We start from the raw sequence: 72,089 nt of genomic DNA on the forward strand, positions 1-72,089 counted from the left end.
CAGAAGTCACCACCCTCTGCTCCTTTGTCTCCCTGGTCTGCTGAGTAAGAGGGCACTGCCATGCTACAAGCACCCAACTGTGAATGTTATTGAGATATCCATGATTCCAAAGCTCATTTTGGTTCAAATCCTACCCAGCATTTCCTGCTGATTTTGCTATCACCCTCCTCTTCTTATATATAGCCACAGTGTAGGGAGTATGCCTTTGCTGGCTGCCACAGGTGTCTTCTTTGGCAATCACTCGTAGCTGAGTAAGATTGTCTTCCATAAACATTGTTTTAACAATGAGTCCGTAAGTGACTGTGGAAGCCAATTCTGGATCCACACATCCTTCCACAGTGGGGACATTGGTTTCCAGGCGGGAGTTGATGTGGATTTGCCAAGCATGCCTTCTTCTTAGCATGTTTCTGCCTTGCGTCCTGAGATCAAGTTTCTTCAAAATCCATGACACCTTTGGTAAAGGCTGTTCTCCAACTGGAGTGCTCACAGGCCAGGGTTTCCCAGTTGTCAGTGTTTATACTACAGTGGTACCTCGACTTACGAAGTACTCGACTTCCATATTTTTCGAGTTACGAGCGGCAAAAACGGCCGCACGCTTACTTTTTTTCGACCTCTGAAGGGAAACTGCAGCGCTTTTAGATGCGGTTTCCTCGACTTACAAAGTTTTAGATGAAGTTTACTCGACTTGCGAATGTTTCCGTTTCCATTTTTAAAAAGAAAAAGAAAAAAGGGGAAGCCGCTTTTTCGACTTCTGAAATTTTCGACCTACAAAGGCACCTTCGGAACGGATTATCTTCATAAGTTGAGGTACCGCTGTACATTTTTAAAGATTTGCCTTGAGACAGTCTTTAAACCTCTTTTGTTGACCACCAGCATTACACTTTCCATTTTTAAGACATTTCTAAGGACCGTATGAACACATGTAAGTTCCTGCAGGTATGTATCAGAAGCCTCAGTTTTACACATGCCTGGGTGTTGATTTGTAGCCTGTGTTCAAATTGTATGCTTAAATTCATGGAGGCAAGTGGGAAGCAGATGCAATCCCAGTCACCCCATCCATGTCATTAGAAACCAACTGAATGTTGGGATCAAGTGCATTTTGAGGTCCCTCTGCATGCCACAAATCATTTAACTCTGTCAAAACTTGCAAATGTACATTTTCCACTGGAGCCTGAAAGGATTCTTTTACATCCATCAAGCAGATCTCAATCACTATGTAATTCTTCTCACTTCCTAAACAAATATCTTTTAAAAGAATAAACCTGTCACAAAAAGTTACTTCTTGGGCATAAGGAATATATATTGCAGCATGCAAAAAGAACAAGACAGTGGTAAATATTCCACTCTTCCTGCAGAATTACAGAGTATAATGTAGTGGAACTCTATTAAGCAAAACAAATCTGTTGAATCAATGACTTCTCATGGTGATATACAGGTCCTCAGAAACCTTCAGGAGGAAAATAGCATATGAAGCTTTAATAGAAAAACATCTAAACTAAAATTAAAAATCCACCCAATCTTGCATTATGCCACTTCAGAGGAGGAAATGAGAATTAAAGGTCATTATGGGAATAAACTGCAAACTTACATGAATAAATTTGATATTAAATGTTTATTTTTAAAAGGAATAATAAGACTATAGACCCCCCCAAAAACCCAAAACACCACCCCCGATATAGTTTATCTCCCTAAGAAATACTTGAAGAGGCTGGGGGAGAAATGCAAGACAACATGGGTGAAATATTTTCAATGAAATAAAAGCAACTAGGGATGTGTGGAAATGACCTCTCCAAAATTCTTCCTCACATTTCTGGCTTGTGAAGTTACAAGGGAAGGTTCACCAAATATTCTCTGGAAGAACTGAAAATTCTCCCAACAAGTTTTAGGATGGTGGGGGGAAAAGGAACTTTCTTCTTACAGGAAAGTATGTTCTACAAGAGTGCAACAGTCTGCTCCACTTCATTTTGAGCCCTCCATATAAGTTTAATGAAAGAGTCAAACAACTATAGGAGAAGTTTCAAAGGAGAACCAAACAACTACAGAAGGATCTGGGTCCATCTCCCATCAGAAACAGCAAGGGATGACCATCAGTGGTCCGAAGTGATGGTAGCTGTAGTTCATCAAGATCTGGTGGGGCATGAACTTCACATCCTTGTTGTAGACCTGGGTATGCACCCACCGTATTTTTCGCTCCATAAGACGTGTCTGACCATAGGACGCACCTAGTTTTTAGAGTAGGAAAATAAGAATTTTTTTTTGCTTTCTTGAATTGTCCTAGGCTACCAGCCAACTCCTAGAGACCTTGGTGCCTTTGCCCCCCCCCCTAAATATTTGAGGAAGCTTCTTTTGCAAAGGGGGAAAGCTCCATGTTTTTAAGGATCAGCTCAAAGTTGTGCTTTTTTTGCAAATGGGAAAAGCCTCGTTTTTTGGGGGGGGGGCGGGTCAGCTCACAGTTGTGCATCTTTTTTTTTTGCAAAGGGGGGAAGTTCCATTTTTGAGGATCAGCTCAAAGTTGTTGAGCTTACCTTGCAAAGGGGGGAAATCCTGTTTTTATGGGGTTCAACTCACAGTTCTGCAGCTTCTCTAGGAAAGGAAAGGGACCTATTTCTACAGTTTCCAGACAGATAATCTAATCAGCCAGTCACATGTTGCTGGGGAAACAAGTAGCCTCTCTCTGCAAACTGCAATTGAGCCCTGGGTGGGCCAGGAAGGGAGCTAGCTCCCTTATCTCCCTCCCCAATCTCTTGCAATCAGCTGCTGAGCAGGTCCTTTCAACACTCTCTTTCCCTCTTGTTAGCCTTTAGCTCTTTCTAAAAAATAAAAAAAAGCAGGATCTGCCTTTAGCCCCTGGGCAATTCGGCTCCAGGGACCACACATTTGCTCTATAAGACACACAGACACTTCCTCTTACTTTTTAGGAGGAAAAAAGTGTGTCTTATGAAGCGAAAAATATGGTAACTGGTGGATGTACGCATTCGTCATTGGATGAAAACAACTTGATCAGCAGGGTAAACCAAAGCACACCTTAATTTAAGTGATACATGCATCTCCTCTGACTATTCTCCATTGATTAATGAGAAAAGAAATTGGGTTCAAAAAATGATCAAGGGAGAAAGAGAATTTTGGAGAAATTCTCATGGGTGGGATGTGGTAACTCAGGGGTGAGAGTGTCTTTCCTTTCAATCTCCCTGGTGCTTTGCCCTCTCACCTTTCTTGAAAACCCCATGACATTCTCATCTAGGCTTTCCTAGAAGGTTGCCTACTGTTTCCCTGGAAACTAGCCATTGCTTTTTTTTTAAAAGTGAGTTCTCTTTCTTTTAAAGAAATCAGTGTGACACTCTAAAAGGAAGAGCCTAAAACAAAATCAGCAATGCAAATTAGGCATTTGTTAGGCAGCCTCTCTGGTTTCCCATGGTTAAATTAAAACTCAAGGGAAGACATCATGAAATAACTTCTCCTTTGGGGCTTTTTCGGATCAGGAATTAAAGGCTACAGAGTGCTGGAGAAATGTGGAAGAACATACAGAACCCATGACCATCTTGCAACAATAAACCCTCCCCAAAATTCTGACAAAATCTGAAAGCGCTCAGAGATTGAGAGAGGAAAAAATGAATGCCTCTTTCTCTGGGAAAGAGCTTTTTTGAGAAATTAGAGGACAGGTTTCCAACACAGAACTAAATTAAACACAACACAACACATGAATATTTTAGTCTGTGTCCAAATGAGGAGAAAAAAGAGATCTAGGAGCTGAATCCTAAACATGATTATTCAGTGAATTCAACTGGGTTTACCCCCAGGTATATGGGTGGAGGATAGAAGCATCAATGTTTCAACAGATGAAGTTGTAGTGGCACCCATCATCACTCACAGATTACAAAAGAGCAGAGAGGTTAGACAAACCGGACAATTATTTGATACAAATCAGTTGTTTACAACTATAAAACAAAGGTGAAGGAATGGAATGGAGACACTTCCTGTCTCCAACAGAAAAAAATGCTCTTGTTTTCAGTCACCCACTAATTTTGAGTCTGTGACAAAATCTCAAGCAGAAAACTGCTTTAAACAGAAGAAGCTGTTTTTAAGGTGAAGGAGAAAGGAGTAAAGGGATTTGTGCTGCTTCTTTATTTGAAGGCAATGCAGGTAAGCTCTCTGGAAAGAAGACAAAGGACAGGAGGAAAAAGCAGAGCTGAAAAGGGTGAGTAAATAAAGGACCGCCAATGAAGTAGTGAATGAATGAGAAGAATTTAACTGGGCTTGCAATATAGAGTACCAGATTGCAAGCAGCTGAACCGAAATAGTTCCTCCATATTGGGATCCGCAAGTATTACTATTATTTTATAGAGCCACTGAAATTTTAATAACCTTAGTGCCTATTCTGAAAATTCCATTATGGGGAGATGCCTGGCAACAGTTTCAGGAGCCTGATTTTATCTCCCTATCACTCTTGCAATAATTCTTGTTGGAGGGGGCTGGGGATAACAATTCCTCTCAAGTAGCAGACATTGTGGTGGGATAGTGGCACTCCCCTGACCTCCTAGCAGCTGTGTCATTGTTGCTTACCAAAAAAGAGGAGGGTAGACCGTGGGGAGGTTGGTGCATGCAAACACTTGAGTAGTGTCTGTTATGTCGTGGGTTTCTTAATAGTAGTCATTGAGTGACAACATCTTCATGATAACAGCTCTTTATTTAAGGCAACAAGACAAGACTGACTCTGAGGACAGGAAAGCTACATTTATAGGGACAGGGGACTAGCTAGAAAGGGATACATTTAGGAGGGAACAATATCAGGCAATCACAGTGCTGCCTTTTGGAGGAAAGCAATAATACAGGTGATCCAAATACAGCAGCTTAAATGAACCAATAGTAACTGTACCTTCTGGAACCAAAAGGCAGTTACTTTGCCCTAAAGCAAATACAGACAATAGTAATACAGATATAAAATCCTTTGACTCAATACACGACAGTGTCCACTTGAGTCTCCTGCAAAGGTTTCTGGAAATAAAACAATTTTAACCGCCTGTCTGAAACTCCGCATGGACAGCGCCTTTCTAACGTCTGTTGGGAGGGAGTTCCACAGAGCTGGGCCCAGAACGCTATAGGCACAACTTCTCATTGACATGAGTTGTGCTTCTGGCCTGTGGAGGGAACAGTACTCCCCCATATGGTATCAGTGACTGACTTGGGATGTACATGGTAAAGCGGTCCTTAAAGTATAGTGGGCCAAAGTTACTGAGGACTTTGTATGCTAGTACAGGCGCCGCGAACATGATCTGGTGTGAATGTTTGATGCCTGATAGAGCCTTCTGAATCTGGAAGTTCTAGGACTTATCTAAGATGGGGGTTAGCCTGGAAAACTCCATGTATAATACACTAAGGTTCTTAGAGAAAGAGAAAGAGAAAAAAATAACAAATCTGGAACAGGCACCCCCAAACTGCGGCCCTCCAGATGTTTTGGCCTACAACTCCCATGATTCCTAGCTAAGAGGACCAGTGGTCGGGGATGATGGGGATGGTAGTACAAAACATCTGGAGGGCCGAAGTTTGGGGATGCATGATCTAGAACACTTTGGAAGCAATCCTACAGCAAGATCCATTGGGATGAGCAATTTAGGATGGAACAGAACAGATCATGGAATCAGCTAATTCCTGGCTCAGCTGGACTCGACTGGCATTAAACTCCCAACCCTGGCTCAGCCAAAGATGCCAAAGGGGGCATCGTAGGGGCACGGTGGGACCGGGGGGCAGGACCTAGGCTGGATCCTAAGCCCATTCAGTTCAGTTACGTGACCTGGCAACCCAGCCTAGAACACTATTTTAGAGGCTTAATTTCCTATGCCATGCTTAGGCAGAATAGGAGCAGCAGCAGCAGCACTGCTGAATGGGGCTTGGATGTGGTGTAACTTTATATCAGCTGAACCTACCCTGGCTTGCTTCCTGCCAGCTTCTTTGTGCATAGGATTGCTCCCTGTATGAAATAGTCATTGCAATAAGCCTTCTATAGTTCACAAACACAAAAGGAAGCACAAATCTACACGAAAACACAGGTACGTTGGACACACAGAGAGAGAATTGCAGTATATCTGCACTCATACCAAGTAGTGGGGAAATCTCCTTTCAGAGAAGTTAGAAAAATGACCCTGATCCACAAAACACATTATTATGAATAATGTATAATGTCTTTTGACAAATTATATTATGCTTTCCCTCTTGTTGCTGACACTGGAAGATGCATGGCTTTGGCTTTGCCCTAATAAGTTATATGAAGAAACAGCAATATATTATATTATTTTAATCCCATTATTTATCATAAGCTCTATTTCCCCTGTCTAAATATGCAAATGCATGCTAAAATGCAGGTATATAAAACAAGAGTAGGACTCTTATTGATGATCAGGACAGGACTTCGGATACCCATGTGACAAGATGAAAAACGCCGACAACAAGATTGTCAGATGGATTTCTGGACCTTGTAAGGCACCTCAGTGAAGAAGAAGCTATTCTGCACTTCTGAGCTGTTTCAGATAGGAAGATAATAAGCCTGGGAAGAGAAGGGTGGACAGAGAGCACAACTGACTTGTTTTTGCTGTGCTTCTTCTAGAGGTATAAAAGGAGGCTTCTGGTGCTTTATCCTCATTTGGGGAGGGGATGTGGAAGAAACCTTTCCAATAAGTGTGAAGAATAGAAAGTGCAAGCCACATCTAACACACCCTTCAGGTGCTCAAGTGATTAACAAAAAATTAATCCTTCTGCCTAGGCTGCATGATCCTATTCCTGATGGCAACAGGGTGGCACAGCCAATCACAGCTAAATCATGTCCTCTTGTCCATCAGCCGATGACATTGATGTAATCTGATGGCTAGGTGGGCATGGCTTGGGGAATATGACTTGTTGGGCTAAATTGGACCTCCTTGTGTGTCAATAGTGATCCAAAGATGAGGTGTTCCTACCTCTGCTTTAGGAGCTAAAGTTTAGATTCTGACTGTGTCATGTATCTTTTCTTCCTCCTCCTACCATTTGGGTCTATATCTGCTTTGTCTGATGTTCTAAGTGGACCCCACGACTATATTAGCCTGTAAAAACGCAGGATGCTGTAGGTGGGCCAACTAACACCAATGATGGTTGTTACATGAAAAGGTTCTCATAGTCTGACATTTAATTTCAGAAAAAAGCTGGACAAATAAACCACAACAAAAGGAAACTGCCATAACCGATCTGATCTTTGTGTTCCTTAAGGTAAAGGTAAAGGGACCCCTGACCGTTAGGTCCAATCGCAGACGACTCTGGGGTTGCGGCACTCATCTCGCTTTACTGGCCAAGGGAGCCGGCATACAGCTTCCAGGTCATGTGGCCAGCATGACTAAGCCGCTTCTGGCAAACCAGAGCAGTGCACGGAAACGCCATTTACCTTCTACTTGCACTGTGTGCTTTTGAACTGCTAGGTTGGCAGTGAGCAACGGGAGCTCCCCCCGTCGTGGGGATTCGAACTGCTGACCTTCTGATTGGCAAGCCCTAGGCTCTGTGGTTTAACCCACAGCGCCATCTGCACCCCTTGTATTCCTTACTGTTACATTTTCCCCTCATTTTCCCATTTTTAAGCAAGCCCCATTGACTGAGCACCTCTTATAGAGCACAACCAATGCTCACCATACAATTTAGTGTGCTCACAAGGTTCTGTAGCAATCAAAAGAAGTGTTACATGACGTTTTAAAGATGAATCTTTATGACCCTTTCCAGAAATTCAGCACATATATTTTTGACATGACCAAAAACCACATTGGAGTAAATGCCAGGATATAATCACAGCAAGCCACACCGTTCTATGCGGTGGCACCCGTAACTTCTGTAGTTAAACCAGATAGTTAAACCAGAGGATTGTGTATTAGAGATAATGCTGGTTTTCAGATTGGGTTTGGGAATGAAACTGCGGTGGTGGTTCAGAGAGAAGAAAACTGGGTATGTTAATCTTTTTGATATTTCAATTTCAGATGTATCTTTTCCACACATCGGGTAAGGAAAAAAAAAGAGTTGATTAAGTAGGTCTCACATTGGATCTCACTGTGCTGCCCTTTTCAATTTTAAAATACGTCTTGGCAAAGGCATCAGGTTGCATTGCAAGAATCTCTAATCTGCCCAGTCTGTAGGAAAGGAAGACAACATTTATTTAGTGGAAGGTTTTCCGTGTTCCATAGTAGACAAGCTGGTGCAGAAAAGTAAATGATCTGAAAAGACCTTGTCTTATCACATAAACAAGGTGGCATTTGAAAAACTGCAAGACAGGCTTACCCCATATCCCATTTCCAAGTTTACTACTTTGTTGCCAGTAAGCTTGCTTTTTAACTGTATGGTCCAGATGGCATATTACTGTCTCTGTGATAGCCATAAAATGGAATCGCAATGAGATGTTATCAAATCTTCCCCTAATTTAGCAATCCTATTCCCTTCTGATGCCTTCTTATCACAAATAGTAATTTTTTTCCTTCTTAAACAGTTGGCCTATTATAGGCAACTGGTTTATTATCCTTGCTTTATTACTTGGTTCATCTGGAAGTGCTGTGGAAATGTAAGAACTTTCTGGCTATTCCCCTCACCCCACCCCTCACAGCTATAACAAATATTTTCTATTTGAAACAAGTTTCTGCTTCAGAAATTGAGTAGAAGACAACCCAAACAGCATGTAGAAGAGGCATGCGAGTTCTCTTTCTCCCTTCAAGTCCTTTTTTTTGCATGTGCACACTTTGATAGACAAGGAGTTGCTGTCCTCGAGAGACACACCAGAAGCTGAAGCAGACATCACAACTCATGCACAGATGCAACTAGGGTTGCCAGACTCAGTAGAGGACAGGAGTTCTGTGCCTTTAATTGCCCTGCTCTCTTTTGAGTCTGGAAACCTTAAAGAGAAACCAGCAGACCCTTTGCTTGGAAATTAAACAAAGGGCCTGCTGGTTTCTCTTTAAGGTTTCCAGACTCAAAAGAGAGCAGGGCAATTAAAGGCACAGAAGTCCTGTCCTCTATTGAGTCTGGCAACCCTAGTAAAACATCAAAGTTATTTCTCATACTTAGCTATAATGTACCTAACTAGAGTAAACAATCATTGCATCTTGTTACAAGCCACTGAATCTTGTCCCTCTTTCCACCCTGACAATCCAATAAGCTTTTAAAACCACCAACCTGTCATGATTTGCTTGGGAAATGGTGTGCCTGGGAAAGATGCAGTCAGCTTTCGGGAGACTGGTAAGAAGCCTTTGTATGAGTCAAGTTGGGAGTTGGGGGGTGGGATAATGAACCGCAAAGAGATTATCTCAGTCCATAATTCAATATCTTTATCTGCTTGATTGAAACAAAAAAGCACACACAAGTGCTGTTCAGATGTTAAGAACATAAGGAAAGCACCACTGGATCAGACTGAAGGTCAATAAAGTTTGCATCCTGTTATCCGTAGTGGCCAGCCAAATGCCTCCAGGATGTCCATGGGCAAGAGATGAAGGCTATAGCCTGCTCTGACTCTTTAAGTCCCAGCGACTGTGTATCCAGAGGCAGACTGCCTCCGGACCTGGAAATTCAATGCAGCAATGCTGATTAAAAGACCACTGATAGACTTATTCACCGTGAATATGCATAATCCATTTTTAAAAGCATCTAAGCCACTGGCCATCAGCACAGCTTGTGGCAGCAAATCCCATAAAATTAATTATGTTTTATGAGAAGCACTTTATTTTGTCTGTCCCGAATTCATTTCACTGGATGATTGTGAGTACTAGTATTTGGATGATGGGAGGGGGGGAGGGGAATATATTTTTATACACTTCTGATGCCTGCATAATTTTATAAAGCTCTATCATATTTCCCTTCAGTCTTCTCCCCCCCCCCCTTCTGTGATGGATGGCCCCTTAACACATTCATCTTCCCTTGTAGGGGAAGTGCCCCAGTTCCCTAATGATTTTGCTCACTATTTTTTTTCTGCACCATTTCCTATTTTACAATATTATATCCTGGATGGAATGGCTGGATCTTGATGACACAGTGGGTTTCATTCAGTGTAGCATTATAAATAATAATAATAATAATTTTTATTTATACCCTGCCCTTCCCGGTTTAAAAAGCGGTCTCAGGGCGGCTAAAAGCAAATATAAAACATTGGTTAAAATGTGACTTAAAAATAGCACAAAACAGCATAAAATACAACATAAAATGCAGCATCAATAAAATTCAAAAATTATGGGGTCATTTTTTTGGGGGGGGGAGGGAAGTTACAGGCAGAGGGCCTTCTCGGTAGTGGCACCCACCCTGTGGAATGCCCTCCCACTAGAGGTCAAAGAGAACAACAATTACCAGACCTTTAGAAGGCATCTCAAGGCAGCCCTGTTTAGGGAAGCTTTTAATGTTTGATTTCTGTATTTTAATGTTTTGTTGAAAGCTGCCTAGAGTGGCAGGGGGAACCCGGCCAGATGGGCGGGGTATAAATTAATTATTATTATTATTATTATTATTATTATTATTATTATTATTATTATTATTATTATATCAGAGCAGGAATTTCTCCTTGTGCAACATAATATTCTCCCCTTCTCCTCCTCTCAGCCCCCCCCCCTAAATCTGTTCTGAGGGTTCTCCCAACCCTCTGGGACAGATTTGAGAAAAGAATGAGGCATGCCAGGAAGGGAAATCCCATTGCACTAAACCTTGAATTTTATAGTGTGCTATAAACAAAACATACCCCATAAACTATATTAGGTTCCCCTCCAGAAAAAAATCATGATGTTCAAAGCCATTTGAAATCCAAACATTTATTAAAGTATTATCTTTGTAACCTATATTTGAACTAAAAATGTTTCCTGGCTTGCTTTATCAAAAGAAAGAAAGAACTCTCCCTTTAGCAAATCTGAAGCTACATGATGGTGCTTTAATCAGGGGGTACCCATCGGCTTCTGAAGGGTAGGATTTAGAAACTTTGCTGAGTATGTCCACATTTCCTTATTTAGCTAACGCTTTAGGAGCATAATTAGAAAGAAATGCAAATTGGTATGTGGAGCACACTGTGGAATATTTCTTTTATATATATATAAATCAATTTTTATTAAATTTTTCACTTTGACAATCCAATCCTATCATATTAATTATTCCAAATTATACAAATGCATATCGATTAATCCCAATATTATGCCAAAATATAAAATTTTTCACTTCCCATGCTTCAAACTCTAAGGGTTCTGATCATCGATGAATTACTGCCTTTCTAATCAATATAGTCGAAATCCTTTCCAATCATTATAGTCCAATATAATCCAGATCATTTCCAATAATTCTATTATTATCCTTCGATCTTCACACGGCCTCTGAGATGTTCTCACAAGCGAGATTAAACAAACAATATCCGTTTCTGTGTGGATTTTATGTCTATGCTTCCCCATAAATTCCATTGCAGTACACTCTCCTCTTTGGCAAAACAAAACAGAACAGAACAATCAGGATTCTCTGTAGAACTAGTCCTGACACTTAGTCTGTTGCTGTGAACAATCTCAGGAGTGTCCTGGCCATCAGGATCAATGGGAAATATAATTTTCCTAGGATAATTATAGAATCATAGAATCATAGAGTTGGAAGAGACCACAAGGGCCATCCAGTCCAACCCCCTGCCAAGCAGGAAACACCATCAAAGCATTCTTGACATATGCCTGTCAAGCCTCTGCTTAAAGACCTCCAAAGAAGGAGACTCCACCACACTCCTTGGCAGCAAATTCCACTGCCGAACAGCTCTTACTGTCAGGGAGTTCTTCCTAATGTTTAGGTGGAATCTTCTTTCTTGAAGTTTGAATCCATTGCTCCGTGTCCGCTTCTCTGGAGCAGCAGAAAACAATCTTTCTCCCTCCTCCACATGACATCCTTTCATATATTTGAACATGGCTATCATATCACCCCTTAACCTTCTCTTCTCCAGGCTAAACATACCCAGCTCCCTAAGCCGTTCCTCATAAGGCATCGTTTCCAGGCCTTTGACCATTTTGGTTGCCCTCTTCTGGACACGTTCCAGCTTGTCAGTATCCTTCAGTAATTCTTTAAGGAGTCAGCAACTTGATATAATGCTGTCATAGTTGCTGACTATGAGGCCCCAATACCAGCTCTTCTCATTGCAAGGTCCGCTGGTTACCTGGTAGTGGTACTGTTGAATACTGGAAAAGGGGGTTTGGTGACTCATGGGGGAAATCATTTTGTCCCTATCATGTTCCCAATTATGCCCTGAGAATTTAATCTCCACTGCCTCAAAAATTGAGGTGTTTGTGTGAACATATAAAATAATTCAAGTTTTTAGTAGCTGCTGCATTATATTTTACACGATGGGCAGGATGTGCAAACTATTTAAATTGCTTCATACTGATTAAACTCGTTCCCTCAAATGGCTTTAAAGCTACTCTTGGTTACCAAGATGAGTTGCAAATGCTGGAATTATCCTTTCATATAAAAGTTGGCAGAACTCATCCAGGGACTTGCTGGGACTTAGCAAATCAGTCAAATTCTCAACTATTGTTGTGAAATGCATGATGCAGTTGCTTTAATCAAAAGAAAGAACACCCCCCCCCAATTTCCTACAACATAATAACTGTGTGTAGCAAAGTTGAAAATTGAGGCTGTAATCCCCCATCCTAGCTAAAAAATAATAATAATAAGAGCTGGAAAAACCTGTTTGCAAGATAAATGGACAATGAGTCATGCTGCAGTGCTTATCTTTCAAATAATTGCCCCACCATCACTCCCACACACAGTGCCCAAATTTATATAAGCAGCTTTCTAGGATATATCAGGGTTCAAATATCAAACTCATCCACCTCTTTTGTACATTTTTTGTTTTACATTTTGAGCTCCACATCAGTAATGCATTTAACGTACCTGTGTTAGTCAAAGTCATGGAAGAATTGGGGGGGGGGGGATCATGTGCACATGAAGGTGGCATAAAGCAACTTGTGGGGGGACTTAGACCAGTGCCAGGGACTTTGGATAAATGCTTCCAGTTGGACCAGATATCACTTAATCTAATTCCATGTAAAGCTGCACTTAGTATGTGAATAATTTCTTCTTTTCCTCTCTGTCTTCCCAGCTGAAGTCTTGACTTTGGTCAACCCTTAATATAGATAATGTGCTGCTCCCACCTTAAACTGATTTCATTTTCATCAGAAGCCATTGCCACTTGTCCTTGGAAAAACATTATAGATGTCGATAGACCACAACAGCTCTGTGTTGGAGCCAAAGAAGTGGTTTTAAATGGCAGAGCATATCAGTTTGGCAACCTGGTTCAAGGCATAAATTGATTTGACCAGATTCACTTGCACAATTTCCCCCCTTTCCTCCCGCTGTCTGCTCCATGCTCACCAAAATTGTTTGTGGACAACCCCCAGAAGAGCACACAGGGGGAGGAGAGGGGGAATCATTCCATTTGGCAAACAGGAATGCTTGCAAGGATGCTTGCAATTGGGAGAGTGTGACCCAGATCCGGCCCCGGGACTTAGGTTTGCCTACCCATGCTTTTAAGGAAAGACTCTTGTGTCTTTATTCTTTTAAGAGGGGATAAAAGGGGTCATCAGGAATAATCCAGTCTGATCAAGCCAGACTGTATTGCTTAACTAAAGAGATTCAAACGAATCTGCAAACTAGCTTGCTGTTGTATTGAAGGGAATCTGCTCTGCTACATGACTCACTAGTGTGAGTGAAGTTACAGGTAGGTAGCCGTGTTGGTCTGAGTCGAAGCAAAAAAAAAAAAAATCCTACCAACTAAGTTTTTATTTTGGTATGAGCTTTCAAGTCACAGTTGTTTCTGTCCCCTACAATTTTTACCCATATACAACTAAATCAAAGGGTGGCTGTGCTTTGGTTTGTAGTTTTTCAGGAAGTATGAATTGGGTAAGTATACTTAGGACCGTTCCCTTGGACTGGAAATCCATTTAATGTAAGCAACATCTAATCATTTCATAAAATGAAAATTAAGGAAACCGAAGCTGAGAACTTGCCATTGTGTCTGTAGCTTGGCTTGCTCTCTGCTGGAGTTCCAGCTAATATTATGAGTTATAGCTTAGTAAATTCTCCAATATTAAAGGAGATTAATTTCAAGGCATTGCATAAAATTAGGACATAAAAATTAGGCACATATATTTAGTTACGCAATGCATGTGAAATGAAGCTCCAAAAACAAATGGAGTTTCAATTGATTAAATGTCCTGATTGGACACAGACATAGAACTTGGGAGGAACTGTTGAAATGCATGTGAGAAACTGCAAGGACAGAGGAAATATCTATAGTCAGAGCATCCAGGAGAAAAAGGGGCTCTGGATAATAAGTATAATAGGTAGACTGAAAAACAGCAGGCAGAAAGCGTTGCTGGGATTACTCATTAGTGAGAAATATGTATATCTGCCAGGAGATTATGAGTTTAGAGTTTAAAAAAAATAGTGCAATGCTTTTCATGCATTTATAGTAGGTTCTGGGCCGTGAGGGCATAACACTGAGCTAGGTTTATACACAATACTAGTAAATACACTTTGCATTTGGGGAACTGAAAGAGCATCATTCTTCCAACTTCTTCCTTGAGTTCTGTGTATTTTTCAAGAGATACAAAGGTAACTAACCTCACCATCTATTCAGAGGCGTAGCAAGCCCAGGTGGTACCCGGTGCGGATTTTTTTTTTTGGTCAACACCCCCCCCCACCAGATTTGGCTCTGGCTGTGGCTCTGGTGAAAAGTGAAAAACATGAATTGCAAAAAAACCTAGAGCTTACAGAACAGATATGAAATCAGCATTGAAAGAACATATAAGAACAGTTGAAAAATCTCATGCAACAGAAAATTAAAAAATGTTCCCCAGTGGGGGGGCTCCGAGTGTCAACCCCCTCCAGGGTGGCACCCGGGGCGACCCGCCCCCATCGCCCCCCTTGCTACACCACTGCATCTATTTTGATGACTAATAAGCCAATGATCAATGCACCAATAATCACCTTTATGCATATGATAATGCAATACATAGCCACACATTTTAAACAGTCCATGCCAGCATTACCGGTATTTCCACCTAGGATGGTCCCCAGCTTCTCCACTTTAAGGTTTGCAGGTGCATATTGTGTGATTGTGTCAGGGCTGGGCTGTGAGGAGTAGTCTGGGGTTAGCCAGGAACCAGAAGCCATGGAACAAGCCAGAAATTGCAACCACAGAACAAGTCAGGGCTGCCAGACAAATCTGGAAGCCCTTTCCCATATATTATCCAGGGAGGGGAAATTGGTCTAGCAGTTTCTTATAGGGCAGGGCTTACTATTGGCAGTGACACAGCTTCTTACTTTATTTTATTGTTTCCTTCCTTCCTTTGAGGCAGCAGAAGCAGCCACTATACTGGCAGTCTTTACAGTCCCAGTCTTTACAAGGACTTTATGCTAGCAGTCTTTACAGGGACGTGGGTAGTGTTGTGGTCTAAACCACTGCGCCTCTTGGGCTTTGCTGATCAGAAGATCGGCGGCTCAAATCCCCATGATGCAGTGAGCTCCCCTTTGTGGACAAACCCCGGTTCCCTTGGCCTGAAAGTGAAAAGAGCACTGCAACCCCATAGTCGCCTTTGACTGAACTTAACCGTCCAGGGCAGGCATCCCCAAACTCGGCCCTCCAGCTGTTCCTATCATCCATAGCTAACAGGACCAGTGGTCAGGGATGATGGGAATTGTACTCCCAAAACAGCTGGAAGGTCGAGTTTGGGGGTGCCTGGTCCAGGGGTCTTTTGCCTTTTACCTACCTTACAGTGCATTACAGGGTACTGTGGGAGAAAATAGATGTTTCCACCCCACCCCACCCCACCCCACCCAAAAGGTGGATAATATTTGGCAAATAACCCTCTATTCTTTTCCCCACTCTCCCTAATCCAAGAAAAAATCTCAGAAAGTTTTCTCAGTAAAATCTCTTCAGATAAATTTTGTGGAAGCCCACACAAAAACTTTCTTCATGATCATCTAGGTGATTTTTCTTTAAAAAAAAAAAACATGCGCATGGGAGATTTTCTTTTGTGTGTGGTAAATTATTCAAACGTGCAACTCTCTGCCTTCAGTCTGAAACAGTAATGGCCAGGGAAATATTTCCACTTGATTTTCCTGATAGCATATTGTGGCTCTCAGTTCCATAACTGGAGTGATCCCAGACAAGTAGATCTCGAAGCCACAGTGCACTCTAGTCTGCCAGTTATTAAAGACCCATGTACAATCTATATGGTCAATCCCAGAGGATAGTCTTGGAGAGTTGCTTAGCACTTCAGGAGATGGCATGTCTTGAGGCTCTGCGTCAATACTCACTGTGAATTTATGAAGCTGGAAGTCTGTTTCTTATTACGCCTCTCACAAAGTCATCCATCTCCAGTTTCTCTTGGAAAACTGCCTCTTCTGCTGCTATCTGAAGCTTTGAAAATAGTGTTAGTTTTGGGTTTCCCCTGCCCCCAACAGAAGCCATGTAAAGCTGAAATTCCTCTCCTGAAATAAGGAGGCCAGTTAAGAACAATTTTTTAAAGTGCAGAACCATTGGGGGAATATAATGTATCACTTACATGCACAAAACATGCACACAACTCCATGTATTTTCCTTTATGCTTAGTCAGCCTACAACAGGTTGGTTGATTAGTTATTGGGCTCCAGGGGGTTATTGGTTTGTTGTTGTTATTTTTATTATGATTATGCATTTTGTAGTTTTATATTCTGATTTTATTCTGTGAACTGCCCTGAGACCTGCAGGTATAGGACGGTATATAAATTCAATAAACAACAACAACAGACCTAGAAGTAGTGAGCTACCTTGTGGAGAATTACCTTTATGGTACCGGGGAGATTCTGGATGGGGGCTTAATACATTTACCTTATTGTATTTCCCCCAGCAAAGGTAAATCCAAATTAAATGGTGGAAGAGGACTTCAGGCTGACATTTTTATGCCAATGTAGACCCATGTTATGTCTCATCCAGGGGTGTGTGAGATCCTCATCAGAGGAGGCCCAGAAGGCTCCAGCCTTATACCAAACTTTGGGTCGGACTCCGTCTCTGGACAGGGAGCCAGAGTACTGCAATGAGGCCAAGGAGCAGTTGTTCACATCCAGGGGGAGTTCAGCCTCTGACATCAAGGGTGAATGCGCCTGAAGCTATTAGAACTACAGTGGAACCTCAGTTTATGAACACTTCGGTTTACGAATTTTTGGTTTACGAACACCGCGTCCCCATCTGGAACGGATTAATTCACTTTCCATTACTTTCAATGGGAAAGTTCGCTTCAGTTTATGAACGCTTCAGTTTATGAACAGACTTCCGGAACCAATTACACCCATGCTTCGGGTTAAGTACGCTTCAGGTTGAGTACTCCGCGGATTGTCTGGAACAGATTAATCCACTTTCCATTACTTTCAATGGGAAAGTTCGCTTCAGTTTATGAACACTTCAGTTTATGAACAGACCTCCGGAACCAATTGTGTTCATAAACCGAGGTACCACTGTAATAGTTAATGGCTATTGTGGACTGTTCTTCAGCCCCATGGAGCATTCAGCACAGGGTTCCTCGAGGTTCAATTTTATCCCCAATGCTGTTCAACATCTACATGAAACCTCTGAGTTTTGGAGAAATATGCTGACAACTTTCCTTTACATCTGTAGCTGTGGCAGTGGTTTTGTTGTCTTGCCTTGGTAATGGACTGGTTGAGAGCCAATAAACTGAAGCTCAATCCAGATATGTTTGAGGCACCGTTAGTGGCTGGTTCCCTAGACTGGAGGGATGGGAAGTGGCCTGCTTTTGATGGGGTTACACTTCCTTTGAAGGAGCAGGTATGTACCGTAACTTAGGAGTTCTTCTGGATCAACTGTTGACGCTTGAGGCTCAGGTGGCCTTGGTAGCATGCATGGAGTGCCTTCTATCTGTTTCAGCTGAGCTGTGCCGCTATCTGGACAGGGATAGGCTAACTTTTTGTTTATCCACTGGGAACCTCTAGGCTAATTACAGCAATTTGTTTTATGTGGGGATGCCTCTGAAGTTGGTTTGGAAACTTCAGGTGGTGCAGAATTCAGCAGCCAGATTGTTATATGGTTTGAGCCAATGGCTGCCAATGACTTTCAATTCAAAGCACTGGTTTGGACCTATAAAGCCTTAAGCGGTACAGGACTACAATACCTCAAGGACCACCTCTCTCCATAAGAATTTACATGGACCATGCAATCATTTTTAGCTTGGAATAGCTCAGTTGGTTAGAGCATGGTGCTGATAATGTCAAGGCTGATCCCCCTAAGGACAGCTGCATAGTCCTACATTGCAGGGGGTTGGACTAGATTATTCTAAGGGTCTGTTCCAATTCTATGATTCTATGAGACCAATGACTTTATTATTTATTAAGACTGACAGGACTGTTGAATACATAAGAAGCATTTACAGAGATGTTACATGTGCATTAATGCCTTCCACTCTAAAATTTCATTAAAACGTACAGCGTGTTCACAGTTTTATATTTTTTTTAATCTGGCCAGGAGCGGCAGCACTGCTCCTGCTCCCCCAGAAAGTGTCGCAAGAGCACAGTCTGATTCTTTATTGACAGTCCCTCAACATAATATATTCTCTTATGAAGCCCTGAAGCAGAACTGCAAAGTTTCAATAGAAGCCTGAAGCCTTTCTCTAAAGAAAACAGAATCTCCCAGGCAATCATATACCTTTGGAAGGATTCAGGTCAGCAGGAAGAAGAGGCATCCCTGCTCGGGAGGATTCAAAATGGAGGAAACCAGGGTCATCACTCTGATTAGTCAATGTCCATCAAGTTGTCAGTGCATTCGGGGGTGAGTGGGGTTGCAGCACACAAAGTATTGACATCCATGCCAGTCAAACTCTTAAGGAAGGAGTTCATTCCGAGAATTTAGCCAAAGGTGACAGAAGGGACAGGGGAAGAAATCCAAATGTAAACACCTCACAACATCCATCATCAAGAAACTAGTCCTTATTTGCTCATGTTGCGGTGGACCAAGCTAAATGCCATGAAATGTGGCCTTTCATTTGCTTGTCTCCCCTCCCCTCTGTTCTAAAAGCCTGTGGAAGGGAGAGCCTATTTTTAGAGTTCTCTAAAAGCAACAGGTGTGCCTATTGGGCCAACATACAGAGTTGCTGTCTGCTCTGTTAACCGAATACAAATTATCTCGGCCACTGTGATTCTTTTTCCAGCTTGGAATTGAATCCAACCAAGCAATATGAGACCTACTTCAATATTTCCTCACCTATACCTGTCTTTCTCCTTTTTTGCTGTCCCCTCTCCGTTTCCAATGCTCTCATTTTCTTGAAAATATGTAACGGACAACAAATGTTTTGGGTCCTTCTGCAGGTGGGGATCAGCTGAAGTTGGGATGCAGCCCACTTGAAGAGCAATGCTCTAAATCTATGGGATCCATGTGCAATGACTGCCTTTTCAGGGTAGTCCCATATCCAAGAAATGTCTCTCTGTGTTTGGTCTGTTGTTAAATAAAAATAAATAAAAATAAAAATCACTGACTGGAGGGGCAATAGTTTTCCTGCCCATTTGCTGTTGTTGTTGAAATTTGTATAGTGCCATATACCTGTAGATCTCAGGGGGGTTCACAGCATAAAATTGCAATATAAAAAACAGTAAATACATAATAACGACATTTAAACAACACCTTAATTTTGTTTGTGCCACTAAAGTAAGGCGATAAAACCTCTGGCCAACTTCTTTGAGTGCTTGTGCTGCTCACATCTTATACAAAATGGAACCTAATACTGCCACTTAAGGAAGGGCTATAACTCATAAGAATGTAAGAAAATGCACCACTGGTAGAAGTAAAACATAGCCATCATGGGTAAAACTCATTGGCAGCCTTTTCCTCCTTGTGAGCGGATGTTTATGCAGAAAGTCCCAGATTCAAACCCTGGTATCTTCAGATAGATCTAGGAAACTCCTCTCTCTGAAATCTCACAGTGTCACTGTCAGTCAGAGCAGACAATACTGACTTAGGCCAATGGGCTGACCTGGTATAAGACAAACTTGTATTCTGGTCATTGCAGACACAGGATTGTCATGTTTGCCCCCACCCACCCATGTAGTAATTGCTGTTCGTGGTGGCTGATCAGGACGCAGAAAATCTCTCCTGATCTGTACACAACGTCTGTCTTGTATCTCCAGGCTAATTTTATGAATCATAGATGGTGTGATATCCCCAAGCAACATAGCACATTACGAGGAAGGGGCATGTGTTGCATGTAAGCAGGGCATCATTAGATCTGAAAGAAAACACGGAAAAGCAGCCAACATTAGCAGTTTTTTGGGCAGGGGATGGGACAAAAAGCCAAAACAAAACACCTGGTCTTGATTCTTGAAGTGGGGACCATTATACAGGAGTTCTGATGTGCATGAAGAACATGAAATACTGCTTGCTTATCTATTATTCCTCATACATTGGGAGAGATTGCAGGTTTTGTAAAGGCTTGCCTTTTTAAACAACTTGGCACTCGATGAAATGTACCAGAGTTGTGGGGGGAAATTGATGGAGTTCTAGATTCTCCCTGAGATCGATCAATTTAGCACAAATTCCAAGCTGGACCCAGTATGGCCAGAAAGAATTGTCCAGCTGTTTGCTTGGCAAATTGAATTACTTCTAAACGGACAGTGAATTTCTGGCAGTTTTTTTGGGGGGGGGGTGCTGTTTCCACCCCATCCATGTTTCCCCATCATTGATGTCCTCCTTGAAGAAAATTTCTCATTACCCTAGGATGTAAGTTCCATATGGTAGGTAGTATGTGATGCCCTGTAGGACCCAACTCTGTGTGCCAGGAAAAAATAAATGGTTATAAATACAATCATATGAACACAAGAGCCAAGAGCCCAGGGGAGGAACTCTTGGCTCTGTCAGGAGTATGGGCAGGAGTCAGGCTCTGGGGCCTGTAGTGCTTTGCAGGACTGGGGCTGCCTCAGCTTGTGCTGGAGAAGCAGGGAGTGGCCACTCAGGTGAGGCCTCAGCTTGTGCTGGAGAGGCAAGGAGTGACCACTCAGGTGAGACCACTTGATATCTCACTGCACCTGGTGGCAGGAGCTGGGAGGGATAAAAGCTCAGCATTTCCCTTCAGCTCTTTGCCACAGCAACGCTATCCCTGCCTGGTCGCATCTGGCGTCTTGCTCCTTGCTCCTTGGACCCTTGCCTTGCCGACGCCTTGCTCCCTGGACCCTTGCCTTGCTGACGCCTTGCTCCCTGGACCCTTGCCTTGCTGATGCCTTGCTCCTTGGACCCTCGCCTTTGCTGACGCCTTGATCCTCGACCCTTGGACCTTTGCTTTGCTGACGCCTTGATCCTCGACCTTTGCCTTGCCGACGCCTTGCTCCTTGACCCCCAGACCTTCACCTCTGCCTTGTTCCTTGACCCTGCGACTGCCTGCTTCTGGACCCTCAACCCTGCACCTGTTCCTGCTTGTACACCACCATCTTGCCTCTGGTCCTGACGTCCTCAGCCAGGGCTTCAACCGCCCGCCGACCGGACCGTGACAGGCTCCTATATCAGAAGCAGCCATACTTGCTGAAGTAAAAAAGCAGCTATGTTCCTGCACACAAAAATATTTCTTTATTATATACTGTTGTGCCTTTCCCCCAAGGAGCTCAAAGATGCAGAAAGTCCCTTCCGGCATAGCAGGAAGGGAGATTGCAGGAACCCACGAACCTTCATGTGTTGGGGGGATGGTTGCCATCCCTCCAGCCATAGGCTGGGCCCCAAGCACGACACTCCCCGGCACGTCCAATCCAGACGTCCCGGGGGGCGTGGCTTGCTGCCTTTAGCCGCTACGCTTTCTCCCGCCCACCCTCCCTCTAGTTAGGTCTCTCCTTTTGACATTGCTATGGACCTTGGTTGGTCACCGTAAAGGGGCCTGGTAGGAATTTTTCCACCTGGCAAATTGGCTCTAGCCTTGTGGTTTTCGCCTACTTCATAGCAACTTGTCACAACTTTGGTTTTGGCGGTTAGGCATTGGATGTTCTCAGAAAGGTCTCAGGTGGGGGGGGGAGGTTGCTGCCACCACCTCCCCCCAAAATGCTGAGGGGTACTCCCTTAAGGAGTCCAGGGGCGTGGCCATGTCCGAAGCCGTGGTAGGTGAGGGCCTAAGGCACACCCCTATTGGTGGCCCCAGAGTGAGTTCCTAGTTGATCTGCATCGCAAGACTCACCCAGCGGTGGTTAACCCTTCACAGACTGCCAGCACAACGGGCTGGAGTCGGGTTTAGTCGGTTAGATCCAATGCCTAAGCCAATACCTCTCTACATCCGTAATCAATAAAGTTGTGGCCTTTTACGCCCATTAACCTTATTCACCGTGTCTTGTGTCTTTATTTATTCAGGACTCCAGGGTTACCCAGTGAGCTTCATGGCTTAATGAGGATTTGAACCTGGGTCTCTCGGACCTGTTATGACATTCTAACCACTATGCCACACTAGCAATCATAATAAATGGTGGAAAGAGGGCCTAACTATTTGAGGGGGGGCATGATGGGAATGTGACATTGTTATCCATTCTGTGTATTCTTCTCATTCAGCACTGTTGGCTTTCTGCTGCTGCAGTTCACATTCCACCCAAAGCTATGTCAATTGTATCACTGTGGGGTGAAATTGCAGCTCAAGTTCATAAGTTTATTGTTCTAGCCAAAGGCCATGACAAACTTGTATTAGGCAATAGTATTAATAAAATAATACAGAATATACATCCATAATATTAAAATCCATAATATAAAAGACTTTGCCAAGTTCCTGAGCATTAAAACACACTTTCCCTTGTGACAGCTCCTATTCTAATATTGATATAAGAATTAGAGACCCCAGGCGTATATTTTTTTTATTATTTTAATAATGTTTCACTTTAATTGCATTTAACCTTTTAGAATGTATCAGGCTTGATTTTTGTGTGTTCTGCATTTGTGAGCCTCCCCCCTCCTACGTGGCATTCTATCTCTCCTTATCTACCCCTGAAAGTGGTACAACTGGCAGGATGTTTTACAACCAGAGTGTAAATCTGCTATCCTTGAAGCTATCTGAGATCCAGGAAGAGGATTTTATGATGCTCTTCCCTCACTGAAGGCTAGGTTGCCGGGGTAACGCCTGACATCCGAGACAAAAAAAATGGTCAAATGGCCTGGGCACATCAGGGCCACTCTAAGGTGATGCGGGGATGAAGATAGCAGTATGGAGCCATGTGTGCTTTACTTCTCATGACTTGTAACCGTTCCTGATACCGGGTACCAAGCAGAAAATTGGGTGTTTCTAATTAGTTGTAGGTCCCTTCTGGATTCTATCCAGAAGAGTCAATCCCATGGTTGATACTTGAATAAGGTCAAAGCAGAGCTTAGTTCTAATAATAGCCTGAAACACCTTGACAAGCTGCTTTCTAGAGTTGGTTATCATCCAATTCCATATACCACAGTGCAGGAAAACGCTCAATAGGCATAGTCACAATTTTTAAAATATCCTTTAACTGAGCACAGTCCACTCTTGCCTTAATTGTTGGCAACCTGAATTATGTCTGACAGAGAGCTGCTGATATTCCTGATGGTAGAGAATATAGCTTGGGGGTGGGGATCTGAAGTTACTGAGACTTTAATGGAGTTCAGATCAGATCCCCAGATTTCAACATCACAGAGCAGTTGAGAAACCACTTTCCTACCAATTATATTTAGGACAGTTTCAACCAGCTGCCCTCCTATATTGTAAAACCTAGTGCCCCTAAGGTTTTCTGTGCTTTGACTTTCACTGCTTTCATATGACACTTCAAGGTGATGATTTCACTAAAGAATCTATCTAAACAAGCAAGTATGTTCTATAGCTTGCTTATCTAAGCACCATTTATACCTAGGATTGTGTTTGGGGGGGGGGGAATCATAATATTGCTCTTACACTACTTTATGGATAGACTTTCCTGTTTATAGTATGTGTTGAACACCTTCAAGAGATTTCTGCATACATCAAGATTGAGATCTTCCTGTTGCTAATTCATGGAGACAGGGAGTTTGCATTGGCTAAATATGAAACCAAGACATGAATATAAAAGTTTAAAATAGTGGGAGCCAGAATGCAACTGTGCTTCATTCCTTGTGACGTTTTAAATGCAAACAAGATGAATTTTAACAAGGAGAAATGTAAAGTACTACACTTGTGCAAAAAATAATAATGAAAGGCACAAATATACAAATACAGGATGGGAGACACCTGGCTTGAGAGCAGTACATGTGAAAAGGATCTAGGAGTCTTGTAGACCACAAACTTGACATGAGTCAACAGTGTGATGCAGCAGCTAAACAAATGCAATTCTGGGCTGCATCAATAGGAGTATAGCATCTAGATCAAGGGAAGTAATAGTACCACTGTATTCTGCTCTGGTCAGACCACACCTGGAGTACTGTGTCCAGTTCTGGGCACCACAGTTCAAGAAGGATACTGACAAGCTGGAACGTGTCCAGAAGAGGGCAACCAAAATGGTCAAAGGCCTGGAAACGATGCCTTATGAGGAACGACTTAGGGAACTGGGTATGTTTAGCCTGGAGAAGAGAAGGCTTAAGGGGTGATATGATAGCCATGATCAAATATATAAAAGGATGTCATATGGAGGAGGGAGAAATATTGTTTTCTGCTGCTCCAGAGAAGCGGACACGGAGCAATGGATTCAAACTACAAGAAAGAAGATTCCACCTAAACATTAGGAAGAACTTCCTGACAGTAAGAGCTGTTCGGCAGTGGAATTTGCTACCAAGGAGTGTGGTGGAGTCTGAATCCTGCTTGTTCTTCATGAACAATGTTGTTATTTTGCAAGCAATCTTATAACTTTTGAAGGAGAAACTATGCATATAGTTTTGAGGAGAAGTGTATAAAGCTAAATGGCCAATACTTTTTTGTGGATCTTTCCTATCTTCTTTCTTATAATTTGGAGAAATGATACTCATTTTCCATTACAGATAGTATTTGGTAGCACCCTCCACCGGTTTTGTACTCCAACTCCCATCAGCCCAGCTCCCATTGCTAACAGACAGGGGTGATAGAAGTTGTGATCTACAACATCTGAAGAGTACCACATTGACTAGTCCTGTTTCGCCTTTTCTGCACTTATTCTTTTAAAGCAAAAACACTGTTTTATAAACAGCTGTCAGGAGTATGGAAGACTCTTCTTGGCTTCCTGCAATAACAGGAGAGCACAATCATGGACACCATGTGGGTTTCAGGCATTACGAGCATCTGAAAAAGCTGCAAAGTGTAGACCACCAGAGAGATTAGTTGTAGAATGAAAGGAAGTACATTCAAAATCATCCCTTGGCCATCTCACAAGAAGATAAATGCAGCAAAAAGCAAGAGAATTCTTCCAAAACATCCTCTCGCCTTTGATAATTTTCAAATGTGATTTTATTTTTTGGTCATTAATTGATGGGGAATAGTTTTTAAAAGAAACTTTTAAAAAATATACAGGATTCATGCTTTAGTTTGGCCTTTCTTTATTCTCTAATGGAGACAGATTGCTGTAGGGTTTTTTTTTTTAAGCACAATGTACCGAAGAGAGTCATTTTATCAGATAATGTGTTTTTACAGCTTTGCTAGGTGCCCATCAAACCTTTCCTTCTTCCAAGCTTCCATGTAGCGAGAAGCTTCTCGTGACTCTTTTCATGCCACCAGAGTTCAAATGTGTCTAGTTAAAATGTTCTTCCACTGCAAAAGTTTTGTACATTTTCAGCATTCAAGGGAAAAATGAATTCCATGCTAGATTCTCTTTCATCCAACGTCGGGGCAATCCTTAGGTGACTGATCAGCTAAGGTCCACACATAATCCTGCTTTCAGATGTTTCTGTATCTCAGGCTGTGTCTTTGAACAAGAACTTTGGGAAAGTCCATAAATTTAAAAGGACAGGGTTGCCAAAGTCACTGGAAATGCACAGTGGGATTGTGGGCAGAAAAAGATATCAGAGGAGTTAAGGTCAAAGGTTTAGGAGGATAAGATGGAGGCTGCATCACATTAATGCCTAAAGCATAACTTTTAAAATACTTTCTTCATCAAATGCAAGGCTGAGGAAGACAGACCAGTAATTAATATGGGGAAAGGAAGAGTCTAAAATGAAAGCAACCTTAAGGAGGTGAGTAAAAATGTGGGATAAAAATCAATGGATTTGCTTCGTGTTTGGATACCAATGAGGGATTTGTGGTGGTTTTAATTAGCCACTGAAGGAATACCTTCTCTTTGTGCTGCCAACTCCTTTGCAATTCAATTGCACATTCTGCCCATACGAAATTTTAACGATAAACAGTGATGCAATTGCCATTCTCTAACTAATGATTCCCTATACTTCATATACAAAACCGGGCGTTACACATTTTCTACTGTCTAATAAAAATAAATTATACTGGAATAAAAGGAGCTTTGGGTGTTTAGAGATGGCTTGACCTCTATCTAAGTGTTGTGCCTCACGTTTGAATCTTGGTGGTGGAAGGGTGTTTGATGCCACAAACGTGATCTTCACCACACCACTGCACACCTCACATGATGGTATTTTCTTTGCTTCCTTGTTGATCTTCATATCATTGTCGACAGTTGTTCAGTGACAGAGCATATTTTGTGCAGACAGAAAGCCTGAGGTTCAATTCTTGTCATGTCTATATAGGGTTGTTTGAATTGGAATAAGGGAGTTTCCTATTCCTCTTCTGAAGTGAAATAAATGTGACTATTAATTGATATTTTATAGAACAACTCAACCACTCCATACACCAGGTGGTAGTAGAGGTTGGATGAAGTGCAGTGATTTCTGCCCTCAGCTCTCCTGAAGAAGCCGGCCTTCCATTGGCACCAACCTCCCCCTTCGATTTACCAAATGTGTGGTGGGAATATTCTTGTGGGAGATTCCACAACACAATGTTGCCAGCCCTGGTCAAATTTGCAGACATCTTTGTAACACAGAGTTGGTCTGCCAACAGGCCAGGTGTCTGAAGCCGGCCAATCCCATCACTGGGAATAAAAACAATACCCATAGCCATAAAGCAGTAGAGCAAAATTGATTGCATCCACACTAAGTTAGGGATAAATCCTCGTTGTGGGAAGCCAGTGTAAATTATGCTGGCTAAAGCTAAGTATGTCAGATCCAAACTCCATTCAGGAGCAGGGCTACTGCTGACTGAGCTGGCCTAAGCCAGACAGAGGGAAAACAAAGCTTTAACATTTGACTTGCTTCACTCATTTTACCAACTTTAATTAATCCAGGGTACCAGGTCATGTGTCTTTGCTGAACAGAGTTAGGCTCCAGCGGAAGTTTTTAAATAAACAGTGATGTCATAAATTAAAATTAGATTATAAAGCATACAGTGGTACCTTGAGTTACAAATGCCTCAGGTTACAAACTCCGCTAACCTGGAAGAGTTACTTTGAGTTGAGAACTTTGCCCCAGGATGAGAACGAAAATTGTGTGCCAGCGGCGCAGGAGCAGCAAGAGGCCCCATTAGCGAAAGCATGCCTCTAGTTAAGAACATTTTCAGGTTAAGAACGGACCTCCGGAATGAATTAAGTTCATAACTAGAGGTACCACTGTATTGATAGGCTACTTAATCATTGCAAAACTGCAATCCTATAGACATTTACCTTGGAATAAGTCCCATTGAACTGAATGGCACTTGCTTCTGAGTAAAAATACTGCATGGTAAAATACATTGATATTTATAGCAGGCTTTCTCATTCTTGCCAAAGGTCCTCACACACAGCATATGTATTACAGTTGTTAAGTGCTCTTTTTCTCACCAGCTTTGCAATATAGAACTTGGGGAATTCATGGAGTCTAGAAATAGCTACAATGGTGGCAAAGAGAAAAACAAGTCAGGGGCTCACTATTATCCATCACCTGGATACTCCATGCATTGCATGCTGCTAGTCTGTGTGCACCAATGATTTATTGAGAAGGAGTGAGTCCTCTTCTTTGGGGATTGCGACCATAGCTGGGCTTCTGCCTGAGCAAAGTTTTTGCCGAGTGGACAAAAAACAGTTTGGTTCCAGCAAACAGAAGGCCAGGTGTGAAATCAACAGCAAATCAGAGAAATTGCAGGGGGGTGGGGCGTTCATGTCAACGCTAAAAGAAAAACCCAAATAAAAATTTAAAAACATGCTATTAAAGTAATTCTAGTATACTCATAATAAATTAATTATAAAGACTGGGATGTATATGGAGGATAATGTCCTAAATAGGAAGCTTGCAGCTATTTTTAGGATTTGAACTTCCTTAATGCTTAATCCACGCTTCAAGGGATTTGGAAGATTCTGCATTGCTGTGATCATGTAGTAAAGAACTGGGGGATTTGGAAGATAGATGATGTAACTTCTTTTAAGAGAGAGGGATCCAGAGAGTATCCAGGTAATTAAAACCTGTCAGCCTAACCTCAGTCCTAGGTAAATTGATGGGGGAAAGTCCTGTTTAAGAAGGATATAATACTCTGATTGATATAACTAGGGCAAAAGTGAACTATCAACTGCCTTGACAGAGTGGAATACTTGGCTGAAACTAGCAGCATGAAATTCAGCTGAGGCAAATGCAATGCTGTGTATTTAAGAATCCTCATCATCTGCACAGGTATAGGCTGGGGAATACCTGGCTTGGCAGCAAGACATGTGAAAATGGTCCTCAGAGCTGTAGCTGAACACAGGCTAACAATGAGTCCAGTGTGACATGACTGACTGGCTAGAAGAAGCTCATAAGATGTTAACCACCATAGTTTAAAAGGCGAATGAATAATGACTTCATTTTATTCTAGAGTTGTCAGACCTCCTCTGGAATACTGCAGTCAGTTCTGGGTGTTGCGCTTTGAGAATGATGTGGGCAAATGGAAAGGGTTCAGAGGATGGTGGAGGTTTGAGCTCCTATGAGAAAAGGAGGGGGAAATGGGTATCGTGTGGTTCTTCCGGTCTCAAAAGATGGTGCTGGGGACCAGGGGTAGAATGCTGAGAAAGCAGAACATCACTCCGCAATCACAAAATATGCTGCAGGGACCGATAGAGTATTTGGCACATTTAATCTGGCAATTACTAGCATCATTTTCTACTGATACCTAATCCATCTTCGAAAATTGCCAAATTCTTTGCCACAGCTTTTTCGTTTTAGCTAGGAGTTCCAGAGCTCAGTTTTCCTCCAGCTAAGAACAGACAGGTGTTCCAGAGGTATCATGACTTAGCCTCCCCTTTCAGAAAGAATTTGCTGATCAAGGGTCTCTAAGTGAAGAGGGCTTTATCTTTTAGGTTTTGGTTTTTTTTACCCCCCCCTTCCCAGCCCCACATGTCTCTCATTGCATGTCTCCTTCCTTTCTCAGGTTTTCATTATCTCTTAAGACCAGGCTGGCATTCTTTCCCTTTGACTAGTAGATGAGTAAGAGGTGCCATGATAGAAGTTTATAATATTAGGCATGGCGTGGAGAAAGGGAGTAGAGAAAAGCCGTCTCCCCCTTCTCTCATAACTCATGGACATCTGATGAAGCTGAATGCTGGAAGATTCAGAATGGATGAGTACTTAGTCCAGGCAACCCCAAACTTCGGCCCTACAGATGTTTTGGACTACAATTCCCATCATCCCTGACCACTGGTCCTGTTAGCTAGGGATGATGGGAGTTGTAGCCCCAAAACATCTGGGAGGCTGAGTTTGCCTATGCCTGGTGTAGATGAATGATGGGGAAACTATATGACCACCAGCCACAACATCTGAACCAACTCTGCAGAGTGGCAGACAGCTTTGTGGGTAGTGAAAACTTCGGAAGCAGGAATTTCATGTAGAAGATACATATAATTAGAAACCTTGCCAGGAATGCTGGAAAGGCACTGCTGGTCTGTGTAGATCAGGCATAGGCAAACTTCAGCCCTCCAGATGTTTTGGACTACAATTCCCATCATTCCTGACCACTGGTCCTGCTAGCTGGGGATCATGGGAGTTGTAGGCCAAAACATCTGGAGGGCTGCAGTTTGGGGATGGCCGACTTAGTCCAACAGCCTATTGTTGAGCTATGGAACTCACTCACACAGGAAGCAACGGTTGCGATCGGCTTTGATAACTGGGATTGGATGGATTCATGAGGCTATTGACAGCTACTGGCCATGATGGATGTATTCTGCCTCCACTGTTGGAGGCCTTGCGGTTTGTGTTCCAGTTGCTTAGAGGGTGACAGGTGGGAAGATGCTGTTGTCTTCATGGCTTCCTGGCTTCCTACAGGTATGTTGTTGGCCGCTGTGAGAACAGGACACTGAACTAGATAGACCATTAACTGGGGGTGGGGGGAGGATGCTGTTGACATATTTTATGAAGAGACCAGAAGTTTTTCTTCTAGAAATAATAGGTCAAGAGATACCAAAAGATCAGAAAAAAAAAACTATTTATGTATGCAATGATGGCTGCCAGGATGATATATGCACATAAATGGAAAGAGGCAGCAGATCCAACCAAGGAGGAATGGAAGATAAAATTGATGGACTGCGCAGACAGGGACAAGCTTACAGGGAGAATAAGAAATCAGGGAGATAAAAAATAAAGAAGATTGAGAAGCATTTATTGTAAACAACTTAAAACATTAGCAGGGTTAACTTAAAACAAGCAGTAAAGAATATTTAAGGAAATTTAGGAGAACATAAATAAATAAGGAATTCTGTGGGTATGCAGAATTAGAAAGAAAATTGAAGGAACCATGGATGGGGTGGGGCAGGAAGTCGATTTGTTCTTATTTTGGGTTTTTTTATTTGTATGTATTGTTGCAAAAGAAAAAAATATTTAAAAAAATTGTTTAAAAATGAACTAGATAGACCATTGGCCTGGTCCAGCAGATTTGTTTTGTTTTATGTTCTTATACAAGTCATTTTGTTCTGATCAGTGTACACCCACAGTATACACACACCGTGTGTGTGTTGTGGTTTTCAAACAGCAGCCTTATACTGTCATGAAAATAATGAATAATGATTTGAGCTTTTTTCCAACATGCATTTCATTTTCAAGTCACTCTTTAGGCTTTTTCACACATTGTACAGCAACAAGCCTAGGGTTTGCACTGCATTTACATTCAAAAGGGAATCACAGGCAATCAGAGTTATCTGACGGGCATGCATATGCGATACATGCATTTCCAAACATTTCTTTGATACAGTCGCATTTTATATTTATATGGAGGACATTTCAAAAATCACAGGCGTAAACATAACATAAATCAAATCTCTGAGGGGCCTCATTAGACTGCGAGTTTCTGAGCAATTTTAACTATTGAAGAAGAACAGTGAACTCTCTTGCACTTCCTATATTCAGCTGGAAGAAAAGAGGCACACAGGGGTCAGAGAAAGCATTCTGAGTGCCTTTTTGTTATCATTTGGCGACCATAGGAAACCCACTAAGCCCATTGTAGTCTAGCACTGGGCTGATTGATTTCTGAATGGGACACAGCTGTGGGCAGCCTGAGGCAGCTCCATCAGACCTTGTTGCCAACCCACAAACCCTATGGATAGCCAACTGGGCACCTTCAGACATTGCTGGACTACAGTGCCCATCATCCCTGACCATTGACTATGTTGGCTGGGACTGGTGGATGTTGCAGTTCAACAACATCTGGAGAGCACCATGTCAGCTACCATTGCCCTAGAGTGAGAGACTAAGAAGAAGAAGACAGCATGCTCAAGGGACCTCCAATGTTGTGAGAGATTTGGGGCTGATCTCACTGAGAGGTACTGAGTAGGGAGATGAGTTAGGAGAACAGGTTAACATCTGTACTCAGTTATGGTGCTGAAATCAATATGTATTCATTGGTACTGTCCAAGTTTGTATTTGTATTAATGTTGTATTAATGTTTTATTGCAAATTATCTTATTTATTTGCTTTTTTAATCTGCTGCACACACATTAGCAATCTTTTATATATTAAGTTGGATAGGAAAAGTATAAATAAAATATATTTAATTATTTATATTTATTTATTATTTGTAGACTGATTACTGCCTGAAAAAACCCTCAAAGATTACAACAGATAAACATAAATGTGTGTGTGTGTGTGTGTGTGTGTGTGTGTGTGTGTGTACAATAAGTACAATGAAACATGTCAAATGAGTCACATAACAAAATACATGAAGAATATGCATTTATATAATGACAAAAATAAATAAATAAGAAAGCACTACAAGATAGTATGATATAAAATTTTAATCAACACATACGTACATTCACTCACCCAATCTCACTGATCTTCCATTTCACACCACTAAAATCATTGATTACCTAAAACATTGCTTCTATCAACTGCTCGTACATAAACCACTCACATTCCACAATATTGCAACCCTCATACAAACTATTATTTGCACTAACTAGTAATAATGTCTAGATCATGATGGCTGGACCCAACAAGAATTGCGGCTCAGCAACATCTGAAGGGCATCCCATTGTCTTCTCTCCCCCTTCTAGTGTGTACCACAATAAACATCCAAACTAGTTGAAAAATGACAGGGAATGGGTTTCTCCCCTGCCTACGTCCAATCAGCTAAAAAATGCAGATACCCAAAGGCTTAGGAATGTGTGTGTGTGTGGGGGGGGGGGAAATTAAGGGGTAAAAGCTAGCAGTCCAAAATGCCTTTGCAATGTCCCCAAACAGTTTCGGCTCTGATTAAGAAAGTCTTCCTGGCTCTGTAATGCTAAGAGTTTTATTTTTAGAAATATATGTCTTGTGGCAATGATAATTTTGAGAATTAGGATGCCAAAGTCACCCCCCCCAAATGCAGAGACTTAAGTATATAAGATTTTAATGAAAATAGTTGTCAATTCTTTAAGAGCTTTTATCCAATCATCTTCTCTGAAATGGACCTTCCACTGTCCGTGATGCCAGCGTGACTTTGAGAGGGTGTATGTGCAGAGACTGTCAAAGATAAAAAGGGCTGTTTGGTGGCTAATCTCGGTTGCTAATGAAAAGGTGCTGGATATAGTTTCGTTTTTTAAAGACTTAAAGTGCAACAACACAAATTCTTTGTGAAGGATGATTTCTTGCTCCTTGCGGTTGGCTTCACATTTTAAAAAAATAAATTGTGAGATTTCAAACATTCATTGAATAAGCAAGATATTGCTGTATTAATGAAATCTGCAATGGCTCTGCCTAGTTCATTTTGTGGTTCCTAAATCATGAAAAGCCTTTCATTATCAGGCAGCAGACGTTGAATTCTTGTAGTAGGTAAGTGAAATGAATGAGGCAAAAGCGATTCTAAAGGCTCTCCTTCCTGAATTATGCAGAACCATTGCAGATTCCATGAAGGAGGCAAAAACTAACTTCTGTAAGGCATGAAACATTTTTACAGCCTGATCCTTGCCTTAAGACTAATTCCAGTGGTATTTGCTTCCAAGTAATAGTGCATACCATGCCAGGATCGTTGTTGTTTAAAATAGCATAAACAAAAAGTTAGTTGTACTAGTACAGCAATATTCCAAAAAGGGAAGAAACAAACATGATCCAAACAACTTTAGAATAATAGAAGCCCAAGGGTCATCGAGTCCAACCCCCTGTAATGCAGGAATCTTGGCTAAAGCATCCATGACTGATGGCCATCCAACCTCTGCTTAAAAGCTTCCAGTGAACATCCAAGATTGTCTATGTACTGTTTCCAGGTGTATGCTGAAAATAAATGGAAGAAGGAATTATTATTATTATTATTATTATTATTATTATTATTATTATTATTATTATTGGTGATGCTGTGGTCTAAACATTCCTGGCAGAGTGGTACCTATTTATCTACTTGCACTTTTTTTTGGCATACAGGTAGGTAGCCGTGTTGGTCTGGATCAAAGTAAAATAAAAAAAAATCCTTCAGTAGCACCTTAAAGACCAACTAAGTTTTTATTTTGGTATGAGCTTTCGTGTGCATGCACACATGCACACGAAAGCTCATACCAAAATAAAAACTTAGTTGGTCTTTAAGGTGCTACTGAAGGAATTTATTTTATTTTATTTTATTTTTTGGCATGCTTTCAAGCTGCTAGGCTGGCAGGATCTGGGACTGAGCAATGGGAGCTCACCCTGTCGCGGGGATTCGAACCGCCGATCTTCTGATCAGCAAGCCCAAGAGGCTCAGTGGTTTAGACCACAGCACCACCCGCATCCCATCACACACGCTATACTGATCTTCAAATTTTGCTGATTTTATCTGTGTATGGGTTGATAACATAAAAGCCCTTGAGTCTACTTATAATTGATCATAGAATCATAGAATTATAGCATTGGTCAGGGCCACGAGCATCATCTAGTACAACCCCCTGCAATGCGGGACTCTTTTGCCCAATGGGGGGGCTTGAAACCATGACCCTGAGATTAAGAGTCTCATGCTTTGCCGACTAAGCTATCCCTGTTTTTATGTAAACCGCTGAAGGATGTTTTGATTCAGCAGTTTTGAATTTTTCCTATAAATAAATAAAGACTAGACAGAATGCTTGCCAAATGAATTGCTCCTTAGTTTTGGTTACAAACCACCTGTTGTGTGATGAACGTATGAATCTAGGGGCAATCCCCCTACCTGGCTCAGTCCTAGACTAGACACATCACTCACAGGAACAGAGGAAGCTGCTTTATATGCAGTCAGACTCCTGATCCATCTCTGCACTGACTGGCAGCTGCTGTTCAGCCCTCTCTTGAGTTGCTGGGGATGGAACCTTTTGCAGACAAAGCACATTTTCTACCACAGAGCTGCAGCCCTTCCCCCAAAGTCCTCTTCACTCAAAAGGGAATTTGCCCTTTGCTGTGAATATTTGGATAAGCGTTACAGAACAGCAAAGTACGGAGAAAGACGCTGAGTAGATAACTTTGTCCTTAGCTATTGAGCAAAAGACAATTCCACACTCAGTTTTGGAGTAATTTGAAACCTGGGTTAATGTAATATTGCAGACCGTAGAACATTAATGCAAATGACTAAGTTACAATGCTGGACACATAGCCTTGGGCAGATATATTAATATTCACAGCAAGAATGTTACAAACAGGACTGCACACTAATAACAAATTTTCACACTGCAGTCTGCAACCATGTGATATAGGTCATCCTTCAGTTTTAATTTGCATCATCATCTTCCTAAACTTAAATTGACTAGTATTAAGTCCAATTTACATGAGAGCTATGTAAGCCATTCTGAGATTTTCTTTGAAATGAGTTCAAAATGTTTTCGTACAAGAGCTCATTAGCTAGGACTTACATACTCATAATGGCTTGCATTTTCTCAAGTGACTTTATTATTAAACTCATGTATAACCTTCCTCTCCAACTCTTTTGTAAATAGGCAAATCTTTATCTTGCTATTTCTTCATCAGGCCTCTAAAAATGTAGCTATTATTCCAGTTCTACAGATGATGCAAAATTCACCCTACAGGTGCACACAACTAGCGACGCATTGACACCTCCAGTTTATCAAACTTCTCAAGGGACTGTACAATTTCCTCAGAACTGCTTTCTTTTGATAGCAATGTACTTATCATTTTTCAGGTATAACAACATCAAAAAAATGTACAAGAAGCAACCAGTTTCATCCTTCTCATTTGCAAGAGGAAACCATGCAAAATGATTAGCTGGAACTAAAACAGGAAAGGATGTGGCAGAATCTACTACACTTTGGAACTCCCTGCCTATTGACATCCAGTAAGTGCCTCTGCTGTAGTCTTTCCGGTGCCTGCATAAAACATACATGTTTAGAGAAGCCTATTCTGACATAGCTATGTTACGTAGGGTTGTCATACGTCTGGAAATTCCCAGATATAGCCGGGATTCTGTCGTTGGAAACAGTGTCTGGATGGGAATCGCTGTAATGTCCGGGGAAATCCAGACGTATGTCAACCCATGTCGGAAGTGTATCTTTTGGCGAATTTCCTTCAAAATAGCTCCAAAACTTCATATTTTTTTGCACAAATAATTGTGGGCAAAAAAAAAAAACTTCACCAAAAAAGTTTGCAACTTTTGTGCCTGGATTTTCACTTTTTGAAATCTGGCAAATATATTACAGTACCTGTTTGCCATACTGGAAATACATTACGTGTGTTATTTCTTTTGGGTGATAGTTTGTTAAATCAGGCATCCCCAAACTGCGGCCTTCCAAATGTTTTGACCTACAACTCCCATGATCCCTAGATAACAGGACCAGTGGTCAGGGAAGATGGGAATTGTGGTCCAAAACAGGGCCGTCTTAAGCATATCTGGCGCCCTGGCACGAAGATCCCTCTGGCGCCTGTCTCAGCGCGCCTGTCTGGCGGGCGCAGCGCGCAACGCAGCTGCCGCGGGCGCAGAAGCGCGGCAACCCCTGGTGGCCTGCGCCCTGGCGCCCTGCGCCACCCAGCCTTGCCGTAGGGCTGGCCGTGGTCCAAAACATCTGGAGGGCCAACGTTTGGGGATGCCTGGTTAAAATCATCTTCTGGATATTTCTAAATATGAGTTTTAAATGTTTCTTATCCATGATTTTAGTGTTCCATCTTACATTTTTGTAAACCGCTTCCAAATTTGTTTGACAATGAGCACCCACACTTCATAATGTGGGTGCCCTTTGCGGGATCACGCGCGGGACTGCAGTTCTCAGGGAACTTAGTAGTAAAAGGGGGCTGACTTGCTTCTCAGTGTTATTATACACAGGCTCATGCCCAGCCTCAGTAATCAAGTTTCTTGCTGGAAGGTGGGGCCAGCCCCATTTATAAATAGGGGGTGGAGCCGACAACAGCCAGGCAATCGGCTCTGGAGATTTACCCTCCCTACCTTCCCTTTGTTTAATGTTTTCTTGTTTGCAGGTTAACTTTTTCTTCCTGCTTAGTGGGCACTGCTACAGTCTTTGACTGACTGCTGTTGAAGGACCAGGAAGAAATTTTCCTGCATTGGCAGGTTTTGTCTTCTCTGTAGCAATTCGTCATAACTTTGGCGGTTATGGCCTTGGGTGGAATCCTTTAGTCTTTTCTTACCTATAATGGTGTGTGTGTGTGTGTGTGTGTGTGTGTGTGTGTGTGTGTGTGTGTGTGAAGTGGTGATTCACCCCCCTGTGGTGGCAATTCCAGGGTCCCCTCTTAAAGGGGTTACATAAATTGGTGTCACTGGCCGTACACTGAAAGGTTGTCAGTGAACTACCCTGCGTACGGGGATATGGGCTGGGCTGCCTGCTACACTTACGTCTTGCAGGAGCACCCCCATATCCCATTTACCGTGATGAGCCCCAGTTCCCCCCGGCTGGGGGGCTGGGAGGGATATATGCCCAAGGCCTAAGCCAAGGTCTTCCTACATTCGGAAGTTGAATAAAGTTGTGGCCTAATTTTAAATCCATAACGTTGTCAGAGTCCTTATTCCTTTCTTATGATCCCTGGGGGCTGGGGCTGTTGCGCCTGGTTGCACAATCAAGTGAGAGAGAGAGAGAGAGAGAGAGAGAGAGAGAGAGAGAGAGAGAGGAAGAAGAGTTTTGATTTGATATCCCACTTTATCACTACCCTAAGGAGTCTCAAAGGGGCTAACATTCTCCTTTCCCTTCCTCCCCCACAACAAACACTCTGTGAGGTGAGTGGGGCTGAGAGACTTCAGAGAAGTGTGACTAGCCCAAGGTCATAGATAGAAATGGACACTAGCTTATCAATCTACTAAGGTCAGCAACCTGCACCTCACCAGTGGTGACTCCCCACTCAGTCACAGCACTTTGCCTCTGCCCCCACTAACTGCTACTGGTAACGACAGGGATTCCCTTCCCTTCTTCCATGATCACTTGAAAGAGATAGCCAAGAGGTTCTTACTAACCAACTACTTCCCCATTGCCACCAATAGCCATATGAACATTGCCTGATCTCCCACAAAGTGAGGAGTTGCCTTTTCCTAGCTAATGCAGCTATTGCACTTGCAGAATGATTTGTTGTAACTATACAGTGGAACCTCGGTTTATGAACACCTCGGTTTATGAATTTTCGGTTTATGAACGAAGCGTACCCATCTGGAACGGATTAATTCACTTTCCATTACTTTCAATGGGAAAGTTCGCTTCAGTTTATGAACGCTTCAGTTTATGAACAGACGTCCGGAACCAATTACACCCATGCTTCGGGTTAAGTACGCTTCAGGTTGAGTACTCCGCGGACCCGTCTGGAACGGATTAATCCACTTTCCATTACTTTCAATTGGAAAGTTCGCTTCAGTTTATGAACGCTTCAGTTTAAGTACTCCGCAGACCGTCTGGAACAGATTAATCCACTTTCCATTACTTTCAATGGGAAAGTTCGCTTCAGTTTATGAACGCTTCAGTTTATGAACAGACTTCCGGAACCAATTGTGTTCATAAACCGAGGTACCACTGTATATGTACTCTCTGTCACATGCACGGATACTTCCACCTACTATTAAACCATTCTTTCTAATATGTTGCAAATCAGCTGGGTAACATGTAACAAACTGTTACAGAAGATAGCTGTTTAAAGAAATTAAACAAAATAGGCTTTCAGAGCATCTACTTTGATGGTAAGCCTGCTGAATTTTTGGTGTATCTATTTAGATTTTAATCCTGTGGGAAAGTCTCTGTTGCATCTTATCCTGTTTTATCTATTGTACGGTGCCTTGTTTTGAAAAAGGGTTAAGAAATCATCACCATTATCCTCTAATCGATTCTTTCTCTTTCTATTAAAGAAAATATATGGGGAGCCTTTGCCTCGCCCCCTCCCCAATGTTGGAGGACTCCCATCAAATAATAGTTCAACAGTGAAAACACCTGGACCATTTGTCTCTAAATGCCTGGAATAGCAATATGTTGACTATTGAAATACTGGAGAAAATTACCCATAATACTGTATAATATAATATAATATATAATATAATATATAATATATAATATATAATATATAATATATAATATATAATATATAATATATAATATATAATATATAATATATAATATATAATATATAATATATAATATATAATATATAATATAATATACAGCTATCACAAGGGACAGAAAAATCACACTGAGGTCCATATGATTGAACTTTATTTCATATGTCAATACGTCAAATATGCAGAAATACATCTCAGTCATGGACAACAGGGTTTGGATCACATAAAGTTATCTCTCCTCCGCCATAAATGGACTCTGTCCTTTTTACTTTGCTTTTCTTCTTTCCCCCAAAGTGTCTATATTGTGATTTCACCATAACCTTATACCCATCCTGTGTTGGGAATATATTGAGAGGTGTGTGTGTGTGTGTGTGTGTGAGAGAGAGAGAGAGAGAGAGAGAGAGAGAGAGAGAGAGAGAGGAGAGAGAGAGAATGTTTGTCTGTGTATGCATTCTTATATATTTGAAAAACTAATTTAAAAAACTACAAAACCCATCAGCCTCAGCAAGCATGACCAATGGCTAGGGATGATGGGAACATCTGGTGCACAAAAGGTTCACTGTACCCGCTGTAGAGAATGGTTAGGCAATGTGGCTTCTATGTTGTCAGTCGCCAAGCTAGACTGGCTCCCTAAGAAAATAAGATGCACCCTGCAGAATTAGAGCAAAGGACTCTCAAGTTCTGTACCCTATTTTGACCAGTGACTACTAGCCAGATGCCTCCTCAGGATCTGATACTGTCTCTAAACATTCCTGAACTTTTGAGCATGTCTATAAGCTTGTGGGTATGCCTCTGTCTTTCAATTGGTGTATAATTGCCAATATGGTTTAAATAATAAATTGTAGAGAAGAAGAAGAAGAAGAAGAAGAAGAAGAAGAAGAAGAAGAAGAAGAAGAAGAAGAAGAAGAAGAAGAAGAAGAAGAAGAAGAAGAAGACTAATTGGATGTCTGATTATGGATTCCAGCAGATCTCAAAAGATGCCTTGAAATAGTGGGGTCTTGCTTCCAATCACAAAATATTACCATAAATATTATATAAGGGGTTAGAATACATTGGTGGAGAAGTTGGGCAGCTCTTCCTGCTGAACAGTAAGTTTTTTTTGGGGGGGAGGCTTGGATTCTGCAACATTTTAGAGAGGACCCCAAAAAAGGAAATTCTGGCGAGATTTTTTCTTCTTCAAAAACTTCTATTCTGAGACATTGTGTCTTAGCCCTAATATTCATTTAAAGCAAGTATCCATTTCTTCTGAGCCTCTTGGGGGGGGGGAGAGAAAACATTTACTTGAATATTTTATTTTGGTAGCTCTGAAGTCATGCTTCACTGCAGCATTGTTGGAGGTAGTAATTATGTGTCATAATAATGGTTTTAATGAATGCCATCATTATATTTGATGAGCTAATCAATAATTTCTCTCGTAGCCATTATAAAGTCATTCAGTATAAAGGCTCTTGATGTGTTCCTGCTCAGACCTCAGCTAGAAGCCCCTCCAGGTAAGTATTCATTATGTATTTTTAATCATCTGTGGAACATGATGTACGTTTCACAATTCAAATGAATAACTGTTCATTTTCCTCTTTTATCAATGAAATTACACATTAATGTCTCATTTCCATCGCTTTTCTACACATGGGGCTGCCTCTGTTAAGGGACTTGCGAATGCCAGACACTTTCCAGAAATGGTTCATTAGTACTGGGGGGGGGGGGAATGGCAATAACCTCTGCAGGTAAGATTGCTTTACATTTCCCATTTGACAGGAGTCAAGTCAGTATGGCTGGGAGGGTCAAGAGCTGATAGTTCAATCTCCCTTCATCTTGCTTAGATACTTTACTGTCTGGAATCTCAGGGACAAATACAAATAACAAATACCTGCTCCCAACAAATATCCCCTTCCCAACCCATAACCTGGGTGGCCAGTCAGACAGTATTTTACTACTCTGACCAGTAAATGAGAACACAAGAACCTACTGCATACCAAAGGCCCTTCTAGGCTAACACTTGTATCTTATCTGTCCTAAATTGGAGGAGAAAAAAAAACTTCTTTCTCCCCCTCTACTATTATACGCACTATGTTCGGTCAGATAGCAAGGACAGGTGTCAGAAAATCCAGGACTCTCTTCTTATTGTTTAAGGAGGAGCTCAGCCATGACCCGCCAGATGCTGCCAGGGTCTACCAAAGATGGGAAAGTTTTCCAGCCCGCCACAGTGCCTGATCCGGCCCTGCCATTGGGCACAGTGAAGCATTCACTTCAGGCTTTGTATTCTGAAAGCAGAGGCAGAAGCTCCACCACCCACTATTCTTTTTGAGTTCTTCAGTCATGCCCCTCTGTTGAAGATCAGAATTTTGTGTGCCACACGGCCTGCCCCATCCTCCTCTCCCACCAAAAAATTAGCTTGCTAACCTCACATGCAATCATAGAATCGTAGAGTTGGAAGAGACCACAAGGGCCATCCAGTCCAGCCCCCTGCCGAGCAGGAAACACCATCAAAGCATACCTGACATATGCCTGTCAAGCCTCTGCTTAAAGACCTCCAAAGAAGGAGACTCCACCACACTCCTTGGTAGCAAATTCCACTGCCGAACAGCTCTTACTGTCAGGAAGTTCTTCCTAATGTTTAGGTGGAATCTTCTTTCTTGTAGTTCTTTCTTGTAGCAATGGAGGATCCTGTCCCATTGCCAGCGCTGAAGTGAGATTCAACTCTAGTTCAGTCAGCCTCTGTATATGGAAGGGGTATGTGTGCACTATATCATCCTTTGGCTCAGGCAACAAAATGTCTTGGACTCATCACAGCTCATACCATAAGTAGTCGTCCCCCTGTCCCCTGTCCCCCATCTCCCGTCCCCCGCAACTTACTGCTGCAAGGATTTTCAGGGCAGGGTTTTTTGTTTTGGTTCTTTCTCCCTGAGAGTTTCCAAGAATTTGCAGGGTTGTTTGTTTTCTGTAATGGGCTCCACTGTCAAGTCTCCCAGCCCATCTCCCCACTTCTTCAAAACATAGCTTGTAAAGGTGGGGCTGGGATCAGGAAGATCTGCTGGCTTGTATCAACAGCAGAGGCACCTCTCTAGGACACTTTCTCAGAATGTCTTTTGCTGCCAGAGAAACCTGGAAACTAGGATTGTATCTTCCACACACTTTTGTGAGGCAGCCACACGTCCAGCACTTTGAAGCAATCCAACCTGGATACCAGGGCATGCACCCCCTTCTCAGGAAAGATTTCTGCAGCTGTGTGCTGCTGCCACCTTGAGGATTGTATCACACCTGTGAGCATGTTTGTACACAAAACAGGTTGACAGTCATAAGGAGCAAAATCCAGAGCCGGTTTTGATGACTGGAAGCAAGACCTAGAGATAAAACATGCAACTGGCAGTCTATAACTTTTCTGTTACCGGCATGAACTGTTCCAGACTGCAGGTTGAGGACTGACTGACTAAATGCTTTATCAGGCACTTTAATATACTAAACAGGCACAGGGTCTTTCTATATGGCCCTTGAGCAAGCATCCCCAAACTCGGCCCTCCAGATGTTTTGGGACTACAGCTCCCATCATCCCTACCTAACAGGAGAAGTGGTCAGGGATGATAGGAATTGTATTCCCAAAACATCTGGAGGGCTGAGTTTGGGAGTGCCTGCCCTTGAGACTCTATGCAGGCCTTGCCTTCTCCCCAGCCACCCTTCTTCTTCCTTATAAGCCCTGCTTTGCACCTTCCTTGGGTGTTCTTGCTTAGCTTCAATGTGTCCTCATCTTTTACTTGTCCGAGGAGGACAGAGGGTATGTGCATGTAGAAACTAGCTTATTATACAAAGGTAAAAAAGGTATAAGTTTCTTTGGTCAGTTTTGCCCCCAGAAAGTTTCCCAGAAGGGTATGTGGACCTTGCACTAATAAAAGTTTCCCTGCCACTGTTCTGCTGCAAAGAAGATTCTATGAATGCTGTTATGATCAGAGATATTAGATATCTGTCATGGGACAACATATAAGGGCATTTGCCCACCTGAATCCTACAATGGTTGTTGTTGTTGTTGTTTAGTCATTTAGTCATGTCCGACTAAATCTGCTGGAGCCAGCCCTGTTCTGCAGTTTCATCTCTTCAAAATTATTCTAAATTTCTTTAAACCATTTCCTGCAATTGATTTGTCATGTCTATTTCCCTCCTCTATGGGATTTAATGAACAGGCCTAGTTGGCATAACCATAAATAGAGAGTTCCGTGGCAGGAGTAGCCAGCATGGAGTGCTCTAGATCAGGCACCCCCAAACTTTGGCCCTCCAGATGTTTTGGACTACAATTCCCACCATCCCTGACCACTGGTCCTGTTAGCTAGGGATCATGGGAGTTGTAGGCCAAAACATCTGGAGGGCCGTAGTTTGGGGATGTGTGCTCTAGATGTTCGACTACAACCCCCATCAGCCTTAATCAGCATGGCCAACAGTCAGGGACGAAGGAAGTTGTAGGTCAACATCCGGGAGCCCTGCTGTATGACACTGATTCTGTCTTACACCACCTTCCTTTGCCTAAAGCACCACTATTAGAGAGAAATCCTATGCAAAAGAAGCTGGTATAACTTTAGCTGGTGTAAAGTTACGGCATATCCTAACCCTGTTTGGCAACAGGTCTGGCAGAGGGAAAGCAAGCCTTTAAAACAGTGTTCTATGGTGTATTGCCAGGTCATGTGATTTAGCTGGTCAGGCTTAGGATCCAGCCAAAGTCAATCAATTTATTTGTATGCTGCATTTCTAAAGTTGAAACCATGCTCTAGGTGGCTTGCAACGTATAAAAACTGTATAACTAAAAATGTAACAAAAGTAGTCATAAACAATAAACAAAGCATTCCCCCTTTTTCTGGTCTTGCCCCTACTATACCCCCTTTTTGGGGAAGGGGACTTACAGCTGAGCTTACCTTCCAAGTCCCGGACTGCAGAATCCAGGACCGGCAGCCGTGTGACACCGGAAGTTGCGTCGACGTAACTTCTGGTGTCGCTTTGCCCTTCTATGGGCACCAAAAATGGCCACCGCCGGCTTCGAAAGTCGCTTGCACGCATGTCAGGAAGTGTGTTGACGCAACTTCCAGTGTCGTTCTGCCCATCTATGGGCACCAAAAATGGCCTCCGCCGACACCGGAAGTCGTGTCTATGCACTTCTGGACATGCGTAGATGCGACTTTTGAAGCCGATGGTGGCCATTTTTAGTGCCCATAGAAGGGCAAATCAGAAAGAAAAAAATGGCTGCCGGCAGGAGAAAATAACGGAGAAAAACGGGAAGACGAAGTGATATGGGGGACCACCGGGAAAAGGTAAGTAAAAACGGGAGTTTCCCAGGGGAAACAGGGTACTTGGCAGCTATGCAGCTGAGCCAGCTGAAGCCAGGATGAACAAGTCATGGCAGCACAACCTTAGCTGAGCCAGGATTGGGGACTTATCACTAAGCCCAGCTGAGTCAGAGCTCCTCTGTATCCTGCACTGCTCTGCTCATTCCGCTGGATCTCACAATGGGATTGTCTGCATACGATGGCATTCAATGCAGTTCATTAAAATGTGCCATTTACAGCTTCCTTTATTAACAGCTGCAAGGGATAATGCTTTCCTGTAATGTTAACAAGTTTATTGTTAATAATCGAGCTTGAAAAGTGAGATGTCACTTTGCAATATCGAAACACTTTACTGGCGAGGAAGAGCAACTGCTAAGTGAACTTTAATTTCTAATGCTTGCTACAGAAATACTATTATGTAGAAAGAGGGAGACAGACAGAGAGAGGTGCCAGCAATTTCCCTTGGAAGAAAGATTATTATTTCATATGATTATTAATTTTGGGATGAAATGATACACAAAAATAAATATAGCTATCTTTTCAGGGCCAATGCAATAGACTGCAATTTAAATTATTCCACTGAAACATTGGTTACCTTGTGTAATTTCTAATACAAAACTTGTTCTGTCTATAACAGCATCATTCTAAGTTCCTTCTGCCTTCATATGCTTGTCCTCAATTGTAGACAGATGTGTATTTGGCCCATGTTCTTTGGCTTAACAAGAGGTGCTCATTTCTGTTTTGATCCTTTGACTTGTGACCAGAATATTGGTTAGGCTCAAGGGTGGAAGATCAGCAGGATTGTTGACTTTCACACTCTGCCATATCACAGATTTCTTTTAAAACCTCTTCTGAGTAAAGCTCCCTTGTTCTCATGTAACTCTTCAAGTCAGGGATGGGGAACTTCTAGGCCTCCAGATGTTGCTGGACACCAATGGGGTCTATGATAAGAAGATGTGAGACCATATCTGAAACCCTATCAGTTGAGGCAGATTGATTAGAGCTTCCTGGGAAGAGTGATTATTAAACCACTCTGGAAATCATAGCTCTGGGAGGGGAAGAGTGTGGGACATTTAAAATGCAGTCAAACCAACAATTTACATTTTGCTAAATAGGCACAGGATAGGAGCTGAAGCTCACAGAGTTTTCCTGTAATCACTGTGCCCAAACAGTGGGAGGGCATAGCCATATGGTATATTACCTGCCTGGACACAACCTCTTTTTCATCTCTTCCTCATCTCCATCACAGAAGATGTGAGAATGTGTCTTTGTCTGCCTGAGCAAAGCTGCTGTATCTGTTCAACAAGTATTCTGAGTGAGTAAATGTTACTTTTAAGACTGGTTTTTTTTGTTTTGTTATTGTTTTAAGAGGGAGAAAAGGGAGAAATAACAGGAAAATCTAGTCTGCCTTAAAGCACCCTGGATTAATTAAACTAAAAATTTAAAACTAGTTTATCTAAGCTTCCTTTTTAAGCCGCAAAGGGGTGGCACTCCGCTGAAGTCACAAACGTGAGGAAGTAAGGATAAAGTATAATAAAGGATATCAGGGCCGGATTTAGGTTTGATGAGGCCTTAAGCTACTGAAGGTAATGGCGCCCTTTATATGTCCAGCTGTCCTTCTTGTGTATGTTGAATATATGCTATATGTTACACCTAGCAGATATCTAATGCCATTTGCTCAGAACAAAATATGTATTTTATCAAAGTAATTGTTGAACTTATCTTATATTTTGGGAATGTACATCCATTTTTTCCCTTTAATATTTTTTTTGGGGGGGGGCAAGAGAGTGGGGCCTTAAACTGTAGCTTGTTTAGCTTATACGTAAATCCATCACTGAGGAAAATATATAATAAACATATCCTCTCCTGGCATCAAGTCACACTCCAACAAAGAAGGGTCTCTTAACATGTCTCCACAGTCTAAACAAATTACAGCTCACAAAATTGTTTGGGGGGGAAGCCATGACAGCTTAAAATGGCACCATAGTGCTTAAAATATATGGTGTGAATGTGGCCTGAGGGGTTTCAATGTCCAACCTTCCTGAACAGTGGAAACAGCATACCGTCCAACATTCTGCCTCCTCCCCAAAGCCCAGTAAGCATCTGCATGGCTTTCGGACAAAAGCAGGAGGGCTCTGACAGGGTGCAAGAGCAGGACTTGTCAATGTTGCTCATTTGGATCACTGCATTGTAGGCTCTGAACTTTCCACTCTGGGTGACATCCCACCTCTGGCCCCTATTGACTATGAATGTGTGTCCCACCTTGATGATATCTTGCACATAATTGTTTACAAAACTGCCACCTATGTGACCGGAATAAATATACTTATTTTTGTTCCCAAGTATAACGATAGCTTTGGAAATGGAAACACCTTTCTCGGTCTAACCGTATGATGTTTCACACCATCCACTCAGCCTGTTATCAGATCTCCAAGTCGTATTGATTTTAAGACTTCCTGCTTGGTTAAGCAAATTGCTACAGACCCAAAATTAGCAGCATAAGAAAAGCTGCAAAGGATGCTGCAGTTGCTATAAATCCAACTGTTGGTACTTAAGGTTGCTTTCACTGCTGTTATATGTATGTAGCTCTGAAATGTTTGTTTTAAAAGAACAAGCTGTTACTGGCGCTGTTAAATACTTAACACCAAAAAGCTCTTGACAACAAGGTAGATAAGCTAATGTGCTTGCTTTGGAGGAGAAAAACACACACAGAGAATTTACAGGTGATTGAAAATATTTTAATTCCATTTTTGTAATGCTTTTATGGTTTTTTTGTGTGTGTTCTTCTTCTTCTTCTTCTTCTTCTTCTTCTTCTTCTTCTTCTTCTTCTTCTTCTTCTTCTTCTTCTTCTGTTGTTGTTAAGGGTAGGGGGCAGCTGTCTCCCTTTGTTTCTGGGCACATGTAACAACTTTCTGTGGGCCATATATCCAGGGGTGGCCCATCTAGTTTGGCCGCCTGAGGCAAAAAGGGGGAAATGACAGCTCTGCCCCTGCCACCACCCCACCACAGTCTCACTTACTGGAGTCATGCAGCAGTAATGTCTGGTGAGATCTCATGAAACTCCCACAAGATCTCACTGTAAGGCACCTACCACGTGACCCCAGTGGCAGCAGGGGTAAGTGGGATGGCCGCAGAGGCACTGCCCTGTGGGATTCCACCACCTGAAGTAGCTGTTTCAGTCCACCTCATGGGCAGGCCAGCCCTGCATATAACAGTGGTGGGCAAGGCTGGGTGCAGAATTGGGGGGGACAATGGATGTCATCATTACCTTTCTACAGTAAGTTACAATGCAGCACAACAAAAGCTGAAGCTTTCCACACATGCACCCCTGTCTTAGCTGCCAAGTATCCCGTTTTTCACGGGAAACCCCAGATTTTAATCCATTTCCCGCTATTCTCCCAAATGGAAAAAAAATCCCAGAAATCCCCCAGATTTCCTACCTGCCAGGGAGCCTCCATTTTGGGTGCTGCTGACTTTCGGTCCGTCGCGCCGACAAGAGGACACAGGGACTGCAAGCTGCGCAGTCCCTGGCATCACGGAGGGGGGGGGAATTCCACAGGGCGAGCGGATTCCCCGCAAGAACCCTGGGAAGAGCGTCCCGGGGGGTGTAGGTCCAGCGGGCTCTGAACCGGCGATTCCTCCGCTGCCCAGGGACACAGTAGAGCCCCTGAGAGCTAGCGGAGTTGAGTTGCAGGAGCCATTTTGGACAATAACATTGCCTCCGAGAAAGCGAAGCCTCAAGTCCCCTGTCTGCCAGCGGCGGGTTCTTCCAAAGAAAACCTAAGACTGAAGTAAAAAAAAGTAAGAAATTCCTATTGGACTTTAAGAAAAAAATCGGAAAATAATTTGGAATAAATAGGAAGAGATTCAAAAAAAGGAAGTCGATCTCTTCCTAATGGACAATCAGGAAGCGTAATTAATATCCCAAAGCCGAAAGGGATTAATTGATTGTAGAACCCGAGAGAAAGAAAGACTTTGCTAACCCTTTCCAGCCCTCGGAGCCGGCACCCCTTGAGGTTCAGCAAGAATAAGGGGGGAAATGCTTTGACAGCTGTCAAAAGCTATCAAAGCTGTCAAAAGAGCAGAAAGAACTATAAACCTGCTGTTAAACGACATAATTTGTTACAAGAAGAAGTCAAAGTTGAGATAATTGGAATTATGATTTGATGCATGGAAAAGTGAAAGTCAATGAGAAGAAACAGTCAAATTGGAGGCGACCGTGAGGAATGGAAATTTCCAGGGCCTTTTGTCTCCTAATCTCCTGTCTGCTTGTGGTTAAGAGAAAAAATGAATACAACATATTCACCAGCCTTCCAGGAGGCGGTGCTGAACTATTTGCAAATTCTGAAAGACATCAACAAGAGACTGTGGCTCAACATCAGGACTTAGAGGATAATTCTGAATGCGAGATTAAGTCAAAGAATAAAGATACAGAGAACAATGATGAAACTGATGTGGAATATAAAAAACATGTTCTGGATGATGCACAACAAGGATTTCAAAAGAAAGAAGATGTGGTTTTTGAGCAACAAAGTGAAATGAAGATGCAAGAAAATGAGGAACCTGGAGGGACTGAAATTTGGAGATGTGCGACTGAGGGGTGGGAAATGCAATGGGGGGGACAGAGGTACAGAGGTGCAAATGGGAAAGATGTGGTGTGGGGTGAGAGCCTTAGTTAAGAGGAACTTATGTTGGTTGAATAACGGTTTCTGAAATTTTGGCTTGTTAAAGGAAATGTTGATCCAATTGGGGGAAAGACACCGAGGGGGGGGGAAGGAGAGCACTTAAAAGTATAATGTTAAGATGTTGATTAGAGAAATGATTGTATATAAAAATTGAGTTTTCTGGAGGGAGGAAGAGGAACGGCCGAGGGAAGAAATTTTAGATTTGTATTAAACAAATTTGTGTGAGACTGGTGCCTGGGCAGAGAGCTGCCTTTCTTCCTCTCTTTTCTCAGAGACACCTGGTGGCAGGGGGTGCTTTGATGGGGGGGAGGAGGTGGAGGGAAACCCAGACATAAAAATGGACATCCTTTGGAAGGCTGCACCCCACGGGTTCCTCTTGTGGCAGGAGGGGACCCGTGGGGAGGCAGCACGAAGAAGGAGGAGAATAAAGTGAGTATTTTTAGGAAAAGATTTTGAATAAAGTATAGAAAACCCGCTATAATCAAAATAAGAAATTAAGAAGTCCAGGAATAAGAGTCTCGAGGAAGTCACAAAATACAATGTTAAGAAAATAAGAATGGAAAAAATATGTGTTTGTTTGTATGTGTATGTTGAAGAATCAGCTGGGGAAAATCTGATCCTCAGTACTCCTCCATCCCAGTCCTCCTGGTGGCAGGGGGGGGGATGGGGGGAGGAGGAGGGGGGAGGAGGGGGGAGGACAAACTCAGCTTTAAAATGGACCGCCTTTGACTCTCAACGCCTACGGGTCTCACTGGTGGCAGAAGTGGACTTGTGGGGGGAGGGAGGGAAGAAGGACAGAATATATATTGTGTGCTTTGTTTTGTCTTGTTTATACTAAAATCAATAAAAATTATTTTTTAAAAAAAACATGTTGGGTGCTGCTCTGCCCATGTGTGGGTACCGGAAATAGGGCAGAGCGGCACCGGAAGTCGCTTCTATGCATGCCCGGTGGCCATCTTGGTGGTGGCCGCATGGCGGTGGCCGTCACCAAGATGGCCGTCGCCATGCAGCCACCACCAAGATGGCCAGCGGGCATGCTTAGAAGCAACTTCCGGTGCCGCTCTGCCCTATTTCCGGTGCCCACACATGGGCAGAGCGGCACCGGAAGTTGCTTCTACGCAACTTCCAGTGCCACGTCGCTGCTGATCCCACATTTTTCAGCGGGAAACTTGGCAGGTATGACCCCTGTACACATATCTCCATTTTTCTTCCTGGCAAAGAAGAGTTCCAGGACACATTCCAGTCGGACAAAAGCACTCAAAGAGGGGATGCGGCCTGCAGAGTCCTGAAGGCCAAACAGAGAGGTCTGGGAGACAACGTTTGTCCCCATATCTGAGGTTCTCCAACCCATTTTAAAGCATTTCATGCTTATCTCTCCACAGTGCTCAGAGCAGCTCACAACAAAATACGATAACAAAATGGTTTATCTGAATGAGGAAACAAGAAATTCTCTAAACATTTTTGAGTGCCACCAGGTCTTATTTTCCTTTTTATTGAAGCTCTGACCCGCCAACAGATTTTTGAAGACTTACGATTCTTATCTTGCATTTGTTTCCCACAGGGAGATGGGAATAACAACACTGAATCTTGAGCCACCAGTGATGTCCATGTATGATTCGTAGTCATAGAAATAGTGGAAACTTAGTGGGAAATCCATCGGGGGAAACAAGACATATCCAGGGCTCTGCAGAACCAAAAAAAAATCTCATTTTCCAGACACAAGTTATGCAATCTTTACTTTTTCAACCAGGGAAGAATCTATACAGTTCCTTCCACTTATTGAATTCAATACTTTTACTCTGATTTGTAAATTGTTCATCTTTGCCACACACCACAAAAAATCCTTGCAATATATTGCATAAGACAATTGAAATCAATATTCTAACTATTTATCTATCTATGGAATACATTGAATTTATGTCCTGTCCTTCCCCCTGAAGGAACCCAGGGCTGCAAATACATCTCCTTTTTTCCCCTGAAACAGTTAAGCTGTCTAAAAACAGTTACAGTTAAATATTTATCATTTCAGTTAAAAAACATTATGTGGTTAATCCTATGGAGCAAAATCCATAAGGATGAGCAGCTTAGGACACAGTGGAACTCCAACTCAGCTAGCATTAAGTCTCTGACTCAGACAAAGATATGCTAGCATAATTTGCTCATCCGTCCTGAACTGGTACTCAGCTGGCTGAAGTGAAGCAATTGAACATGCCAAATATAAGTGTTCCAGGCGTCTGGTTGGGATGGGACCAGAGGGGTATGAAAGGGATAGGTTTAATGTAGATACCATGCTGTATTTGAATGCATTGTAGTTAAAATGCTGTAAATGGAAGTTTACCTTAGACAATAAGTTTCACTCTGGCAAAAGCGTCAGAGAAGGCTGGTATTTCAGTGAGCTAAAATAATCGATGACTCATCACTGGAAACAGGATCTGTAGAGCTCTCATAGCAGGAAGCTGAGACTTGAGAAGCCAGTGTGTGCTTGTTGAAGATGGCTGGGAGCAGCTGCTGTTTCAGAGAAGCTCTGCAATGATCAACAAACCAGAGAGAGGAAGGTTTACTGAACTCCATAAAGTACTGAACCACATTGCTTGTTTGCAGTGTGTTGCTTTGTAATGCTTATCTTATGTAAACTAGTATTTAAGAATGTTTTGCTGTAAAGCATTGAAAACTCATCCTTCTGATGAAGAGAATTCATTTCTCCACAAGGTCCAAATCAGGGACTCCACTGAGCAACTCTATCAAGGGAGATTTAGCCAGCTTAGTCATGTGACCTGGCAATGCAATGTGGAACACTATTTTACATATTTAAAACATCTTAAAAATGAATCCAACAAAGATGCAGGCTGAGAAAGATCTGTGTTTAAAAGACTTGTTGGGAGCACCTGTTTCCCATACAGCGGTACCTTGGTTCTAGAATTTACCGTAATCTGTTCCTTCTCCCGAAACTGTTCCTTCTCCCGAAACTGTACTCAAGAGGAAGCCACATCGGACGTCCAACTTCTGAAAAACGTCCGCAGACCGGAACACTTACTTCCAGGTTTGCGGCGTTCAGGAGCTGATTTGTTCAACAACTAAGCTGTTTGAGAACCAAGGTACGGTTCCACTGTACTTCTAAATACTAATCTTTGCTGCAACAATTTTAAAGCAACTAAACAGTAAGACTACGACCCACATGCTCTCGATCTGCTGCAATGGGCAACATCGTAAACTTAAAGGCATTACTAAGTAGTCTTCTTCCTCCCCCTCCTGTTCAATATAGAGTAGAAAAATATGGTATTATATTTTGGGCTGCATGTAATATTGTGTCTTTGGAGGGTGTTTCCCTCTGTGCCTCCAAAATGAGATTTCCCTCATTATTTATCTGTGTCTCATTTTAAATTGCAGAGAGGGTGAAATAAAACCCTTTTCCTATTTATTTCTTTAAAAAAATGCCTCCTTTTACCAATTATCCAGAGCAGCAAAGCTGACCTTTCTGCTAGCCTGTAAGTCACCTAAGATTATTAGATCAGTTGCTACATATGCTAATTTAGCTAACATTAGCTGTCAACAAAAATGAAGGTTCTGTGGAATTTTAATGTATATTTATTGTTTTTTTATATAATGCAGTTTTGCTCTCTGTAGTGTCATTCCGATATTGCTTTTGTATTTCATTATTTTTAAACAAGAATTTATGGCAGTGAAAGCTAATATGAAAAGAAGTAATTGGATTGGAATATAATTGCAGTGTGGTTTCTGCCACCCAAAATGCCATAACTATCATTAAAGAGAGGAGATATTAGGCACTATCTCAAGAAATGTGCCACTAGCTATATGAACCAAACATGGCCTGAGACTTACAGCTTCCCTCTTGCACATCAATCCACACTTGAAATGGAGGGAGAGCTTCCAAAGAAATTAGGGATGTAGTACTGGAGTCCTTTGTTGTTGTTGTTGTTTTTTTTTAAAAAAAGTACATAAGCCTGTTAGGTTTGCACAAGCCTCTGAGCTTATGCAACTCATCTCTTTAAATTGTGATCTTTATATTACGAGGGAGATCAGTGATAGTTTTCTGGTGAATGTATGTAAGTCTTAGTTTGTGCTTGTTCATGTAAAGACCTCAGAAATCTGTCATTTGCCACATCAACAGGAGAGTTTTAATATTCCCTTAGCAATAAATGTTCCCTAGTTTGAACATTTCCCTAGGGATAAACTACAAAGAGAAGTCAGAAACTTTTTGTACATAGTTCAGTTATGAAGCATAGCAGTTACCGTATTTTTCGCTCCATAGGGTGCACCTGACCGTAGGATGCACCTAGTTTTTAGAGAAGGAAAATAAGGGGGAATTTTTTTTGTTGCTTTCTTGAATTGTCCTAGGCATAGCAGCCAACTCCTGGAGGCCTAGGTGCCTTTGCCCCCCCCCCATTAAATATTTGAGGAAGCTTCCTTTGCAAAGGGGGAAAGCTCCATTTTTTAGGATCAGCTCAAAGTTGTGCAGCTTTTTCTGCAAATGGGAAAAAAATCCTGTTTTTATGGGGTTCAACTCACAGTTCTGCAGCTTCTCTAGTTTCCAGACAGATAATCTAATCAGCCAGTCACATGTCTCCCTTTGCAGACAAAAATTGAGGCCTAGGCAAGGGGCCAGGAGGGGTTGGGAAGGGAGCTAGTTCTCTTATCTCCCTCCCCGATCTCTTGCAATCAGCTCCTGAGCGGGTTCCTTTCAATGCGCTCATTCCCTCTTGTTAGCCTTTCTTTAAAATAATAATAATAATAATAAGCATGATCTGCCTTTAGCCCCTGGGTATTTCGGCTCCAGGGACCACACATTCGCTCCATAAGACGCACAGACATTTCCTCTTACTCTTTAGGAGGAAAAAAGTGTGCCGTATGGATCGAAAAATAGGATTGTTCCCATTGTACAGGCAATATGCATGTACACTGAGAATGTGACCATCCAGATGTCTTTGGGCTACAGCTCCTGCCATCCCTGACTATCAGTCAGTGTGGGTGGGCCTGCTGGGAATTGGAGTCCACAGAGGAAAACAGTTCACTTTCACATAGAAAAATTATTCCAATGCCTTTTGTATGTTGAAAGTGATATGCACAGCATAGACAGGCTCCTTTAGTTTCTGGGGCAAGCTGGAAGGGCATGTATCACTAATAATTTATTGTTGCTTGCAATTAATTTATTTATATTTTTGCCTGAGGCTGCAATCTTATACCTGCTACATCGGAGTAAGTCCCATTGGACTCAATGGAATGCTCATGAATAGACATTTATAGGGTTGCATTGCAAGTGAAAATTCAAGGTGACTTTGATGCTCCTTGTTTAGGGAAACAACTGAACATTTATTTTTCTTTTTTAAGTTCTAATAATATCAGTGATCAAAGTGGGGCAGAATCGGGTGGGATGCCATCTAACTTCCTTTCAGGTAGACATAAACCAACCCACTTATCCTTCAATAAGGCAAACCCCATTAATGTTTTGTTTGCCTAAATCGATGCAAAACCATTCCATTTCTTCTCCCTCTCCCCTCTCCCCTCCAATTTGGTGCACTGAATAGGACTAACAAACTTTCTTGGGTCATTTGCATCTGGACATGTTTGCCAGATACTTGCTAGTCCACTGATAACTTTGGAGGCTCTGGATGCGAGCTTTGTGCTGCATTTGCAGATTCCCTTTGTCATGAGACCATTGCCATGGTGATAGGGCTAAAGATAGAAGCAGCATGAAAGTGTTTAATGGGCTGCGCTTTCCTTTCTGCAAGATAGAACGCAATGGAGATGGGAATCAGCAAATTGGGGTTCGCCACAGCAATAATATGCACTAGTGATTGTACATTTCCCATGGAGATGAAGGAAGGAATAACTGAGTGAAGCAGATGACAATGGAGGCATGTCCTATCTGAAGTCTGGTATATACAAACATCAGATGAGGTGACAGAGTAACCAAATTGCAGTGTGCTTCTTCAAATTGCAAGCTCAACTTGGAAGAGGGGGATCTTAGAACAGGGCAGGACATGAGAACCTCCTCTCCACGCACCTCTCTGTATTTGCAAGTAGTCTGATCTTAAAGACTGGAGCCATCTGAGGGAAAGGATGCTTTTTTTGTGTGTGACTGAATTATAGGTTCAGATTTCTTTTCTTTTCTTTTAACTAGTCCTAATTTTTGCTTCATTGTATGGTGGACACAATGTAAATATCAACATATTGGATTATGAATGATTTCAGATCAATTTTGTAAAAGCTGTTGTCCACAGTTAAACTCTTGATTTTTACTGGAGTGGACTATATATTGAAATATAGATATAGGTAGGATCCCTTCCTTTAAAAAACAACAACAACCACACTCATCTTTTACATTTGATGTGTTCTAATCAAATCGGGTTATTTAATTACCACAATTATCAAATTAGTGAAACATAACCAAATGCTTTCCTTATTACCTAATGCTCACAGGACACTTTAATTGCCAGTTTATTTACATATTTGGGAGCCACAGTACTGAATTATTTACACTCAGACTGCCTCTTGTTGAACTTGCCTATGGTACTGATTGAGGTAATTTCAAAATTTAATGCGAGAAGTTTATACTGCGGTGAAAAATGAAAGCCCAGCAGAATAAGAAGGATGGGAATAAAGCCATTAATTATGGATTTAGAGTGCACTGTACAAGAAATGAATTACAAATCTGGGTTCTAAGCTCACTAAACTAAGCAAAGGGGAATGAAGCGCCTCTTGGATGCATTGGCTTGCTAGTGTCAGAAAGAATGGTGTAGGAATACCAGAACATGCAATGCAAGTGGCAGTGACAATGGCTTGGAAAGTAGGAGTCTGTGACCTACCTACACAGGTGGTGGTGGGGTTTGTTGGCTGGGGGTAGTAGCCAATTTCCATGTCCTGTCAGTGCAAGTGCTTTGACAGTGGGACTCTCTGACCGTCCCTGTGAAAACCCTCCTCAAATACATTCAACAAAGTCGGGGGGAGGGGAACTGAAAACAGATTTGACTCTGAGTAGTGTACAGTTATTGGGGCATGAATCCACACAAGAAATTGTGACAGCCAGTGACCCCTTCTGAACCAAGACAGACACTTAGGTGCTAATAAAGCTGAAATATTTAAGCGTCCACTGTTTCTTTGCGATGGGGAAGGTTGCCAGAGATCCAGAACAGGTGGGGAAGAACACAACCTGCAGAGAAGCAACTGTCACCGCAGGGACCCCTCCAGAACCAAAGTAAAATATTTTCTTCAGTTTACTGAGGTGTTAACTATTTGTAAAATAGCAATGCGTATGTGTCCACAGACACTTTGCTAGGGTGGAAGATGGCAAGCAAAACCAAAACGTGGTCACACACCCCGTTGCCTGTCACTGGACATGGCCCCATGACTTCTTAGCAGCCCCATAGGTCTAGTGGGGGGACGCAAGTGGCGCTGTGATCTAAACCATTGAGCCTCTTGGGTTTGCCAGTTGGTTCAAATCCCCATGACGGGGTGAGCTCCCATTGCTCTGTCCCAGCTCCTGCCAACCTAGCAGTTTGAAAGCATGCCAGTGCAAGTAGATAAATAGGTACCGCTGTGGTGGGAAGGTAAACATCATTTCTGTGCACTCTGGCACATATCATGGTGTTCTGTTGCGCCAGAAGCAGTTTAGTCATGTTGGCCACATAACCCACATAATCTGTGGACAAACGCTGGCTCCCTCAGCCTGAAAGCGAGATGAGCATCGCAACTGCATAGTCGCCTTTGACTGGACTTAACTGTCCAGGGGTCCATTACCTTTTTTCCCTTTAAGTCTAGTGCAGGGTTCCCAAACTAAGGCCTGGGTGCCGGAGGCAGCCCAATCGCCTTCTCAATCCAGCCCGCAGACAGTCCAGGAATCAGCATGTTTTTACATGAGTAGAATGTGTTCTTTTATTTAAAATGCATCTCTGGGTTATTTGTGGGGCCTGCCTGGTGATTTTACATTAGTATAATGTGTTCTTTTATTTAAAATGCATCTCTGGGTTATTTGTGGGGCATATGAATTCATTCATATATTTTTTCAAAATATAGTCCGGCCCCCAACAAGGTCTAAGGGACAGTGGACTGGCCCCCTGCTGAAAAAGTTTGCTGGCCCCTGGTCTAGTGGTACCAGATGCAACTGTGTACTTTATGCATAAATAAATCCAAGGTGTTGGATCCAGAGTTAAGTATGAATAGTAGGGTTGGTGGTAGCTGTTTTTCCTTCTCCTTCCTGCTTTTGGCAGCCCCCCAGCCCTTAAAACTCCTTCATGGATCACTGACTTGTCGTGCAGGGCCATCCAAGGCAGACAGGTCGTAGTGGAGAGTTTTGACTAAATGTGATCCACCTGGAGCAGGAACCGGCAAGCCACTCCAGTATCCCTGCCAAGAAAATTCCATGCACAAAAGCAGATCCTGAAGCTGAGACTCCAATACTTTGGCCACCTTATGAGAAGAGAAGACTCTCTGGAAAAGACCCTGATGTTGGGAAAGATTGAGGGCACAAGGAGAAGGGGGCGACAGAGGGCAAGATGTTTGGACAGTGTTCTCGAAGCCACCAGCATGAGTCTGACCAAACTGCGGGAGGCAGTAGAAGACAGGAGTGCCTGGCATGCTCTGGTCCATGGGGTCACGAAGAGTCGGAAACAACTAAATGACAACAAGCCCTTAAAACAGGCCTCCCCAAATTGCGGCCCTCCAGATGTTTTGGCCTTTAACTCCCATGATCTCTAGCTAACAGGACCAGTGGTCAAGGATGATGGGAATTGTAGTCCAAAACATCTGGAGGGCCAAAGTTTAGGGAAGCCTGCCTTAAAAGAGCTCCGCTGAAGATTTAGGATCAGGTTCCTTGCTCAATGAAGTGGTGTTGGTTTCTCATTGCCCCAGTGGAACATTTTCAGGAGGCTGCTATAGGGAGAGGAGTCCTTAAAGACAAGCTGACATACAAACTTACTGAAATGCCACATGAATGGATCCAATCCATAAAACAAAACAAATGATCTCGTTTAATTTAACTGGAGTATTGGTGCTGCTTCGCCTCTTTTATTTTCCTTTCTTTACACACCTTACATTTTTGGCTCACCTGATTTGTATTTATAGCCAGGCATGGCAGTACAAAATGTATATATATTAACTTTTCGAAAGTGATAAATGTCCTTTAGGTAGTGTTCTGTAGTGGAATAGGTCACCTAGAAAGAATGAGAGACCAAGATGCTAGTCAAGATTATTCATATTTAGGACTGAGAGGAGAGTACATACTCTTATCAACCCTAAATAGTACCACTGACACAGTATGGTGTAGTGGTTAGAGTGTTGTACTAGGCTTTCAGATACCACAGTCCAAATCCTCACTCAGTCATGAAACACTCTCCAGATGACCTTGGGCAATTCACTGTTTCTTAGGCAAACTTACCTGGCAGAGTTGTTGTGAGGAGAAGATTGGAAGGGGGGATAACTATGTGCCCCACCTTGAGTTCTTTGGGGAAAAGATGGGCTGTGAACAAAACAGCTAAATCTCCCTCCGTAATCCTGTGAAAAGCTCCAGAATTCCTCAGCCAGTTTTCTCTGCTTTAGTGAAAATGACGTCAGAGGAGTCAACAGAAAAGTTTCCTTGAGGAAGAATGACCCTTTCCCCCATTACTTTCAAAGTATCTATGAAATGTATCAAATGAAATTTGTTCTTAACTATGCCCCCCCCCCCAAATATATCTCTGCGGGATTAAAATAAATGGCAGGCCTTTGTTTGTTGCACCTATTTTTATTTAAAATATTGTGCTGTTTCTGAAGGATTGGTGACATCAGAAGTGTTTTTTGTTCCAAGCATCTTTCAGTTGGAAGCAGAAACAGCCTTTGAGGAAGGTAGTTTATCCCCCATTTACATCACTTCAAATGAGAAATAATATGTTGCCCATGCCCAGAAATAGTTTCTTTGTTTTTTATCCTGCATTTTGAGCCCCTTGGTAGAAAACAACTTAGAAAGAGAAGTTTGTCTTGCAATATTTAGCAGGAGACTCTTCATTTCCCCTCCTCTTGTCTAAAGTAGAGGGACCTCATTTACATATCAAATGTAATCAATCTGATCAAGATCAATTTGATTAACTGTGCCACCTATGTGCCTTGTAGAAGGAATAATTAGAGGAATAACTTTGTCTGAAATTCTGGAGAACTGCTGCCAATCAATGTAGACAATGCTTGATGGACCAGTGGCCTGATAGCACTTCCTAATCAACAAGTTGGCCTCCATTAACAGGCTTGCCTTCCTGCAATCTAAGGATCCCGCAGATAAACGAAACACGGCCGGACTTTAACGTCCCCCATCTCACTCCATTTCCACTCCTGATGCCTTCTCACCCCCTTCCTTCCCTAGTAAGTAAGACTCTTAGATACAATAGAATGTATCTATTCTAATATCGCAAAACAGGAGTCATTTGCATTCCTTTGGCTTGCAACCCAAACCAGATAATGTCTTTGACGGAATGCTCCAAGTTCCTTTTGCTTTGTGCATTTTACACAATTAGAGACTGAGTTATAATTATCTTGAATAAAAGGAGATTGAACAGCTTAAGACATATTACATGAGGCTGATTAAAGGTTCTCCTGAAAGAGTTTATTTAGGAGAAACAGAGCAGAAGAAATTTGAAATGGATTGTGTGCAATACATTCTCTGCATAAATATAGCAAGCGAGCCAGTAATAAAAGAACACATAACTTTTGGACTTGAAACTGCAACTTCCTTTTCTGTTCAACTTAGTACCTTTATTTAACAAGCAATGCAAATCTTCATACTGTCTGTGCACTGGTTCACACTAGGGGACATCGGAAGGCAGTCCTCAGTTTGAAGGTTGTTCCGGAGGGGATGTGGTTCAGTGGTAAAGCATCTATTTTCCATACAGAAGGTTCCAGGTTCAATCCCCGGTATCTCTAGTTGGGCTGTGAGATTCTCCTGCTTAGACCTCTGGAAAGGCAAGTGCCAATTAATGTAGATAAAAATTAGCTAGATAGACCAATGAACTGACTCAGTATAAGGCAATTCCTATGTTTCTATGCAGGAGTCCTCTATGTACAGGGATGCCCAGTCCAAGTCTGGCTTAAAATTAAATGAGAATTAAATTAAATAAGAAGATTGATCAGAGGCCATGAAGTTGACCATCTCTAGTGACACAGGTCACTTGGTCAGGCCACTAACACAAGATGCATTGTATTTCTATTTAAATTAGAATTATTTTAAAATTATGGTCATTATTTAACATAAGAACGTACAAAGAGCCTGCTGGATCATCTCACAGTGTCCTCTTTTATCCGCTCCTTTGGCAGTGCATTTCCTCTCTTGTTGTGATGTGTAAGTGGCCATCACACTTTACATATACTGTACATATTCACTACTCACACTTGTGGCATCAGGCAGTGACTTGAGAGAATGATCACCAAAAATCACCAAAAATCATATTCTTCCCCACTTCTTCAATATGTTATCTGAAAGTAAGAGCACCTTTAGTGGCAACCAGGATAAGAGAGTATTTGCTGAAAGCTGGCTGGGGACTGGGAGCATGTTTTTCCAACAAAAAGTGGCCAGCTAAAACAAGGTGTTTTTTGTTTATGTTTTGTTTTTTGTTTTTGTTTTTAAAAAAGCATGAACAACATTATGTCATGTTTGGTCCAATGGCTAGTTTCTCTCTGTTCCCTCCCAAAACAATTGTGTTGAAATTCTAAGCACGAGAGGAAGTTTTTTAACAATTTTCATTTGAGGAAAGGGTCACATTTTGTCAAACACTTCAGCTGGCATGAACAGTGATATATTTGTGTGTGTATCTGGACTGCAAACCTGTTGTACTGACAGGCAGAAATGTTCGTTTTAATTTCTCATTGGGCAGACCTTTGGGCTTTACGATAAAGAACAATATATTTTGTTCGTGTTATGGGTGATCCTTCCTATCTATAATGGAAAGAATTAGCTTTTATGTTATTTCCATTTTTCTTAAGTTTCAAATTGAGTTCACTCTGGAAGAAGCTTTATGATGAACTATTGATTAACAGTTGATTTACCATAGTTCTCTTCAGATACATGAGTAAAGCCAAAAGGACGATTTGTCAGTGGTCATGACTCAAGGCCTATTTTCTGGGATCATTTTTGTCCTTCTTGCATTAACCAGTTAACCGAGGGAACAGCTATCTGTACTGCTGCAGTACAGTAGTCTATCAACCCTGGCTCTGTTGCAAATCGCCCTTGAGATGCAGCTAAGAAGGAGCAGATTATGAACAGCGGAGACATTGCATTCAATTCACATTTTAATGGGAACCTACTTAATTCATACTTCCCTAAACAATGTTCAAACTAAATCTGAGCTGCCCTTTGAAATTTGCAGTTTTCTGAATCTTCTGATGCAGTTCTCCACCCCCCCCCAAATTGTCTACAAATATGTGGGGGGAAGTGTACATGCAAAAATGAATGAAAATATCATACAAAAAAGGCATTCTGTTAAGAGAAAACTGCTTGCAAGTTGTCTCTATCAGGCAAAATCACAAAGAGCAGAATTTGCACTAAAACTGCAACAATGTTTTTGTGACGAATGATGAAAACTTGATGCAGAATGGTGACAAACTGAATTTAAGATGGGGGGAAAGGAGAACCTGGCATGGGTGAATTTATTCATCCATAGAGTGAAGAAATGTATCTTTCTTTCTTTTTTTAAAAATAATTTTTATTAATTTTTAGAAAAAGAAAACACATACAAAATATACAACATAAACTCTGTCCCTTCATTTTCCCTCCACCCACAAGCCCACCTCTGCCACCAGTGAGACCCATGGGTATTGGGGAACAAAGGGGTCCATTTTAAGCTGGGTTTGACCTCCCCCCTCCTTCCTCCCCCCTCATCCCCCCCCCTGCCACTGAGAGGACAAAGGCGGAGGATCTCTGGGGATTGGCTTATCCCCCAGCTATTTCTTCACTGTACTGGAAAAAAGAAAAAAAAGGAAAAAAGGGGAAAAAAAGCAAAAAAATAAAAAGGGGGGGGGGAAAAAGGAAAGGAAAAAAAAGGAAAAAGGAAAAATATTAATGGCTTCCACGACTCTCCTCCTCCTGGATTTCCCAACCTCTTTACATAGTTATGGCGGGTTTTCTAATCCAATTCAGAATCTTATTCTTATAATATTAACACAATCCTCCTCCTTCTTCATGCTGTCCCCCTCTGAGCCCCCCCCTGCCACTGGGGTAGCCCGAGGAGTCCAGCAGTCAAAAGGTTCCATTTTTGTGTTTGGGTTTCCCTCCACCCTTCCCTCTCCCCTCAAGGCACCCCCTGCCACTGGGTACCAAGAGTAAGAAGGGGGAGACAGGCAGTTTTCCACCCAAACACCTCCTGATCACCAAAATTATTCAAAAACAAACTCTAAGCATATTTCCTCAGCCATTCTTTTTACTCCCTCCAGAAAGCTCTTAACCTTAAACTATAAAAATCTCTCCTCCCCCCCCCCAATGTCCCTCCTCCCAATTGGATCAGCATATCCTTTAGCAGGCCAAGATTCCGACACCGTTGTTCATAAACCAAAAAAAGTACCTTAAACTAAAATTTTTACCCCACACCAATTCTTTCCCACATCCACTTCCAGACCTCTGCTCCTCCCTCTTTCTGCCTTTCCCTCCCTTCACTAACACCATTCAACATTTCAGTCTCTCCAGGATTTTCACTTCCATCAATCTTCTCTTCACTTTGCTTCTCCTTGTCGGCCTCATCTCTTTGTTCTGATCTTTGTTTTTCATCATCCAACACATATTTTTTATGGTCTGAATCAGTCTCCAAATTGTCCTCAAATTGTTGCTCCTCACACACAATCTCATAATCAAAATTATCCTCTAAATCTTGCTCTTGCACCTCATTCTCCTTTTCTGTTGGATTGAAGCATTGCCTTTCCTTGTAGATATCTTCCCATGTTTGTAGATAGCCCAGCACAGCCTCCTGGAAAGCTCGAGAGAATTTTGTTTTCATAGTTCACTTAACCACAGGCAGACCAGAGATAAGGGCAGAAGGGTACTGGAAAATTCCTCTCTACCACGTTGTCGGCTCCATCTTGGCTGTTCTTATCCTTTGTCTTTAACCTCATCAGATTTCAAATTTACAGTCCACTTAAATCCTTTTAAAACCTTTTGAATCAATTTTTCCAATTCACAGGAATAAAATCGTCTTTCTTAGTCCTTTAACAATTTGACAGCTTTTGACAGCTGTCAAAGCGTCCTCCCCCTTGTTGCTGCTGAACCTCAAGGGGCAACGACACCGGGGGTTGGGGAGGTTTGGAAAAGTCTTTCTTTCTCTCGGGTCCGCAATCTTGAAAGAAGTTTTCCCTTTTCGGCTTGGGAATATTTAATGCGCCTCCCGATTGTCCATTTGGAAGAGATCAGCTTCCGTTACTTTAGAATCTCTTCCTATCTTCAAATTTAAAATTTTTAAGATCCGAATGGAGATTTGACTTACTTTGAAGAAGTCTTTTATTTCCTTGGAAGAATCCGCCGCTTGCAGGCTGAGGACTCGGAGCTTCACTTCAAGGAGGTAAGATGAAACCCCAAAATGGCTCCCGCGACTCCACTCCGCTGGCTCTCGATTGCTCTACTGAGCTCTCGGGCAGCAGAGGATTCGCGTCCGGAGCAAACAGCTGGGCACTATGTCACCGGGACTCTCTACCCGGTGTTTTTTCGGGGAATCCGCTCGCTCTGCGGACTCCCCCCCCTCCACGAAGCCAGGGACTTCGGAGCACGAAGTCCCTGCGTCCAACTTCACCAGCGCGACGAATCGGAAGCCCAAGAAATGTATCTTTCTGTCCTTCTCCAGCTGCCTCCGTGTTGCCAGCTTGGGGGGGGGGACACAATAGATTCAAGTTTATAAGATAAAAGACAGGCCTGCAAGACGGATGGGAGGGAGTGGAGCTTGGAGGGAGGAGTTTCAGGGAGTGAGAATCTCATGGAAGAAGCTGGCGGAGTGCCAAATTCACAGCATACCTGCAACACCAGGTTGTGTGAATCCATTCTAGGTAACTGACCACATCCAAATTGCAAGAAGGCTAGCACAGCTGTCATAGCTACAGAGAGTAAACATTAATCACTGACCAAGTGAATGTGCAATTATTATTATTATTATTAGTAGTAGTAGTTTTAGTAGTAGTATATCCATCTTTTCCCCAAGAAGCTCAAAGTGGCATATATGACTCTGCCATTGTCCTCACTGGGATTTGCTTCCAATGAAATAAATATGCTCAAAATCAGTCTCTACGTAGTTTGAAGCTTTAGCATTCCCTCCCTTCCCCAAGGCAGTCCCAATCCTGAGTGAAAGGCCCATAGTTATGTTTTCCATTCAATAATAATTCCCATTGAAATGAATATTTGATTCCCCACCCGCATGCTAATTGCTGGCATGGGGTGAATGCTCTGGATTTAAGACCGCAATGGCAGGCAAAAGCTAAATCTACCCCAATGCTATGGTCTCAATCCCCAGGCCCTGACTATTTCAGAAAGGAAAATCATGTACCCAAAGACAAACCTCATGATCAGCATTACTTATAGCTTGGCCCTTAGTGAAGACACTCCAAATGTCCCTATTTTCCAGGGACAGTCCTGGATTTACAGAAGCCATCTTGGTTTCTGATTTCATCCCAGGATGTCCCGCTTTTCCTTAGGATGTCCGTATTTTCACTGGAAAATGTTGGAGGGTATGGAGTTATGCAACCACCAAGCCAAGGAGATAAGTAACTATACAACATTTAGAAGACATCTGAAGGCAGCCCTGTATAGGGAAGTTTTTTTAAAAAAATAGTTAATATTTTATTATGTTTTTAGATATGTTAGAAGCCACCCAGTCAGATAGGTGGGGGAATTATTATTATTATTATTATTATTATTATTATTATTATTATTATTATTAAAGAAGACATCCCTATTTTCACTGGGAAAATGTTGGAGGGTATGTCAGTGTCATTAAAAAACAAGCAGAATGAATAGGTTCCAGCATATTTGAATCCAAGTCCTTAATGGAATAGCAAATGAATAAGTAATATTGTCATGTTCTATTGTACACACACTTGCCTGAATTGGTAACATCTGAGCTGTCGAAAGGAGACATCGGTAGAATGCCTGTTGCACCTGAGCCCTCTAACCACATGTACAAGGAAAATAATCACGGTTAATCAAATAACCTGGTATGCCTGCTGCTCTCCAAATCGTGTCTGCCAAACCTGGTGCCAAAAGAAGGGTGAGGAATTAGAAATGTCCGCCTGGAGTAGACCCAAATATTATTTTCTCATCCACTAAGAGACTGAATGAGATTAAATTAAGGAGATTTAAGAAGAAATTTGACAAGAGGTAGCTACTAAACCTTGGCAAGAGGTTGAAAGAGCACATTTTATGACCAGAAGCCCACAAATATGCTTGCCAAGTCACAACTGGCAACCATATTTTTTTAATGTGGTGGATACCTGTTCTTGCACAAAGAGCTGGGAACTCATCTCTGGGCTTTGGTAACACTCAGAAGCAGTAATAAGTTTTGCTTCTGAATATATCAAAGATACAGTGGAACTGGAAGCTTGTGCTCCTGCATGTCTCCTGAGCTTTGAACACGTGAGAAGAGAAGTTCGTTCCTGATTTTGTGCTGGACCTTGGAGGCACTTAGAAGCAATGCCACTCTTTCTGAGTGCCACCAAAGCCCATCACAAAATTCCCCACTTTATTTCTTGCCATACCTTCTCCCTCTTTGTGAGCAACTATGACCCACCTGCCGGGAAGCTGGCATAGCAACTTTGCCCCACCCAAAGAGCTAATTCTGTGTGTTTGCAAATATTTCTGGAAGACGAAAGCCATTTCCTGTGTTCTGGATTAATACAAGATATCCTGGCACTGTTCCCAGTCCCATGTCCCCAAGTCACAACAGTGAGTTGCGTGTAGATACTTACAAGGTGCCTGTGTGTGAACAAGGGTCCTGATTCCCCAGAGAGCCTACAGGGTTTTCCCACCTTTAAAACTTCCTTAAGTAATAAATTAAGACTGCTCGTATTTACTGTTCTATTATACAGAATCTCATTACAGCCCCTTTTATCTACCCGTTATTATTAATTAAGGCTCTTTCTCAAATGTTCTTCCACTTGTCATGCATGTTGCTTTATTTTGTACCTTATTTAAATGGTGCTAAAATGGCTTTGAAGTTTTCCACTAATTTAAACGAAAGCACCACTGTGTAGTGTGGTAAGTGTTTATTCTTTGTATGCTGCAAAATTCATTTTCTATTTCCAGTTTTTGTCTTTGATCCCGCTTTGAAAAGTTTTATTTTTTTAATCTGATTAAAATACTTTTTTAAACAGAGAGTAATAAACCATTAATTTATAATCAATGCTACTTACAAATGAGAGAATGATAAATTGGAGCAATGGAGCCATGTGTGCTTCATTAATTAAACACTGGCAAAAAAAAAAAAGGCAGCATGATTGTTCACCATAAAAATACTTCAAACTTTGTGAGCAGAAAGTTTCAGTTTAGGTGGACTCAGCTAATTACCATATTCAAACTTCAGTTTTTTATCAATTATTGCAATCTTACAGTGTAATCCAGATCTGCTGGCTAGAGTTAAGATGGGGTAGAGGTGCTTCTCTGCCTCTGCAGGGAGGCAGATATGTAACATTCCCATGCAACTCCAAAATATACCATGTATGGCGCTGTGGACCCAGGTGGCGCTGTGGTTAAACCACTGAGCCTAGGGCTTGCTGATCAGAAGGTCAGCGGTTTGAATCCCTGTGACGGGGTGAGCTCCCGTTGCTTGGTCCCAGCTCCTGCCAACCTAGCAGTTCGAAAGCACGTAAAAAATGCAAGTAGATAAATAGGAACCGCTACAGCGGGAAGGTAAACAACGTTTCCATGTGCTGCTCTGGTTTGCCAGAAGCGGCTTTGTCATGCTGGCCACATGACCTGGAAGCTATACGCCGGCTCCCTCGGCCAATAATGCGAGATGAGCGCTGCAACCCCAGAGTCGGTCACGGCTGGACCTAATGGTCAGGGGTCCCTTTACCTTTTATATTGAATTTAAAAATAATGGCCAGCCCCCAAGGAGCTACTTCAAGTATGGCAGGGATGGGAAACTTTTGGCCATCCAGATGTTGCTGAACTTCCATTCCCATCATCAGCCATTCACCATGCTTGCTGGGTTGATGGGACATATAGTTCAGTAAGATATGGAGGCCCAAAGATTCCATACATCTGAAACACGGAAATGGTTTCTGCATTCTCAGTGAGCTTTTGAATTCCCCATTAGAATACTCAACCCCTGTAAAGACAATACCGACGGGAGTTTCATTCTCAGTTTCCATAGGAATACGTCATGGTGCATGGAATGGGAGCCCCTCAAAAACCCTTTCCCAATTTGTTTCCTTCCTAACACACAGAAACCAACATTCAAACATTCTGCTCAAAAATAGCCACCGCTGTTTCCAGACAGAGTGGTTTTTCTTACCTCTGATACTTTGTGCACAATGATTATGTTAAAGCAAAGCATAATCCACAATTCAGCAGTAATTGGTAGAGAAATTTCTGATACAATAGGCTCCAGACTGGCAGCTCAATTGCTAGACTTTCTGGTTAATGGGAACGGGATCAGGATGCATCAATAACAACAGAATGAGCAGAGGGCATTAACAGAACCATTAATATGAAACATTAGAAATTATCCATCTGTTTAACACATCACTCTTTTGAATTTAGAAAATGAAACTGTGTGACTGCATTAAAGATGAGGTCAGGATAGTCATAATGTCTTTACAAATTCCAGAACATTAACTCCTGGTAAAGAGCTGCTAAACTGTCATGCTTGATAGCCATTTGCATTCAGGCAGAAAACCCAGAATAAATTGGCGACTATACAATGTGCTTCTCAACCTCCTAGACAGCTAATGGCTGACCTTTGGAATGTGTCGCCAATTACTAGAAATGCTTAACAGTCATTTTATGGCACATTTTTCAGATACACTATCTCCAATAAAGATTTATGTTCTGTATACAAGAATTTCTCAACACTTTTTGTCCATAAAAAGCCGGATTGCAGCAAGAGAATACATAAAAAACCATGTCCATATTAAATAAACAGAATTTTGCATCTCTTGATGAATGACATTAAAGAAGCCTTTTGAAAGATGCTACATAAAGATGTGGAGGGTGGTCTTTTGTTACGACAAATGTCCAAATGTTTGATTTCCATGTGATTAAGAGCCCCGAAGAAGAATGCACAACATTTGCCAGACTTTATAATGAATATATTTGAGATCAAGCATGAATGATCCAGCTCCCCATCTTTCCAAACATCCATATAATACCTATACTACTTCCCCTTATTTCACCTGATTGTAAGCAGGGACACAATAAAACATACTGGAAACTCCACAACTTTGAATGTGCAAGGAACATTGGTTTTTGGCAAGTCCAAGGGTGTCTTCCTTAATTTATTTTTCCATCAGTGTTGCTCACTTTTTTGAAAGAGGGGAGGGAGTGGAATCATGAAAGGACCAAATATTGATAGAAGAAAAGAGTCCCTAGTTAATCAGGAGCTCTTTGTAATTGGTGCTACATTGCACAGCCCAAACCTGTTAAGCGGAAAGATAGGTTTATATTGATGTGGTTGTGATGGGGAAGAGTGGGATGAAGGCAAAGAGTTGGGGGTGTTACTTGGGTTTGAGAAGGCCTTTGATTTCCTACAGTAGCTCAACATGAATCAACCCAACACACTTTCACTATTCTCTTGTCCATCCTGAAAGAAAAGAAAGTCACAGGGTTGTATTCAACACTGCTGCTCTGCTCAGAGGCAGACTTCTACTTGTGTAACAACCCTCTCCTTAGCAGGCCTCCACCCCCCTTTCAAAATCTGGGGGACCCACATAGAGCAGATTTGGGGGAGACATGGGGAGAGGAGAGGGGTAAGCTGCATTGCATGTGCATAACCATCGCCGTCTTAAGCGCCCCTGTCGCCATGGTGCGCCGGATCTCTCCGGCACCCTATGGCGCCCCTGTCGCCATGGTGCGCCGGATCTCTCCGGCGCCCTTCCGCCCCGTTTCCCAGTGCGGTGGGCGCGGCACTGCTGCATGGCGGACGGGCAGACACAGCGTGATCTCTCTGGCGCCCTTCCGCCCCGTTTCCCAGCGCGGTGGGCAGGTGGGCGCCGCGCGCAGCTGCGCAGCAGACCGGCCGGACAGCGGGCGGGCGCAGCTCGTGGTGCCCTCCTGGCGGGCCGGCGCCATGGTGCCCTGCACCACCGGGGGTCTACGATGAGCCGGCCCTGTGCATAACTCAATTCATTCAGTATTGGGAGCCACTGGTGGAGGAAGAGGGGGCAGGGGGAGCACAGCGCCCCTGGCACCACGATCCCAGTGGGGTGCCATTGCAGCTGCCCCCCTGCTCTGGGCATCACGCCCCTGCAGGTGGCACATCACGCCCCAGGACATGTGCCACGCCCCTGTGGGTGTCGCACCACGCCCCTGGGGCGTGTGTTACACCCCTGTGGGTGGCGTGCCACACCCCTCTGACATGCGCCATGCTCCCTGGATGCGCGCCGGCCACACCCCTGCCTGCTCTCTGCTCCTGGTGCCAGCTCATGAAGCTCTGCCACTGTTCGGGGCATCCCATGGGTTTAGCTGACTGGCTAGTTTGTTCTTGCTAAGAGTACCGAATACACAATCCATCCCTTCTTCTTTCCCCTTGTGGATTACACATGCAACTCTCACTCCACATTGTCAGTAGTAAGACAATGAGTTTAGATGGTACCCTTATTAATTGCTCCAGTGTACTAATACCAACAGGCGCTCTGCTGGCAAGGAGGCTTGGATGCTGTTCCGAGGAGATGAGAATTGACAGATCATCCCAAAGATGAACAAGATGAACTGTAATTAAAGTGGCACCTACTGTACGTTACTTCTTGGAACTTTAAAGAGTATTTTAAATTTCTTCTTGATTGAAAAACGCTGCTTAATTAATCAGAAAGACATCACACTGAGAGCCATGGCAAAGTCAAAAAGAGTAATTGTCATTGTTGTTAGAGAATCGACATCGTATCACTCACAAGTGCTGATGCATCTGTTTGATGTGCCACAGGAATTCCTCGATTCACCCTCTTGCTTATTCTATTAGAAATAAAACCATTTTAAGGTGGGGGGGGGAGGAATGGGATGGGGACAGACAGACAACCAAAACAGAAACTACTGTTACAACCATCTTTTCTTTTCTTTTTAAGGATACAGTCATACCTCGGTTTAAGTACGCCTCGGTTTGAGTACTTTCAGTTTAAGTACTCCGCAGACCTGTCTGGAACGGATTAATCCACTTTCCATTACTTTCAATGGGAAATAAAAAAATTCCTTCAGTAGCACCTTAAAGACCAACTAAGTTTATATTTTGGTATGAGCTTTCGTGTGCATGCACACTTCTTCAGATACACACTTTCAATGGGAAAGTTCGCTTCAGGTTAAGTACGGACTTCCACAACCAATTACACTCATACTTCGGGTTAAGTATGCTTCAGGTTGAGTACTCTGCGGACCCGTCTGGAATGGATTAATCCACTTTCCATTACTTTCAATGGGAAAGTTCGCTTCAGGTTAAGTACACTTCAGGTTAAGTACGGACTTCCAGAATCAATTGTGTACTTAAACCGAGGTACCACTGTAGTTCTTTCATTAGTGACAACAGAGTGTTTATAACAAGACTTCTATACTCTTCTGCCTACCCTGAAAAAAATAGTGTGGGCATAGATTAATACTGCCACTCGCCCCGTGCCCCCTGGCTCAAAGGCAGAGCCTCTAAACCCTCTCACACCAAAACGGGGAGCTTGGATATGGCAGGACTCTCCTGCTGACTCCCGAGTAAGTTGGTCTCCTGCTGCCTGCCACTGATGGAGTAACACAAGTATCACGCTGGTGGTATGTAAGCAGGAAGGAGCACCAGAGAAAGGATGCCCTGAAATGGGGAGGAAGAAGAAGGGGGCCAGGTTGAGCTGGCAAGCCATGTTCACTGCTGTTCCACAATAGCATGGGATGCAATGGCTGGCAGGGCAATCTGTCTGCTCCCAGCATTCTCCCCCTGGCCAGTGTGGACATCTTTTGCCTTTTAATTTTTTTTTAATTTTTTGACAGTTTAAAAGTTTTGGGGCACATTCCCTCCCCCCCTGCCAAGTTTGTCTCGAATTTCTTTCTTTCTTTTAATTCTTTCTGGATGCCCTTCAGTTAGGTTTTGGTTGAAGCATTAATTTCACAGCATCTGTTCTTGCTAAAATACTTAATAATGTACTGGTGGCTAAGTTCCAGGGATTTCTATTCTTGGTCTTTCTGCAACATTTGATGTGTTTATCTATTCTCTTATTCTTTGTTCTTCATCTAAGATGAGTTCTTCGCTTATTTTATTCTTGTCTTTCTAACATTTCTTTTTTTAAACCTAATGGTAGTGTCTTACCATCTCTCATCCTTTCAGTTTCTATTTCCTGTCGGTGACCCTCAAGGTTTCTTCCCTCTCTTCCTCTCTTCCTTCTTCTGTTTGTCTGGCTGCTTCCCTCCTTCATTTTGAATCATACTGTTTACATTAACAATTTTATTCTGTCGACACCCATAGTGAAGAGACCAAGTATTTATTTAGAATAAAAAATAGCAAGAAAAGCCTTCTCGGGGCAGCTCACAAAATGAATATTAAAGCAGTTTTAAAATACAGAACACACATATGAAATATTAAAGCTAAAACGGAAGCAAAAACAAACAAAAACAAAAAAAATGAACTGTGCCAATCCACAGAAAATTACAGCGGCATAGTTATGACCCTGTGTTGAGAGTGAGTTGGCTGAATCACATTCCACCATTATGTTGAAAAACGGAGTGTGGTTATAGTTAGAAACCAGTCACTTGAAATTTGGGAGTTTAAGAAAAGTCCATTGAAGGATGGTTTGTGGTGAAATTTGGTTGGAAACGATAATAAATTGATTATCGTGAGCAAGTTAAAAGTTTGATGAGAGACTCAAAGAATACAAGACTATGAGCACTGGAGCATCACTGGGCCATCAGCATGTGAACTCTGAGAAGGCAACTAATCCACTATCCAGGTCCTGCCCTACCCATTAGGCAGAGCTACCCAATGACCTCAGGAAGCAGATGGGTGGAAGCAGCAGCAGCCCCCCATGGCAGGACACTATTTAGTTTCTAGTCCTGATGTAAGCTTCCGCAGCCAGTCCAGTCAGCTACTACGGATGGAGAGGGAAGCTCATCTCCTCCGTTGCCTCAGGCAGCA

Source organism: Zootoca vivipara, chromosome 5 (genome assembly GCF_963506605.1).
Source record: "Zootoca vivipara chromosome 5, rZooViv1.1, whole genome shotgun sequence".
Classification (NCBI taxonomy): domain Eukaryota; kingdom Metazoa; phylum Chordata; class Lepidosauria; order Squamata; family Lacertidae; genus Zootoca; species Zootoca vivipara.